The following is a 62,645-nucleotide window of genomic DNA, read 5'->3' as shown; positions in this document are numbered from 1 at the left end:
ATTATCCCTTTTTTAGCTAATCAGTGTTTTCTTTGTGTTATGAGTGATTTTTGTAGTAAATTTTATGTGGTACTCTTTTCCCCCCTGTTCAGTTCGTGAGCGATTGCACTATATTTCACCTATTTCAAAATTATCATCTAAATTTGGCTTAAATTTAGAATAGATTCTTCATTCAGAAGAGTCTGCTGTACACTTTCCTCCCACTAACCGGTGTTATTTTCCTCCGGTAACGATAGGCTTGTTCAGTGTAAAATTTCATTAGGTATATGCGATCACAGTGAGTTATATGGCAATCCAGTAGCTCAATTAGGAAGGGGGAGGTTACAAGTTCACTGTTCGAGGGAGGATAACAGATAGGTGGCAGTCGCCATGTCAGACTCAGCGCGACATGTGCTAGCTCTTCTACAGGCACGGCAGCTCAGGCAAGACAGGCTGGTCGATGGCCCCAGCGTTTGGTGGCAGAGGTATCTGGGTGGAAGCCCTGCACCAGTGTTTGGATTTCAGTGTCTGGCGCTAGTGGACCCTCAGTGGCTTGGTGACTGCGAGGTCCTCAGTTCGAATATCACCTATCACAGCTGTGGCTGGACCCCCAGACAGTGGTTCCGTCATGATGACGGTTGAATGATGACAGCCTCAAACAGAAGCCTACACTGTTACGGACACCGACTCGATGGTTCGCCAATCTAATGCCCCTGTCTGTCCAGAAAGCCAGTGTTTATACGCGACAGAGTGGATTCGTTGTTGAGTGGTCGCCGATCTTTCAACATGTACCACATACCGTAGAACCGTCCAAAAATTCTAGTTTAAGTTATAAGGGGCAACCAAAAAGTTTATGACCGATAGCAGCACCATACAGAATCGGCGTGCCAATGAGGCAAAATCTCCATGACCACTGATTCAATCATCCCACTGACGCACCACCTTGAAGCTGCCCGTTTAGTAAAACAACATGTCCTGCTGAGGATACGAGTTGATAATTGTCTGCTGTACACTCTCGTCCGACAGGAATTGTCGATCACTCAAATCCTTTATTAAGGGACCAAAGGTGTATTAATGTCACGGGAGAGGTCGGAGCTACTGGGTGGGTGCTCAAGTGTCCCCCACTTGAGTTTTCACAGGTGTCTGGGTACAAACCCTGGACCTGCGTCTAGGTGGCAGTGTCTGGCGCTAGTGTACACTCAGTGGCTTGGTGACTGGGAGGACCTCAGACCCTCTTCTACCAGTACTGCAGCTGTGTCTCCAGACAGGGGGCCTCTCAAGATGACAGATCTGGCGACCTCAATGCGGGAGCCCACACCATAGTAGACGCCAATTCGATGACTCGCCTGTCTGATGCCCGTACGTGGCCAGACAGCCAGTGTTTTTATGGGACAGGATGGGTTTGTTGTTGGGTGTCCTTGCAGAGTGTCACGTACACTGGATGCCATAGCACCAACGAAGAGTACCAGTTTATGGCATAAGGGGCACCCAAATAGTTTCCATTCGAAGGCTGTGCAGTCCAGAATCGGTATGCCAATCAGGCAAAATCGCTGTGAGCTTTGAAGCTATAAGGTTGAAAATGCATCAAACGTGGAAACGAAATGCACATCTAAGTGATTCATTCCAGTTTGTGTAAAAGCCCAGCGTCTAGTTACTCTTAAATCACACAAGAGCTCGATTATGACCTGTCGTGTATGTCACTCATGCAGCAGACCTCACGTGCTTGTGTGACTTTTCGGTACTTGTAGCTGACATGCAAAAACCAAGAAATTACTGTCAATTATATGATTCATTCAACTTTTCACATCGCGTGACATTTACCGATACCGTGCTGGACTGAAAAAAACAAATAAATTGCCATCTTATTGTGGACTGACAGAGATTATGATGGATCTGTCTGACTTTGGGTTATCTGAACATCATCTGAGCAGTGCCTTCGTTACGTATGCAAGCAGTTATCTACATCGTACTGTGACACACCCATTCTAAATAGCTTTAGAAAACGTATCAAAGTCTTAAGTACTTCTTAGCTTGTTACTTTGACGTGGGGTGCTGTTTTTCTCAACCGAGATGCTGAAAACATACTAGTCATCTACAGTAATAAATTTAAAACTTACGTTGGATCTTTCCCTTAAGATTTGCAACACAGGGATAAGCAGGGATATTTGGTAGGTCCTAGTGTCTGTTATCATTTGAGCTCACGCATGTATATAAACACGGGTGCTGGCGAGAACAGTTATCGCAGTCATCCAGGTGAAGAGACCTGAAGATGAGGCGAACTCTGGTACCTGTGGTGGTGGCAGCCCTGCTCTGCCTGGCGCAGGGGGTGCCCGTGAAGTCATCCGGCAGACCCGCCAACCAGTTCCCAGACGGTTTCTACCTGGGCGCCGCCACCGCTGCATACCAGATAGAGGGCGCTTGGAATGAGGATGGTGAGTAGATGCAATTGGAGCACGTATCGTGACGCCATGTTATGTCCATCGGTGTTGCCCCAGAATAAGTCACGTACCTGACTGCAGTTACTCATGAAATGCTGAACAGAGAGGTTGATTCCGTGAAGATTTTTCAAACTTTCAGGATTGATGAAGCGTAAATGTAGCAGTTTTAGGTTCAAAATTCAAATGGCTCTGAGCACTATGGGACTTGACATCTATGGTCATCAGTCAGCAGTTTTAGGTATGGGACGCTAGTCTGGAAACGACCGAGTGGAAAAGTACAAGCGAAAATCTACTCAAGTTCCATCTTAGCCTCACACAGTGCTTAAACTGAGTGTGGCCCAACTTCCGAACTCTGATTATGACTTACAGAATTCTTGCTTAATACTGCCCAATAGCTTTAATTTCCCCTGTTGATGGGTTAGCAATAGTGCACGTAATTTTATGTCAGAGATGGTACCATAACAATGAATTTCATTTACCTGTACAAGCCTAGAAAGTTGCTGCATTTACAACAGTTGTTCAATATACCGTCCCCCAGCGTGCAGGTACGGAAGCTTCGCACAAAGTTCTGTTGTATACATTCTACTATCCACGGAATGGTTTGCACAGTGTCGCAGGTAATAGTAATTCTTGAGAATTGTTGCCAGGAGATCTTCTTCAGTCTTGTCTTTTACACAGGACTTCTCACATGTTCCCACGAGAAGGAATCTAATGGGGTGAAATCAGGCTTGTCCGCAACACAAAACTTCCTCTGCATACCCATTTATCGGGTAATTTCTGATCAAAGTGTTCACAGACCCTCAATCCAAAGTGAGGTGGGGCTCCATCACGTTGTAACTGTTGTGACCAGGCGAGGCTGCTTTCGTTTGGCCACAGCTGTTGATTCTTTGATTGTTCAGTGAGGTGGCGCATCAAACTAGAACTCGTGAAATATTAGTTAACTGTATTACATAAATGAGTAAAAGATTTCCTTGTGTAGACACACTTGCTTACCTCATGACTGCTGAATAATTTGCGACTGTAATGGATTAGCAAAGCATCCTGTTCTCCTGCAGTGTAATGTATACCATTGAAAAACATGTACGTCCAATTCAGACTTCACAAACATTGTACTACTCGATGTTGATGACTGCTGAAGAGGACATCTCGAAGTGGGGAGGCCTCTTGCTAGTGCGACACAATAGTGACCTTAGAACGAGGGAACTGCAGAGCTGATGGGGCAGGCACGGTCTTCAGGAGTGCCTTCCACACGCCTCTGCAAACTGCAGAGAGCCCTAGCTAATGTCCGTGGTATCGATTTGCGTTGCCGAATTTGGTGCAGCAACACGATCTCTGCACGATACCATAGAAATCACGTCCATTGACGAATAATAAGTGGAATACGTTCCAGAAACGAGGGTAGTATATTTCTGATGAACACTGTGTACACCGGCGCATTTCAGCATAGAGGAAGAAGAAATGGTCCTAATACGTAACCATTGACTATGTTTGCTCAAACATTGACTGGTAATCTTTGCTGCTGCCTCTTCACAGCTCTAGCATGGGCGTTATCATTGGCCCAAACACGACTACTGCTACTATTTGGCAATCTGTCTGTGGTGAGAAAGGCCGTGAAAAGTACACATGTGGGGAAAAGAGGATCTGCTGTAAGCAGATGCAAGAACCATTGGCTGAACGCAACAAGCAGTAAGGACCTCTACACTTAAGCACCCATCGAGATTGTCCAGCCTGCAATTTTAGCAGCAGTAGTGCCGCTGTATGTATTACACTGTCAGAGATATAAGAACGAATTTCGCTAATAAATTTCAACTCGGTCGTTTCCAGACCAGGCTCCGTTGGCTCAGCTGATTCATTTGCTCTTCTCCATCATCGCTACGACTTCTAAGCAATCACCGCATGTACAACCGTGGTGAACCCAAACATAATTAAGTTTACGATCAAAGTTTTAATTTGCCGTTCACAAATGTTCAATGTGGACTTCAATGGACGTAAGACAACATCGCGAGGACAGTCACATTCATCCCACACTGTTGTGAGCATGTTCGGTGTTACACCATTCAGCGCTGTTGATATGTGGCATCGGAGATTACCCGTGTTGTTTGAAGGGGATGCACAGGGATGGAATCTTCCGCAAACCTCCTCAAAAAAGTCCAGATAACGTGAAATCAGACGGCTTTGGAAGCTCATGGTGCAGCGCAAGATCGGTTCATTTCTTATGGTCTATCCCTAGTAGAGGCTGCTCATCGTGAAGAACTGGTCTTACGTGCAAGTGCAGCTGTGGTGATTGAAAAATGACAGTATCACGCTTGTTAAAGTATTTCGGGATATTATGCCGTGGTCGAATGTGTTTCTTGAAGAAAACCAACGTTTCATCTCCATCTGAAGCGGATATCTTCATGGGGTGGGGGGAGGGTGTTGTTGCAACTCCCATGAATGTATGATTGGCGCCTTCGCTAGCTACTGACTGCAGTAACAGTTCGTTTGCACGTGCTACTGCACAGAGGCGTGATATGTTTACGAAACTCGAGCGCAATTGGCCATCGACGGTTGCTGTCGTCCGTTATTGCTACAGTCCCACAATAGAAGACTGGTACATGTCGAAATACAGATACCATTCGGATTTACACTCTCCTATCCTGCATGTGTTGCTCATTTGGCACTGAGGGAAGGACAGACATAGCTGTGATACGGCTCATCCATAGCCTAGAGGACGTTCGCACAGTGAATCTTTTCAGTGTACTTAGCGAGGATTTTTTAAAAATACGCTGACGGAATAAAATTCAGTGCCAGACTGGGACTCGATAGGAAGTCCTTACTTAGAGGTCAGTTCGAATAACGGTTCAGTACAGTTTTCAGTTTCGTGGAAGTGTTACGTAAATGGTGCTGTCATATTTCCATACGGTAGGCCCCTCTACCTGTGCCGGTATTCCTCCACTGAGAATTTCAGTGCTTCGCTATCAGCTCTTCGGCTTTAATTGGCAGGCTCTGAGCACTATGGGACTTAACTTCTGAGGTCATCAGTCCGCTAGAACTTAGAACTACTTAAACCTAACTAACCTATCACACACATCCATGCCGGAGGCAGGATTCGAAACTGCGACCGTAGTGGTTGCGCGGTTCCAGACTGTAGCGCCTAGAACCGTTGGGCCACCCCGGCCGGCACGGCTTTAATTAATTACCTTAAATATACATTCTAAATAGCAGGGCTTTGACTTCAGAGTTTAGAAGAGATGGAAGAGGTATTGGAGGATTTATACATTCGGTCGAGTCGTGAGGATGTAAAAGGAGTTGCATGGTTGTTAGAACTGTATCAGCAAAGGTACGACATTCATAAAGGGGACACGCCGCTATAAGTGGAGGCGAGGAGTACTGTGTTGTCAGTAGGGAGGCAGTAACAGCAGATATCGTCGGCTAAGAAGGCTCAGTGACTTCGAAAGTGGTCTAGTCGCTGTATCAGGAAATTTCAATCCTAAAGCTGCCTACGTCGGCTGTTGGTGATGTGAACTGTGAAGTGGAAACGCGAAGCGAACATCACAGCTAAACAAAGGGCAGGCAGACCTCATATACTGACTGACGGGGACTGTCGAGCATTGCGGAGGAGCGTTGGGAGGAATCACTCACCGGTGAGTCCCAAAGAGCTAACAGCCAGCCCCAAGACTGCATAAGCAGTTAAAATGATTGCCTGAGCAGCTCATCGTAAGTCACACATTTCTGTAATCAGTGCTAAACGACGCTTGAGGTGCTGTAAAGAGCGACACGACTGGATAGTGGATGACTGGAAACTAGTGCTGTGTAAGGGTGTATCACACTATCCACTATGCACTATGCACGGTTAGGCTTTGGTGAATGCTTCAACTACTTTACGTGCTACACTATGTGATTAATAGTATCCAGACACCACAAAAACACAAGTTTTTCATATCAGGTGCATTGTGCTGCCACCTACTGCCAAGTACTCCATATTAGCGACCTCAGTAGTAATTAGCCATCGTGCGAGAGCAGAATGGGGCGCTCCGCGGAACTCACGCACTTCAAGCGTGGTGAGGTGATTGGGTTCCACTTGTGTCACACGCCTGTACGCGAGATTTCCACACTCCTAAACACCCCTAGGTCCACTGTTTCCGATGTGATAGTGAAGTGGAAACGTGAACGGACACGTACAGCACAAAAGTGTACAGCCCGACCTCTTCTGTTGATTGACAGAGGTAGCCGACATTTGAAGAGGGTCGTAATGCCTAATAGGCAGACAATTATCCAGACCGTCACACAGGAATTCCAAACTGCACCAGGATCCACTGCAAGTACTATGACAGTTAGGTGGGAGATGAGAAAAGTTGGATTTCATGGTCGAGCGGTTGCTCATGAGCCACACAACACGCTCCAAATGACAAACGACGCCTCGCTTGGTGTAGGGAGCGTATACATTGAACAGTGGAAAAACGTTGTGTGGAGTGACGAATCACGGTACACAACGTGACGATCTGATGACAGCGTGTGGGTATGTCGAATGCCCGGTGAACGTCATCTGCCAGTGTGTGTAGCGCCCGCAGTGAAATTCGGAGGCGGTGGTGTTATGGTGTCGTCGTGTTTTTCATGGAGGGGGCTTGCACGCCTTGTTGTTCTGCGTGACACTATCACAGCACAGGCTACATTGATGTTTGAAGCACCTCCTTGCTTCCCGCTGTTGAAGAGCAATTCGGGGAAGGCGACTGCATCTTTGAACACGATCGATCACCTGTTCATAATGAACGGCCTGTGGCGGAGTCGCTACACGACAATAAAATGCTTGTAATGGATTGGTCTGCAGAGAGTCCTGACCTGAATCCAATAGGACACGTCTGGGATGTTTTGGAACGCCGACTTCGTGCCAGGCCTCACCGACGGACGTCGATACCTCTCCTCACTGCAACAATCGGTGAATAATGGGCTGCTATTCCCGAAGAAACCTTCCAGCACCTGACTGAAGGTATGCCTGCGAGAGTGGAAGCTGTCATCAAGGCTAAGGGTGGGCCAACACCATACAGAATTCCAGCATTACCGATGGAGTGAGCCACGAACTTGTCAGTCAGCCAGGTGTCCGGATACTTTTGATCACATAGTGTATCTTGTGTAGTTTCTATAGTGAAGTACACAGTAGGTGATGTTTCGGTTTTGGGACTGTTTGTCACGGTTACGATGTGCTTACCTTACTGCTTTTGAGCAAATGCAAAATGTGGAAGGATATGAACACATTTTATGACACTCCATAGTGCGTGTGGTAGAGGCACTATTCGGCGATGATGATTATTTATATCAGCATGACAATGCAGCACCAGTGAGGGTATTATTTGTGGGCAGTAGCATTCCTGAAATGGACTGGCCTGTCCAGATCAGTTAGAACATCAACTTCGCTCCAGACCCCACCGTCCGACATCACTACCTTCTTCGGCTTTAGCTCTTGAGGAAGAATATACTGTCATTCCCTTGCAGCCTTTCAGACACGTCGTTGAAAGTGTCACCAGCAGAGTTTACAGTAGAACAATACTGACAAGAGGTAACTGTTTTGCCGGACATTAGTTGTTTCGAAAACTGAGTAACCTTTTCATCCTGCTGGAAACAAGTGTTACTGGTCTTCACAACTAGCGTTCTATGGTCCTGCATATTCCCTCCCCTGAGTTGTCACAGGTTACACGCGCCTTTCCAGATTTACACTTTGAATTCAGAGCAAGTGAGGGGCCGTAATTATATCCACCAGTACCAATGAAGGACACACAAAGATTCTCAATGTCCATCAACTTGATGTCTCGGTGATGATGATGTCCCAGTGCAGAAGCAGCATCCGGTGTGGTGTCCGGTTCTCTTGAGCTACTCAGTTAAATCTTCCACAGACAATTTGAAGAATTTCTTTTGTTTAAATGATGATGTACGACTGATTTTTCAAATACATGATTGTTGTTAATATTAATGAGGTGAGGCTGTAAAGAAAGTTAGTAGCGATTGCGAAAAGGCTCTCTAACTATCGAATGAGAAGTCCTGTATAAAGTTCAAGGATGACAACAGGTTTAATTAAACGAAATGAATTAGCAGAGAAAGCTGCAAACCGCTTACAAAAGATGTAATAGATGTTCGACTACAAAGACATCCGACATAGTGTCTGTATACACTGATCACCCAGAACGTTATTAGCACGGACCTACTGTCGATATAAAACAGTGCAGGCCACAGCAGCGGCAAATGACGAGGAATGACTGCTAGTCAGACACGTGGACGTCGCATGCAGTGTCCATGCGTATGTACAGGGTGTTTCAAAAATGACCGGTATATTTGAAACGGCAATAAAAACTAAATGAGCAGCGATAGAAATACACCGTTTGTTGCAATATGCTTGGGACAACAGTACATTTTCAGGCAGACAAACTTTCGAAATTACAGTAGCTACAATTTTCAACAACAGATGGCGCTGCGGTCTGGGAAACTCTATAGTACGATATTTTCCACATATCCACCATGCGTAGCAATAATATGGCGTAGTCTCTGAATGAAATTACCCGAAACCTTTGACAACGTGTCTGGCGGCATGGCTTCACATGCAGATGAGATGTACTGCTTCAGCTGTTCAATTGTTTCTGGATTCTGGCGGTACACCTGGTCTTTCAAGTGTCCCCACAGAAAGAAGTCACAGGCGTTCATGTCTGGCGAATAGGGAGGCCAATCCACGCCGCCTCCTGTATGTTTCGGATAGCCCAAAGCAATCACACGATCATCGAAATATTCATTCAGGAAATTAAAGACGTCGGCCGTGCGATGTGGCCGGGCACCATCTTGCATAAACCACGAGGTGTTCGCAGTGTCGTCTAAGGCGGTTTGTACCGCCACAAATTCACGAAGAATGTCCAGATAGCGTGATGCAGTAATCGTTTCGGATCTGAAAAATGGGCCAATGATTCCTTTGGAAGAAATGGCGGCCCAGACCAGTACTTTTTGAGGATGCAGGGACGATGGGACTGCAACATGGGGCTTTTCGGTTCCCCATATGCGCCAGTTCTGTTTATTGACGACGCCGTCCAGGTAAAAATAAGCTTCGTCAGTAAACCAAATGCTGCCCACATGCATATCGCCGTCATCAATCCTGTGCACTATATCGTTAGCGAATGTCTCTCGTGCAGCAATGGTAGCGGCGCTGAGGGGTTGCCGCGTTTGAATTTTGTATGGATAGAGGTGTAAACTCTGGCGCATGAGACGATACGTGGACGTTGGCGTCATTTGGACCGCAGGTGCAACACGGCGAACGGAAACCCGAGGCCGCTGTTGGATCACCTGCTGCACTAGCTGCGCGTTGCCCTCTGTGGTTGCCGTACGCGGTCGCCCTACCTTTCCAGCACGTTCATCCGTCACGTTCCCAGTCTGTTGAAATTTTTCAAACAGATCCTTTATTGTATCGCTTTTCGGTCCTTTGGTTACATTAAACCTCCGTTGAAAACTTCGTCTTGTTGCAACAACACTGTGTTCTAGGCGCTGGAATTCCAACACCAGAAAAATCCTCTGTTCTAAGGAATAAACCATGTTGTCTACAGCACACTTGCATGTTGTGAACAGCACACGCTTACAGCAGAAAGACGACGTACAGAATGGCGCATCCACAGACTGCGTTGTCTTCTATATCTTTCACATCACTTGCAGCACCATCTGTTGTTGAAAATTGTAACTACTGTAATTTCGAAAGTTTGTCCGCCTGAAAATGTACGGTTGTCCCAAGCATATTGCAACAAACGGTGTATTTCTATCGCTGCTCGTTTAGTTTTTATTGCCGTTTCAAATATACCGGTCATTTTTGAAACACCCTGTACACTACTGGCCATTAAAATTGCTACACCAAGAAGAAATGCAGATGATAAACGGGTATTCATTGGACAAATATATTATACTAGAACTGACATGTGATTACATTTTCACGAAATTTGGGTGCATAGATCCTGAGAAATAAGTACCCAGAACAACCACCTCTTGCCGTAATAACGGCCTTGATACGCCTGGGCATTCAGTCAAACAGAGCTTGGATGGTGTGTACAGGTACAGCTGCCCATGCAGCCTCAACACGATACCACAGTTCATCAGGAGTAGTGACTGGCGTATTGTGACGAGCCAGTTGCTCGGCCACCATTGACCAGACGTTTTCAGTTGCTGATAGATACGGAAAATGTGCTGGCCTGGCAGCAGTCGAACATTTTCTGTATTCAGAAAGGCCCGAACAGGGCCTGCAACATGCGGTCGTGCATTATCCTGCTGAAATGTAGGGTTTCGCAGGGATCGAATGAAGGGTAGAGCCACGGGTCGTAATACATCTGAAATGTAACGTCCACTGTGCAAAGTGGCGTCATTGCGAACAAGAGGTGACCGAGACGTGTAACCAATGGCACCCCATACCATCACGCCGGGTGATACGCCAGTATGGCGATGACGAATACACGCTTCCAATGTGCGTTCACCGCGATGTCTTCAAACACGGATGGAACCATCATGATGCTGTAAACAGAACCTGGATTCATCCGAAAAAGTGACGTTTTGCCATTCGTGCACCCAGGTTCGTCGTTAAGTACACCATCGCCGGCGCTCCTGTCTGTGATGCAGCGTCAAGGGTAACCGCAGCCATGGTCTCCGAGCTGATAGTCCATGCTGCTGCAAACGTCGTCGAACTATTCGTGCAGATGGTTGTTATCTTGCAAACGTCCTCATCTGTTGGCTCAGGGTTCGAAACGTGGCTGCACGATCCGTTACAGCCATGCAAATAAGATGCGTCATCTCGACTGCTAGTAATACGAGGCCGTTGGGATCCAGCACGGCGTTCCGTATTACCCTCCTGAACCCATCGAATCCATATTCTGCTAACAGTCATTGGACCTCGACCAACGGGAGCAGCAATGTTGTGTTACGATAAACCGCAATCGCCAAAGGCTACAATCCGAACTTTATCAAATTCGGAAACGTGATGGTACACATTTCTCTTCCTTACATGAGGCATCACAACACCGTTTTACAAGGCAACGCCGGTCAACTGCTGTTTGTGTATGAGAGATCGGTTGGAAACTTTCCTCATGTCAGCACGTTGTAGGTGTCGCCACCCGCGCCAACCTTGTGTGAATGCTCTGAAAAGCTAATCAATTGCATATCACACCATCGTCTTCCTGTCGGTTAAATTTCGCGTCATCTTCGTGGTGTAGTAATTTTAATGGCCGGTAGTGTAATTTTTTGGGGAGATGCTGAAAAGACAATGTCGCATCTAAAGCTAGTATCCTGTGATGATGCTACTGTCGTAATGACGGTGATGTATCCTTGGGCTATGGCGTCTCCTCCATTGTGTCCTAAATCATGCTTAGATGTACGAGTAGAGTAATGGTAATTAGGGGTTTGGGTCTGTGGATAAAATCCGAGGGAGATGGTGGACGTCTGTGAAGAATGTAGTAAATGTATGGACGAATTTATGGAGGACACTAGAATGCTGGTTGGATGACGGTAGACATGTTGTGTTTCAGGCAAGGGAGAGAGCATCTGGGACCACATGCTGCACACAAAGCCCAACGCGACGTCAGACGGCAAGAACGGCGACGTGGCGGCCGACTCGTACCACAAGTACAAGGAGGACGTGCAGCTGCTCGTCGGCATCAACGTGAGTATCGACGCTGGCAACACCTCTGACTGGTCAACATGTGGCACCTAACTCATGTTCGATGACAGGTGGTTTGTGACGGGCCTTTGATGGGACGTTGCATAACCAAACATTTCTCAGAACTTCGAAATATAACACATTGCTCTGTTAGCTGATATCGTCACGTCGCTGTTAACTAAATTAGACAATTGTTTTCAGTACTAGTTTATTGCACGTGTTCAGTCATACAATGTGTAACAAAACGATGTAGACAAACTTGGACGGGTTGCAGAGCGCATCTGGACGGACAGTTTCTAATTGTAGCCCACGCAGCGTCCAAATTACTGGGGCGAACGTCTCCTGGTAGACCATTCCTTCTACAGCAAATTGTAAGTAATACTGCTACCTTTGATGTTCTAATGCATCTTTATTGCACTCCTAACTTGTAGCTGTCTTCTGGAACTTTCACACATGAGCCTACATTTTCTCTGAGGAGATACTATTGTCTTGCTGTTCTATGGAAACGGTGCGCCGGCGCCATTGGACACGCGCCATCTTTGTGTGTGCAAGAAAGTCGTTGTTGGGCTTCGGTATGGAGTAGTCGAGCGCATCACCACCTCTGATAAACAGTGTGAAAATACTGAGGGAAAGTACAGTTAAGAGTTGAAACTGTTACGTCACTTCATAGGAGAAAAGCGTTTGAATAATTCAGTTATTTCGGGGAAAGGCGCGCGCCGTATTAGTAATGAGCTTTGTGTTCGAAACAGTTGAAAGGTGGCTACACTGAGCCACAGCGCCAGAGATTGCGCCAAAGAGTTTTATTCCGCCGCCTCCACTGGCAGTTCTTGTCGAGAAGTCGTGGTGGGCAGTGCTTGTTGAGATGTAGCAGTGGTGAGTCGTTGTTGAGAAGTTCCCATGGAGAGTGCTTGTTCAGATGTTGCCATATTGTTTTGATGGGCTAGACACCAGATATTGTTGGATTGGGGATGCTGTAATGATCAGAGTGTGCTTTTCGTCAATATATATTAAGGTAAAAAATTCTTTTTTTTCATTATTTCAATGTCGTAAACAATAATGTCTCTTGGTCACAGGTTCAGTCAACAAAGCATCTGGCTCGTTTTCTTGTATTAGACTGTATTTCTGGTTTCTATGTGTAATTATAGTATTTCTGTTTTTTTTTAATTACTTCAGTATAAATGGTGTTTAAAATATCTGGTCTTATTGAGGAAGAACCGTGCCAGATGTGTACGTTGAATCACACTTCCACACACAGAACAGCTACACTTGTGCCTTGTTCTTTCGTAGCTTTCATAGTTGCTGGGGACTTAATTAATTAATTAATTGTGTTAACGGAAATTTCGTTTCATTCTTTATTGTTGTTCTATGCAGTCAGATTGCGGAGTAAAACTAGTCAGGGCCAACCGGTTACGAGACTGCGTAACCGGACAGACAGCTACTAAAAAATTAAAAAGTATTTGCATTCATTATATATATAATTAAGCCCCCATGCACAGTGTCGTGTTATGAATCAATAATTTTCGTAGAGGAGCATATTGACACTAATACATAAATGAAAAGTCTTCCAATATCAGTGATTATTTATTTAATTAACGTGGAGACGCAATGTAGCAGTGGCTACTTCTAAATGAATGTGAAACGAGCGTAACTGTTAACACGGGACTGGATGAGTTTAGGCTTTGTAAGGAGCAATAAAAGAAAGTAGTTTGACTTGTACTGTTACTGTTTGAAAGTGAAATTTTCCATTTTTTTAACTGAACAGCTCTAATAATTTAAAAGTATAAGAGACACGTGCTCGTATTAGGCAAATGGTCAGGTTTATTTCGCAACAAAGCGTGATCTCTATCAAAAGCCCGGGTACTAGAATCCGATGGTCCGATAACTGCAAAACTTAGTATACTATAAATAAAATGACATTAGGAGCTTTACAAGTTTGTTTGCAATTGGGGGTGGACGATATTTAATGCAATTGTTACAACAAAGCTTTTACTAAGTAGCACCTACTAAGCAAATAATGCGCTTCACACTTTCCCCTGTTAAATATTTTAAAGGACGGGATTGACCACCGGAAAAACCGTGATTTCGCCTTGTACCTTGTTTCCCGTCAACAATGAGAAATCTGAAAATTGACTAGGAAGCACTCCTTAACTTTGCTTCTGCAAAATTATGTTTATTTGCTCATAATCTGATTGTTAGCTTCTTGCGCCAAAGTCAGGAGACAAAGTCATAAACGCAGATAAAATGACGTGCAGCTTACACGTATTTATCTGTAGAAAAGATGAAAAAATGATAAGATGCAGAGTGTTTACGTAGGAATGTATTATATTTTTTATTTTGTGCAAAAATTGTTGCATTAATTGTTTCCTATGTCCATCTAGCTGAATTGAGGGCGGGTGCCCATCTGCCCCTTCAGTTACACTATTTGCAAATTTGCGAACATTTCCAAACGTTCACAGATTTTTACATGGATGACGGAGGCAGTTGGGGTACACAAATTCCGTCGCAAGGGGTAAAGGAGTGCTCACAGGAATGAAATCTGGCCAAACACTTACAATCCCAAATCCGTTAATTAACATGCTGACCCCATGTAAAAAAGCGATAATGGCAAAGGACTAAGATCGGCATCATTTTAACTGACATTCGTTCCAAATAATTATGAGTCTGTTTCGTACTTCATCAGAATAAAGTCACAGTTGCCTAATTTTCTGAAGTCGATAAAGATTTAGTTGTAAACAAGAATGGGAGCAATTTAGATTGCGGGTTTGATTCTTTAAATGGGGGGGGGGGGGGGGGGTAGGACGTCAAATGGGCAGCACAGGACATTTTAATTTTCACTATCTATACTTTTATAAATGAATTAATAAAACTTTGTCAGCACGACCAAAAAGGATTCAAGATTCACACTCATAGCAGTGGAAGTTCAAAAACATAAGAAAAAAAATTTTTTACTTATGAAACTTAATCGTTTTTTCACTTACTATTGGCTGCATTTGTTGTTATAGGTACACCTTTCTTCATAAGTAAGAGAGATTCTTCGATTAATTTTGCACAGCATACAAAGCAAAGGTGTATGAACATTTAGAATTTATTTAATTTATGAAAAAATGAATGAGCTGTTACATTTAAACTTCATGTTTAGAAAAAAACTCAAATTTTATAGTTAATTATCTCAATTTTTATGACAGTTTTAAATAGATTTGGAAAATTCTTGAGTTTCATACACCTTAAGTATGGTTTGTATGCTGTGCCAAATTCATCGAGGAATCTCTCTTACTTACGAAGAAAAATATACCTACAGCAATAGATGCAGCCAATAGTAAGTGAAAAAATGATGAAACTTCGCATATAAAAAAATTATTTTGTTATGTTTTTGAATTTCCACTGCTATGAGTGTGAATCCTGAATCCTTTCTGGTCATGCTGATGAAGTTTTATGAATTTATTTGTAAAAGTACAGACAGTGGAAATTAAAATGTCCTGTGGTGCCTCTCCTGCTCTAAGTCGACCCGTCTGACGTCCCACCCCCTCCTAATCAATCAGAGAACACTATGGAGCGCATACTAGGCACCGTGTTCAACACGTGTCGCCGTCTGTTGTTACGTGCTGGCAGTTTAAAAAAAAAGACCATTTAATTATGAAAAACTACGCACGTAACTCATTGGAAGCGTTAAAGAACTTCATTTAAATTATTGAAATGAAAGAGGAAACACGGTGGTTGGTTTAAAACAGTAGTCACTACATTTATAAAGCTTCTGAGCTCTCGTACCAGTGAGATACCAAAACAATCTAGGACAGAAATAAGAACTTTTTCAGTAAAATCATTCGTTTGTTTATTGTGTACAACGTTACATTTTCTGGTAAATATGAAATGAGTTAGAATTAAATCTTATTTTTGAAACTCTCAAATAATGAATCTGCAACTCCTAAAAATGGAGTATTGATTAATTCACCTTCTTCGCATTGTTTCTTACTCTAGGCAATAATTTTTGAAACTTGAAATAGTGCCTCAGTTGCTGCTTTATTCTTGTGCAGTGGTTTTGAAAAGTTTGACTGTTGATTGTAGTATTGATTAATTCACCTTCTTCGCATTGTTTCATACTCTAGGCAATAATTTTTGGAACTCGAAATAGTGCCTCAGTTGCTGCTTTATTCTTGTGCAATGGTTTTGAAAAGTTTGACTGTTGAGCATTAAGATTGCCTTACCTCTTCCTTTCTTGGGGCAGATTGAGCCAACTGATTTGAAGTGCGTTCGACGTTCCCTTTCATCGCAACCGATACAGTTGCATAGTACACTAAACACACACACACACACATCTGTTCTTTACCTGGGTAAAGAAGCAATAGATTTCCCATTTCGAATTCCAATGAGAAGTTTTTTGCGTCTTGTGTGAACATGCTGCCGTTAGAATGAACCTAGCTTAGTACCAATGTGTAATTCAAACTATCCACGTTAGAAACATCTGACATTCACTTGAAAATACAATGTAAGCAACCTCAAGCGTGTACATTGAACTGTGAGGCTGACAATACAGTATTCCTGACAACAATATAGTATTCCTGACAATGGAAACTGCGCCTGAGAAACATGCAGCTCTTGCCGTTAGCGCGGTCTGATCTCAATGGAGCGATCCAAGTTAGCCAACGTTATCGCGATCTACCGAAAAAGTACTGTGAGCTACTAGGAGTTCAAGATTCCCGCTTTGGAGATTACTGATTTAAAGGAACAATCGGGAAAGAAAAGTTGGCTAAAATGTAATGCAAGATCGTGAACTATCGAAAATAATATATAAACGTTATTCAAACGACTAAGCGGGAAGAAAAAATGTACGAGCGCGACTGATATTATTAAACATCACAAAAACATCAGCTAACCACACGTGGTAGCAATCAAAAACACCCATTGCACCATTCAACAAGTTAAAAATCGCAAGATGACAAAAATAACTTAATAAGACTCGTTGGACAAACTTCACTGGAGGCAGACTAGGAAATCCTTAGTAGCATATGCATAGCCTCACATCTTCACACCCTGAATTCACGGCATCCATCCTTTGAAGCCAGCACCGCCATGTTGGCACCACAAAGCGTTACCAGACCACTGATTACGACTGCTTCTTTAAATTCTGTCGTTGCACGCAACAGTTGTTTTAAATAGCAAATGTTACAGTGCTTTCGTGAATAACATTCTGGTCCCAAATGCACACTTAATCAGTAATACGGCATATTTCGTGTCATTAAAGTACTTTCTTTTGTTATATGTTTTGAATTACTAACAAGAGAATTATGTGATGTGAAAAGACTGCTTTTGTAGACCTGCTTTTTTATTAACATGCACGGACGAAACTGGTACTCTGTCTATATCCTCTTCCTGAGACCTCTTAGAACATGTTTTGCTTTGTTTGGGCAGTTTCCAATCTTTGCTTCTCACAGCGGTCACCCAGAGAACTTTCCGAGTTGCTCTGATAGGAAATATAAGGTCAAATGGCAGAAATAAAACCACTACAGTAAACCAGAAAAGCACAACCAAAATTCTTTTATCTAAAGGAAAATATCTTTTGAACGAGTCCACATACGAATGAAATGTGATTCCGTTGTAATTTAGCCTATAATTAGAATGATAAGTACACCTGTAAAAGGTGCAATGAGGAATTTGTGATAAAAACACTTCTGCGAGAGACTAATATTTGCAGCAGCTAACATAGAGGACGTCGGCTTCAAGTTTGGGATGTCATTACAGTTCCTCTTATTTTACCTCTATACCCACTCAACTCAAAACGTTCGGCTTCTCCATAAAGGTGTAGCCCCAGCTTCTAGTGGAAGTGTTATGTTGAAAAATACCAGCTTGCATCGTTCTCAGATAAACTAGTCGTTCTGTTTACAATATAAAGTGCATAGGCATCACATTTCATTTATAAGTGGACTCTTTCAAGCGAAATTTTCTTTTATGTACTTGACTTTTGGTCCCGCTTTTTTCTTTTACTGTAGTGGTTTCATTTCTGTAATTTGAATTCAGATTTTTCGTCAGTACAACTCAAAGAGCGCTCTTAGTGAACGCTGTCTGAAGGAAATTCAGCAAACCGTCCAGGCATAGCGAAATACATTCTCAGCATTTTCGGGAAGAGGACGTAAACGGAAATCAGTTTCGTCATTCCGTATTAAAGCAAATGTTGGATTGAGAAAGCAGCCTTTTCATTTCACACATTTCGCTTCTTGTTTATTTGAAACACGCAACAAAAGAAATTTATATTTACGAGGAGGAATGCGTCATATAACAGGATCTAATATGCCTTTAAGAGCAGAAAAATGGCAGAAAATGCCCTCCTGACTCTGTATTATTCACGAAAGCAATCTAACATTTACTATTTAAAACAACTGTTACGTGAACACGACAGAAATTAAGAATAATAACCAAATGTGAACAGTAGTCTCTAATGTTTAGGGCTACTGATATGACGGCGCTGGTTTCAAAGCAACGTACACAGTAAGTCCGTACCGCCACGTCTAATTTTTAGGGGAATATCTCCACGAACTTCTGTGGACTACAACCTCTCTGCTTACCCACCGAACCAAAGATCTTCCGGTTTGAAGCCCAATGCAAAGTGGCGGTAATTAAGGACCGTTAACTGCTGATTTTTAAGGGCATAAAAGGACGGAATAAACATGCCATCTGCTTGTAGATATCGATCATTTCTTCTATTGGTACAAATTTCTACTCTTCAAGAAACAGATGGAGGATTAATCTTTCATCCAATGAAACGAGTCTGCCCAAATTTTGGCAGGCGCGTTTCAATCCCATCAAGTGGGACTTTAATTATGCAAAACACCATATAAGCCCACTTTAATCTTTTTCTTCTTCACACCTTTGTCTCTTTTGCTTCACTTAACTTCGCCTGCATTTCACTCATCTCTTATGCAACTGTGATTTCTTTGTACCTGCAGGCCAACTGCTACCGCTTCTCCCTGAGCTGGCCTCGTATCCTCCCCACTGGAGACACGGACAACATCAACCAGGCGGGTATCGACTACTACAACAACCTCATCAACGAGCTGCTGGCCAACGGAATCGAACCTATGGTGAGTGCGCTACCGGATACAGTCCGGCGAACACTACTTAGCTAACTGATGTGGTAACTTACGTAAGTTATAGTATGTCTCGTACTCTCACCCCTTCATCTGTCAGCACGTAATCAAGAGGCATAACCTGCCTTTTTCATTCAGTGAATCCCGAAAGAAAAGTCCATGGGGAGTACTACACGCTGGCGACCACTATTTTACAAACTCAAATGGTGATCACGTGACGTCTGTGTCGATCTATCGCCTCCTCACCCGACAAACTCTAATCCGAATATATCAACAGTGCACTGTTTCAAGAGCTTGGCGTCAGATCACTGCTACATTATTTTGTCCGTCAGCGAGTCTCGAAAGAAAAGTTGAAAAGATTCGGACCTGCACGAGAGACGTACGAACTGCCATAAGTTTATCCATTTTAGTAGTCGGAGACCTCCGCAGTTGTTAATTAAATTAAAGAAACAAAACAACCAGAAATTTCTTATGTATCGGTATGCGTGCTGCGGATGCCTTGTGATAAATAACAATTTTGTTTATCTAATACATTTCGTCAGGGTGATATTTTGTACATTTGTATATTTTGTTTATCTACTACACTTCGTGAGTTGTCTACTAGATAAAAAAATTGTTATTTATATTTACAATATACGACTAAAGATGTGTACTAGATAAAAAATTGTTACTATCTGCAAGAGGTAGGAACCAGATGGCTTCTCGGATTTAAGGGCTCCTCAGTATGGAGCTAGTCACCACTTACAAACGTAACCTTTGTATATGGACACATAACTGTTCAGACAAGATGAAGAATAGGGTGAGCTGGTTGTTATGCTTTTATCGTGTTGCTAATGGTGCCTTTAAGCGGTAGCACACGTTTCTATTGTCTGGAAACAGCTTCCCTGCATCAGGCAGCGATTATGCCTCGGTCGAGAAACGTGCAGAACGTTAAAAAATACCTTAACTATTCTTAGGGCATCTTGATCTCAGAAGGTTATAAATGTGGCAGGACAAAGCTTTTTCGTTTCTGATGATAGTTCTACAACTTTGCTTCCGCCATTTTTTCTCAAAGTATGAGGCTTTATTGTAAAAAATATTAAAGGAAATAACGATTTGAAGTATGGGCCATCGCTGGGCACTACTTGCTACCATCTTTCGGGCAGCTTACGAATCCAGCTACGTAAGAACTGGGCATTTTTTCAGGAGGTCCATTAATAGATCACATTTTGCACTTGTTCATATGACAGTGTGCTGGTCAGCCAGGCAAAGTCCCATTGACTGAAATAGGCGGTAGAGGGGAAGAAAAGTCTGGAGAATACGGTGGGGTCGGGTAGATCTTCCATTTCAATGTTTCCAAGTATATTTTGACGGTTTATGCGACATGATGTCCAGCATTGTCATGCGGAAGAATAACCTTTTAATGTCTATCGCTGTACTGCTGCCGTTAGTCTTTCAGTGTTCGGCTCAAACGCTTTCCACAATGATCTCCTGAGATTCTTTCCGTCGGTTGCAGTAGCTTCGAAAACCCTCTCTCTTCCACTGCCATGCTAGTATTCGACGTCAAAATCACCGTTACTGAAGCTTTGAAACCATTCTCTGCATTTTCTTTGACAAACAGGTGCCTCACCATTGGTCTTAGCCAGCATTTTATGAGAGTTAGCCGCAGATTTCTTCAGGATAAAGCAGAAAATTAAAAATGAGGAGAACTGCACTCGTATGGTCAATCGACAATAACTTTATGATTTAATCACAAAGCGACCAATATTTTGATGGCGTTCTGTTTACAAATGCCTAAGCTTATTCTATGACACGACCCACTACCTGCACCACCACTTGCCCTTACTACCATCTATTGCAAAATGGCGGAAACCAAGTTGTAGGCTAATAGTTTCTCAAGAAAATTACGTAGACATTCAGAGGCATGTTCTTAACTACGCTTCATCGTTGCGGATCACAAAAGAAGATCCAGTAGCCGATTATTAGAAAGATCCAGCAGCCAATTATTAAAAGAAAAGCTAATGTAGTGACCTCCTTGACTGAGAGAAGTAGTTTATTCCGAAACGAGAAATGACTGCCTAGAGCGGGAGATAAACACAGAATTTATCCGTTCTTTCCTTCTGGACTACCATGGACTGAATCATGGGAAAAGGACATTCGTCTATACTTGAAATTTTTAGCGAATAGAACAATTTTGCTCCCTACAAATACTAGATTCAGACTGTAAATACACCTTATTTCTAATCATCTTCACAGAAAAACTTTGTTTACTACCTTTTTGAGTTAATATAATTATTGTAATGTTTTCCTATGTAACACTTTTTCATTTTTTATCTTCTGTAGAAACAATGTCAGTGTAAGTAGTACATCACGTTTATCATCTGTTTTTGCGACATTCACTTGTCACCGCAAGATGACCTGGTTCGCGACCAGATAAATATAATTTTGCAGAAAATTAGGAAGTCTTTTCCTTTTTAATATATTATCATATTGTGTCAGGCAAGGGCGGAAAATTCAGTTAATGTAGTAAATAAAGAATTTCCTTAAATTATTACCGCTGCACAGTTTTTTCGCTCACTCGAAAAAAAATATTTTTGGCACTTGTATCAATTAGGTCATCTACTGTACAAATGTTAACCAGAATTTGGCGTGGCACATCTTTCTGATCTCATATTCTGAGTTGACGACACGCATTCTTCCAGCTGCGACAGTGGTTCTCGCAAGTCTCGTAAGTTTTTGGTCTCCAACTTTATTACTGCACATTAAACGTGGCCGCATCTGTCCATAGATCACGCTGTACCACTGGGACCTGCCGCAGGAGCTGCAGAAACTGGGCGGATGGCCCAACATCGAGCTGGCTGACTACTTCGTCGAGTATGCTCGCATCGCCTTCGAGAACTTCGGAGATCGGGTGAGTTGCTTTCCCTCTCGTTCCTGCGTCAACCACGGAAGTACTGTTATCTTAGAAACTACTATTTCCCGCGAAAGTCTGTGAGATAGAAAAGAAGAATGCCATTAACAGAATCACTTGGCACTAGGTGAACTGCCATGCTGAATATTTTTGGTGTCTTATTTCGTTTTGTGTCACCATATTCTTATACATTTCGGCAGAAACTCTGCAATATAGTACCTTTCGTGTTGAAAAATTACGTTTTATTTAGGTTTCTTGATACCATGACCACGTACACATTCTAAGTAATTTCTCGCTTAGCCCGAACGGTGTACTTTTTCCAGCCATACGACTAGCGTGAGTCTGTGAATTGTCGTCTTCGAAGAGATTTTGCGAAACTCAGCTCGCTCTGTTCCTCCATGAGATCCATTGCGCTGCAGTCAACGGCGCTCCAGGTTGATGCCATGTTCCTTGACCTCAGCAGGCATTTGACACCATCCCCCACTGCCATTTATTGAAAACAAAAAAATGCGAGCTGGCAAAGTATCCGACCAGATTTGTAACTGGATACAAGACTTCCTCACAGACACAACTCAACACGTTCAGTCTTAACGGAACAAAAGGTAATTACAGGTCAATAGTCCCCTATTGTCGCTGCCATTTAAGCTACTTTCTTCGTGGACGAGTTATACTTCCTTAAGAGTCTTCCTATGAACCTGTCTGGTGTCTGCCTTCTCAGCTGTGTGTACAGTATTATGTGGTCAGTCCACTAAAGGTCACTTTGGACAGTTACTGCTAGATATTTTACGGTAGATACTGTTTCCAGCAGTGTCTCATCAATAGTGTTACCAGATAGGACGTATAGAAGGGATAGAGAAGATCCAAGTAAGAGCGGCGCGTTTCGTCTCACGGGATTGTTTGGTAGGTGCGAGAGCGATACCGAGATTCTCAACAAACTCGGTTTCCAGACGTTACAAGAGAGGAGTTTTGTATTAAGGAGAAGTTTACAATTGAAATTTCGACAGAGCACTTTGGGGCAAAATGTCGGACAACATATTATTCCTTCCATATGCATCTCGCGAAATAACCACGATGAGAAAATTGGAGAAATCAGAACTAATACAGACGCATACCGAGAATCATTCTTCCCACGCACCATTAGCGAGTGGAACAGGGAAGGGGGCATCAAGTATGGTACCAGAAGTACACTCCGCCACACACCGTTAGGTTGCTTGCGGAGTACACCGTAGATGGCGACGTAGATGTGACTGGAGTGCGACGTTCGTGCTAGATGGAGGAGAGGAGACCACGAAGTGATTTCATAGACGATGGCCGACGTACTGGATGTTTCAGAGTCTGTGCATCAAACGTTTAGGGGTGAAAAATCACATTCTGGAAGACAACATTTGTTACAAAATATTCGTTGAGGCTTCCTAGTGACGCTAGGCGTCTTTCATAATTGATTATGCCCCTTGAGGTGGCAGAGCATCGGCACCCTGCACCTTTCATATGCAATGTGTGTTGCCTAACCTTCAGTTGTCAGGACGAGCTTCTAAAATACATTTCTCCGCTTAGAGGTTTGTAAGCTACCTACTATGTCGATGAACTACTTTTTCTTACTCGAACAGTCCATGGGTGTACTGCCGGTCCATAGTGTCCAACGGGCACAATATTTTGGCAATCAGACATGTCGCCATCGTCAGGTGCGCTGACGAACTGAGCTCCTGAGGGACGGCGGCCATCTTAAATCCCCTCCCGAGGCGTTCTCTCCGCGTCGGTGAGACTCTGGTGTCAGCGTCTATGGTGGCATTGGTGTAATTTCCTCGTCCGCCCTAGTTTCCTTTGCTGAGCGTCTTTTTAATTAGACTCAATGCTGGTTCCCATGCCCTGCTGAGGTTGAAGCCACAATCTCGGTTGATGAGTCCGTCTCTGGTACGAATTTAGATAGCCTCTATAACGACGCTGTCCCAATATTTAGATGTCTGTGCCAGGACGCTGGTATGCTGGTAGTCCATGACGTGATTTTCGGTTAAACAGTGCTCTGCGACCGCCGACTTGTTGGGGGTACCAAAGTCGAGTGTGCCTCTGACGTTCTCGGCAACGATATTCGATGGTGCGCACTGTCTGTCCAATATAGGTCATCCCACATTGACACAGAATCTGATATATGCCGGCCTTCCGCAAACCGAGATCGTCTTTGACACTTCCGAATAATGCGCGCGTTTTATTTGGTGGGCAAAAGACAGTTCCTACTCGGTGTATCCTCAATATTCGTCCTATTTTCCCCGGGGAAACACCGAGTAGAAATTGTCTTTTGCCCAGCAAATAAAACGCGCGCATTATTCGGAAGTGTCAAAGACGATCTCGGTTTGCGGAAGGCCGGCATATATCAGATTCCGTGTTAATGTGGCAAGACCTATATTGGACAGACAGTGCGCACCATCGAAGAACGTTGCCGAGAACATCAGAGGCACATTCGACTTGGGTACCCAACAAGGCGGCGGTCGCAGAGCACTGTTTGTCCGAAAATCACGAAATGGGTGATACACAGGCATCTAAATACTGGGACAGCGTCGTTATAGAGGCTATCTAAATTCGTACCAGAGACGGACTCATCAGCCGAGATTGTGGCTACAATCTCATCAGGGCATGGGCACCAGCATTGAGTGTAATTAAAAAGACGTTCAGCAAAGGAAACGAACTGGCGACTAGGGGGGACGAGGCAAATACACCGACGCCACCACAGACGCTGACGCCAGCGGAGAGAACGCCTCGCGAGGAGAGGGGATTTAAGATGGCCGCCCGCCCTCAGGAGGTCAGTTCGATGGCGACGTGTCTGATCGCCGAAATATTGTGCCCGTTGGACACTATGGACCGGCAGTACACCCGTGGACTCTTCGAGCAAGAAACGCGTCAGGATAAACTGAAGAATCACGCTTTTTCTTAGATTATTCTGACGAATCTCAGCCGAGTATATGATTTTCCAACAACTAGCTTTATGGGGTAGTTACACTTCAGATCGCTCCTGACACGCGCTCTTAGATGTTTTACCGTTGTTACTTTTCCCAATATATTTACGTTCAAGATCAACTGGCGGTCCTTGTAGCAATCCTCAATATTTTATAGATTTTGCACTTCGCTATAGTTTTCTTGCGTTGCAACTTGCCTAGGCAAAACAGTGTCATCAGCAAACAACCTCACGGGGTTTCTGGAGCTTTATCATTTACGCACATGGGGACCAGAAGTATTTTCACTGTTTGATAGTTTATACATTCTCTTAAAAATTTGACTTACGGTCACGGTTTTTGGCAGTGAGAGAGTTACGTATTCGAAATGACCACCAGCGACTTTTACAGCGAAAAACAGCAGATCGAACTACGACTGCCAACATATTTTGCTCAGTGGCAGCACATGACGCTACAATTTGTTCACGTAGCTCGTTGATTGTAGGTGGCTTTCGCCAACACTCGTCGTCACAGCTATATTTCAGTAGGTGTGAGATCAGGAGAGTGAGGTCCCAATGAATAGGATCTTTTCCATCTACCGACATTTTGGATAGTGTCATCCAAGTACGACCTGACATCTCGATGGTGGTTAATGGAATCTCCACCTCGTTGCATGTAAAACATTTCGTCACCATAAGAGATTTGGTTGGCAGGCAAAGTCCTCGTGTGAAGTATATCGAGATACGCCAGACGAGTTATCGTACACTCGAAGAAGAAGAGTCCGAGCAAACGACACAATGACAAAACCACACCACACATTGTGGCCCAGTAGATTCACTGCCTTGTCTATATCAGCGTCAAGATTTCCAAGAACCCAGTGGACACAGTTGTCGCTGTTCATAGTATCGTAAAATATGAATTGCACCTCGTCACACCATACAAATTATGGGATAGATATTCAGCCTGAAGCCACTCATGATATTGAGTACTTCACTCTTAGTCGTCCTCGGTTGTCGCCTTTAGCAGGCGTGTGGAGTAACCATCCACTTTGCGCCCTTCAGAATGCGTCTTAACACCTGACTGGTTTACCACACTTTCACATTATCCCTGGTTCACAGATTTCTACGGTAATCGGACGAAACCTTACAATATCACAGCAATGGACGCTTGAGTTGTCACGGTTTTTGCCCTCTGCATTTCTTTAATAGTTTCACTGGCTTCGAACTTATCGCGAATATAGCCCCGGAATATCTTACTTCCAGTACCAGTTTAATACAACCTTGAATTCCACTAATGACAACCTACTCAGCCCATGATACCTACTCTATCGTCTTTCACGGTACTGGTCCGGCGTGCCACGTTATCGCAAGCACATGCGCGATGCGAGTTTTCAGCTGCACAACGAATGCAGTAGGTACGTTACGTGAGGTGAGTAACTAAGTCATTTTGTTTCGAAATTGTTGAACTACAAACAGTGAGAACATATTTTGACCCCTGTATGTTGTAAACAGTAATGCTCCTACAACACTGCCTTGGGAGGTTCTTTAGTATCTATCCGTTCCGTTCTGTGTTGAGGTCTCTCTATGTCAGTGCTTTCCAATCTAGGGGTAATTACACTCTGAAGGGGTTAAATGTAATTTTTCTGAAGGATAGAAATAAAGGGGTTGAATTGTGCTTGTTGCTAAACAAACCTATTTTTAAAAGATCATTACTATTATCACTATTTTGTACGGCTGCAAAGCTGATCATATAAATTATCAATAATTACTTTTTTTTCCAAATACTAGCATTAACATAAGACACAATGAGATGGAGGTTACCGTCGTGAAACGAATGTATGAGTATCATCGTTCGCACATTACATACGCTTAGGTGTCTCTCGAAAATATGTTTTCGGAGTAGTAGGTGGTTCCTGAAACAGAAATGAAATTGCTTCAATAGTCACATCGCAATAATAAACGAATAAATTGACTGTACAACACAACAGTACGTATCTACTACACTATTATGGCTATTACACTGCTGTAGAACCTACACATTATTATTATTATTATTATTATTATTATTGGGCGTCATTAAATCCAACAAAAGAGTGGAATGCTGAAGTCTTCCAATTTCTGTCGTTTCAGATGAAAGGAGTCAAAGAGATTTACGAGGTATAGTGCTCACGTTTTAACTTGGTTGTTTTTAGATGTGGATGAAGGGTGTGGGTGAAGAAAGCGTCGCTAGGAACAGTAATGGTGTAGAGAAGGGAAGTCCTGTAACAAGCGTCTACCCTCAATGTAGGTAATTAGCTTTCTCTCCTGAGGCGTAGTTGTAGGTAGTACTCACTATCCACTGAGAATTGTTTCATTATTATGTAAAAGAAGGCTGTTAGAAATATGCTGCAATGTCTCATTGAATCATTAGTTTGAGAGTGATAAACCACCTACAAAAACTAAATATCGTTAAACTAAGTATCGTTTATGGTTCATCACTTTAAAAATGAAAGCGTTCAAAGTAAATTCTTTTTAATTCTGAAGTTTAGTTAGCTGCTAATACTGGAGAAGATGGAGGGGGGGTTATTGCACTCAGGAGTCATCGTCTGAGAAAGGTTGGGAGCCACAGATCTACATGGAAGCCTGGAATCAAGTCCGGTCAGTCAGTGGCAAATTCGTATATATTTTTTAGGCAACTACTGACCATTAAAATTGCTACACAACGAAGATGACGTGCTACATACGCGAAATTTAACCGACAGGAAGATGATGCTGTGATATGCAAATGATTAGCTTTTCAGAGCATTCACACAAACTTGGTGCCGGTGGCGTCACCTACAAAGTGCTGACATGAGGAAAGTTTCCAACCGATTTCTCATACACAAACAGCAGTTGACCGGCATTGCCTGGTGAAACGTTGTTGTGATGCCTCGTGTAAGGAGGAGAAATGCGTACCATCACGTTTCCGACTTTGATAAAGGTCGGATTGTAGCCTATCTCGATTGCGGTTTATCGTATCGCGACATTGTTGCTCGCGTTGGTCGAGATCCAATGACTGTTAGCAGAATATGGAATCGGTGGTTTCAGGAGGGTAATACGGAACGCCGTACTGGATCCCAACGGCCTTGTATCACTATCAGTCGAGATGGCAGGATCTTATCAGCATGGCTGTAAGGGATCGTGCAGCCACGTCTCGATCCCTGAGTCGACAGATGGGGACGTTTGCAAGACAACAACCATCTGCACGAACAGTTCGATGACGTATGCAAGAGCATTGACTATCAGCTCGGAGACCATGGCTGCGGTTAACCTTGACGCTACGTCACAGACAGGAGCCCCTGCGATGGTGTACTCAACGAAGAACCTGGGTACACGAATGGCAAAACGTCACTTTTTCGGATGAATCCAGGTTCTGTTTACAGCATCATGATGGTCGCATCCGTGTTTGGCGACATCGCGGTGAACGCACATTGGAAGCGTGTATTCGTCATCGCCATACTGGCGTATCACCCGGCGTGATGGTATGGGGTGCCATTGGTTACACGTCTCGGTCACCTGTTGTTCGCATTGACGGCACTTTGAACAGCTGAAGTTACATATCAGATATGTTACGACCCGTGGCTCTGCCCTTCATTCGATACCTGCGAAACTCTGCATTTCAGCAGGATAATGTACGACTGCATGTTGCAGGTCCTGTACGGGCCTTCTGGATACAGAAAATATTCGACTGCTGCCCTGGCCAGCACATTCTCCAGATCTCTCACCAATTGAAAACGTCTGGTCAATGGTGGGGCTCGTCACAATACGCCAGTCACTACTCTTGATGAACTGTGGTATCGTGTTGAAGCTTCATGGGCAGCTGTACCTGTACACGCCATCCAAGCTCTGTTTGACTCAATGCCCAGGGGTATCAAGGCCGTTATTACGGCCAGAGGTGGTTGTTCTGGATACTGATTTCTCAGGATCTATGCACCCAAATTTCGTGAAAATGTAATCACATGTCAGTTCTAGTATAATATATTTGTCCAATGAATACCCGTTTATCATCTGCATTTCTCCTTGGTGTAGCAATTTTAATGGCCAGTAGTGTATACATATTTAGGCAAACTATAATGCGGAACTGGATCGAATGATGTTCTTTCGTCCACAGGTGAAACTGTGGCTGACCTTCAACGAGCCCAACATGTTCTCCAAGGGCTACTCGGGAGCGTCATCCGCTCCTGGTGCCAACTCCTCGGGCATTGCTGACTACCTGATGGCCAAGACGATCCTGGTGGCGCATGCGCGCGTCTACCGACTCTACGACCTGAGCTTCCGCTTCAAGCAGCGGGGTGAGCCCGACAGCCACTGACTGCTACTGGCTTCTCTTACATAACTCAACATCTTCCAACATTCTTAGTTAGAGAAGTACTTTAAGGTGGAAAGAGACGGTGGAGATTCGTAAATCATAGAAATGAAAATGTCCACGTTAATGTACATACGAAAATCCTTCGGTCTGTGTTATACGTGAAAGATACGTTCAGTGCGCTCAGAGGTAAACTACAACAACTGGACCATGAAAAAATAATTAAAATTAGGTGCTTTCGAAAATTAATTAACTGAGACAGGAGTAAACACGGTTGTATGTCCCATGTTATGGAAGCTATGCATTGGGCAAGTTCAGGAAGTTAATTAGGTATTTGAAGTACTGGCTTTTAGTTCACGATAATTTTAAGGTCAGCTGGTGACAGTGTAATTCTGTCAGAGATAGTAAGGGAGCTTTAGTGCACTCAGTGTGCTGCGCTGGTCAGCACCAGTCGATGGCGTGCTGTGTGTTGCCAATTAGAACCCGACCATCAGCAAACATTTTATATTTAGTATTCATCATTTCTTAAAAGTTCTTGAAATATCTTACGTTTCTAATATTTGTATGTTACAGAGTAGTCAATATTTCGTATAAATACCACTATTACGCTATTTTCAATGTTTGTATAAATAGCTGCACTCTCCATCGAGAAGTTTAGTTCTGATCTACCTGTAAATTGGCATTAGTAATAAACGTGCATCAGTGCTAAGTGTTATATCTCGTTGACGAGCCCGCTTTCCGATCTGGACTTGAGTCTGGTTACAGCTTGCTACTGTGTAGTGGAGACGTTGCATACTTCAAAACATCTACATCACCGTGGTTTCAATTAGCAATTCATAAACCGTTGGTGACAGAGCAAGTGGAATACAAGCATTACATCATCTCGTGGTCCATACATTCAAGAGACCAATGGATTCCAAGCCAGCAGTGAGTCAGATGCACATCAGGTGTCTACCAATGCTCTCTGGACCTGCTGGCCAGGACACAACAAAATGGCTGGAAGGATTCGCTCGAGTCGCCAGACACAACAGATGGCATTACATAATAAGTTTCGCAAAAGTGTGCTTTGACTAGGACTGCACAGGGCGTTAGTGGTTCGAGTCCTGAAGACCGAACAAAGTTACCAAGGAAGTTGGCTATCTATTGCCACACATTGATGACCACCCCTGACTGCTTGAAAGAGGCTGTAAGTAGGCTGTTTAGGTTTTTATGTTGGTAACGCCACGTAGCGCTTCCTTCTCTAGATTGTCGCACAGATGACAAAATGGTAGATATCGAAATAGATGACAGACGGATAGAAAAACAAAATCGCTCCAAAGGGGAAAGGCCGCTGGACCAGATGGGATTGTTGCTGTTGTTGTGGTCTTCAGTCCTGAGACTGGTTTGATGCAGCTCTCCATGCTACTCTATCCTGTGCAAGCTTCTTCATCTTCCAGTACCTACTGCAACCTACATCCTTCTGAATCTGCTTAGTGTATTGATCTCTTGGTCTCCCTCTACGATTTTTACCCTCCACGCTGCCCTCCAATGCTAAATTGGTGATCCCTTGATGCCTCAAAACATGTCCTACCAACCGATCCCTTCTTCTGGTCAAGTTGTGCCACAAACTTCTCTTCTCCCCAATCCTATTCAATACCTCCTCATTAGTTACGTGATCTACCCACCTTATCTTCAGCATTCTTCTGCAGCACCACATTTCGAAAGCTTCTATTCTCTTCTTGTCCAAACTAGTTATCGTCCATGTTTCACTTCCATACATGGCTACACTCCATACAAATACTTTCAGAAACGACTTCCTGACACTTAAATCTATACTCGATGTTAACAAATTTCTCTTCTTCAGAAACGATTTCTTTGCCATTGCCAGTCTACATTTTATATCCTCTCTACTTCGACCATCATCAGTTATTTTACTCCCCAAATAGCAAAACTCCTTTACTACTTTAAGTGTCTCATTTCCTAATCTAATACCCTCAGCATCACCCGATTTAATTTGACTACATTCCATTATCCTCGTTTTGCTTTTGTTGATGTTCATCTTATATCCTCCTTTCAAGACACTGTCCATTCCGTTCAACTGCTCTTCCAAGTCCTTTGCTGTCTCTGACAGAATTACAATGTCATCGGCGAACCTCAAAGTTTTTACTTCTTCTCCACGATTTTTAATACCTACTCCGAATTTTTCTTTTGTCTCCTTTACTGCTTGCTCAATATACAGATTGAATAATATCGGGGAGAGGCTTCAACCCTGTCTCACTCCCTTCCCAACCACTGCTTCCCTTTCATGCCCCTCGACCCTTATAACTGCCATCTGGTTTCTGTAAAAATTGTAAATAGCCTTTCGCTCCTTGTATTTTACCCCTGCCACCTTCAGAATTTGAAAGAAAGTATTCCAGTTAACATTGTCAAAAGCTTTCTCTAAGTCTACAAATGTTAGAAACGTAGGTTTGTCTTTCCTTAACCTATTGTCTAAGGTAAGTCGTAGGGTCATTACGGCCTCACGTGTTCCAACATTTCTACGGAATCCAAACTGATCTTCCCCGAGGTCGGCTACTACCAGTTTTTCCATTCGTCTGTAAAGAATTCGTGTTAGCATTTTGCAGCTGTGGCTTATTAAACTGATAGTTCGGTAATTCTCACATCTGTTAACACCTGCTTTCTTTGGGATTGGAATTATTATATTCTTCTTGAAGTCTGAGGGTATTTCGGCTGTCTCATACGTCTTGCTCACCAGATGGTAGAGTTTTGTCATGACTGGCTCTCCCAAGGCCATCAGTAGTTCTAATGGAATGTTGTCTACTCCCGGGGCCTTGTTTCGACTCAGGTCTTTCAGTGCTCTGTCAAACTCTTCACGCAGTATCTTATCTCCCATTTCGTCTTCATCTACATCCTCTTCCATTTCCATAATATTGTCCTCATGTACATCGCCCTTGTATAAACCCTCTATATACTCCTTCCACCTTTCTGCCTTCCCTTCTTTGCTTAGAACTGGGTTGCCATCTGAGCTCTTGATATTCATACAAGTGGTTCTCTTTTCTCCAAAGGTCTCTTTAATTTTCCTGTAGGCAGTATCTATCTTACCCCTAGTGAGACAAGCCTCTACATCCTTACATTTGTCCTCTAGCCATCCCTGCTCAGCCATTTTGCACTTCCTGTCGATCTCATTTTTGAGACGTTTGTATTCCCTTTTGCCTGCTTCATTTGCTGCATTTTTATATTTTCTCCTTTCATCAATTAAATTCAATATTTCTTCTGTTACCCAAGGATTTCTATTAGCCCTCGTCTTTTTACCTACTTGATCGTCTGCTGCCTTCACTACTTCATCCCTCAGAGCTACCCATTCTTCTTCTACTGTGTTTCTTTCCCACATTCCTGTCAATTGTTCCCTTATGCTCTCCCTCAAACTCTCTACAGCCTCTGGTTCTTTCAGTTTATCCAGGTCCCATCTCCTTAAATTCCCACCTTTTTGCAATTTCTTCAGTTTCAATCTGCAGTTCATAACCAATAGATTGTGGTCAGAATCCACATCTGCCCCTGGAAATGTCTTACAATTTAAAACCTGGTTCCTAAATCTCTGTCTTACCATTATATAATCTATCTGATACCTTTTAGTATCTCCAGGATTCTTCCAGGTATACAGCCTTCTTTTATGATTCTTGAACCAAGTGTTAGCTATGATTAAGTTATGCTCTGTGCAAAATTCTACAAGGCGGCTTCCTCTTTCATTTCTTCCCCCCAATTCATATTCACCTACTATGTTTGCTTCTCTCCCTTTTCCTACTGACGAATTCCAGTCACCGATGACTATTAAATTTTCGTCTCCCTTCACTACCTGAATAATTTCTTTTATCTCGTCATACATTTCATCAATTTCTTCATCGTCTGCAGAGCTAGTTGGCATATTAACTTGTACTACTGTAGTAGGCATAGGCTTCGTATCTATCTTGGCCACCATAATGCGTTCACTATGCTGTTTGTAGTAGCTAACCCGCACTCCTATTTTTTTATTCATTATTAAACCTACTCCTGCATTACCCCTATTTGATTTTGTATTTATAACCCTGTAATCACCTGACCAAAAGTCTTGTTCCTCCTGCCACCGAACTTCACTAATTCCCACTATATCTAACTTTAACCTATCCATTTCCCTTTTTAAATTTTCTAACCTACCTGCCCGATTAAGGGATCTGACATTCCACGCTCCGATCCGTAGAATGCCAGTTTTCTTTCTCCTTATAACGACGTCCTCTTGAGTAGTCCCCGCCCGGAGATCCGAATGGGGGACTATTTTACCTCCGGAATATTTTACCCAAGAGGTCGCCATCATCATTTAATCATACAGTAAAGCTGTACCTGATGGGATACCAGTTCGATTTTACACAGAGTACGCGAAGGAACTTGCCCCCCTTCTTGCAACGGTGTACCGTAGGTCTCTAGAAGAGCGTAGCGTTCCAAAGGATTGGAATAGGGCACAGGTCATCCCCGTTTTCAAGAAGGGACGTCGAACAGATGTGCAGAACTATAGACCTATATCTCGAACGTCGATCAGTTGTAGAATTTTGGAACACGTATTGTTTTCGAGTATAATGACTTTTCTGGAGACTAGAAATCTACTCTGTAGGAATCAGCACGGGTTTCGAAAAAGACGGTCGTGTGAAACCGAGCTCCACGAGACTCAAAGGTCCATAGACACGGGTTCACAGGTAGATGCCGTGTTTCTTGACTTCCGCAAGGCGTTCGATACAGTTCCCCACAGTCGTTTAATGAACAAAGTAAGAGCATATGGACTATAAGACCAATTGTGTGATTGGATTGAAGAGTTCCAAAAAAACAGAACGCAGCATGTCATTCTCAATGGAGAGAAATCTTCCGAAGTGAGAGTGATTTCAGGTGTGCCGCAGGGGAGTGTCATAGGACCGTTGCTAATTACAATATACGCAAATGACCTTGTGGATGACATCGGAAATCACTGAGGCTTTTTGCGGATGATGCTGTGGTATATCGAGAGGTTGTAACAATGGAAAATTGTACTGAAATGCAGGAGGATCTGCAGCGAATTGACGCATGGTGCAGGGAATGGCAATTCAATCTCAATGTAGACAAGTGTAAAGTGCATCGAATACATAGAAATATATATCCCAAATCATTTAGCTACAAAATAGCAGGTCAGCAACTGGAAGCAGTTAATTCCATAAATTATCTGGGAGTACGCATTAGGAGTGATTTAAAATGGAATGATCACATAAAGTTGATCGTCGGTGAAGCAGATGCCAGACTGAGTTTCATTGGAAGAATCCTAAGCAAATGCAATCCGAAAACAAAGGAAGTAGGTTACAGTACTCTTGTTCGCGCACTGCTTGAATACTGCTCAACAGTGTGGGATCCGTACCAGATAGGGTTGATAGAAGAGATAGAGAAGACCCAACGGAGAGCAGCGCGCTTTGTTACAGGATCATTTAGTAATCGCGAAAGCGTTACGGAAATGATAGATTATCTCTGCAGGAGAGACGCTCAGTAGCTCGGTACGGGCTTTTGTTAAAGTTTCGAGAACATACCTTCACCGAAGAGTCAAGCAGTATATTGCTCCCTCCTACGTATATCTCGCGAAGAGACCATGAGGATAAAATCAGAGAGATTAGAGCCCACACAGAAGCATACCGACAATCCTTCTTCCCACGAACAATACGATACTGGAATAGAAGGGAGAACCGATAGAGGTACTCAGGGTACCCTCCGCCACACACCGTCAGGTGGCTTGCGGAGTATGGATGTAGATGTAGATGTAGCGCTCTGTATGAAATCACTGGCTGTGCTGTGTGCAGTCTGTCGCTGGTTTGCATTGTTGGAATATTCGCTATTGTAGTGTTGGGAAGTTGGATGTGAACAGCGCGTAGCGTTGCGCAGTTGGAGGTGAGACGCCAGCAGTGGTGGATGTGGGGAGAGAGACGGCAGAATTATGAGAGCGGACGATCTGGACGTGTGTCCATCAGAAAGAGTAAATTTGTAATACTGGATATGATGAACTGATTATATATATATATATATATATATATATATATATATATATATATATATATATATATATATATGATGACTTTTGAACATTATTACGGTAAATACATTGTTTGTTCTCTATAAAAATCTTTCATTTGCTAAAAATGGCTAGCAGTAGTTAGTGCCTTCAGTAGTAAGAATCTTTTATTCAGCTGGCAGAATTGGCGCACGCTGTATTGCAGTAGTTTGAGTAACGAAGATTTTTGTGAGGTAAGTGATTCATGAAAGGTATAGGTTATTGTTAGTCAGGGCCATTCTTTTGTAGGGATTATTGAAAGTTAGATTGCGTTGCGCTAAAAATATTGTGTGTCAGTTTAGTGTTGATCAGAATAAGTAAAGAGGGAATCGTCTGAGTACGTACAGTTTTGCTCAGCTGTTTGAAAATCAAATAACGTAAGAGGTTTATCAGCACAGTCACCATTAATTTTTCTATGGGGATGTTTCAAGGCGAAGTATTTTTCAGCTATTGACATGCACAGCTTACTGTCACATTGACGTTGGCTGGGAAAAGACTGCCTTCGTAATTCCTGAATGCGTCTACGCCTTTACAGCTATGCTACTTTGACTGCCCAACACTTCAGCCACTTTCTAACTTTTGATGGACAACAAATGTACGACGTAGCTTTGCTGTCTGGAGGACACTCGTTTTTTCGAAGACAGCTGAAGCACATCCAAGCAGCCCAACAAATCAGCTGAAGTGTGTTCAAACTGCTGGCCTCCACCTCCTGACTCCGAAAAAGTGCCTCTTCACAGCACAAGGTATAAAGAAGTCTTGGTACATAAAGCGAGTGGCTATGGAGTCTGTCCTTTTTAAGAAAAATAGAAGAGAGAAGAAGAAAATAATGGAATGTACTCCAATTAAAGCAAACAGTCCCGAGGCAATTAGATTAGATTGTGTATTTAAAAACCTAGCAACGACTCTTATTTGTGGCCATGAAAGTCACAACGTAACAAAACGGTAGTACTGTAGTGGCAGCCAGTGATCTAGATTGTGGTTTCAGGCAAGGTTGGCGTCACGCTGGACGGAGGCTGGTACGAGCCGCTGACCAACAGCGCGGAGGACGCCGACGCTTCGGAACGTCAGCTGCAGTTTGAGGTCAGCGGTGCCAGCATAAACTGTCTGTGTTTGCTTCCGTGTCCAGTCTCTTGTTGTCCTGTCACTAATTTTGTAGACTTTCCAATAACGCAATGCCTTGCTCACAGATCGGGCTCTGGGCGAATCCCATCTTCTCGCTGCTGGGCGACTTCCCCAAGCTGGTGCGCCAGCGCGTGGCAGCCAACAGCAAGCAAGAGGGGCGCACCAGGTCTCGCCTGCCATCGTTCTCCTTGTCCGAGATTCTCCTCATCAAGGGTGAGTAGGCGACGCACAGAGACACAGGATACTTCTCAAGCCTTCTGTCTACTCTAGCACGTCCTGTAGAATACTAGCATTTTTCACATGTCAACCTTACCAAAAGACACTTGCAGAAGGGGAGTGATAGATATTGTTACCTACAAGAGAAACAGCATTGCAGAAGAAACTTAGAAAGAATCATTGCAGATGTTAGCAGTATAACTATCACATGGCATAAAACAAAAAGTGTCGCAGCTACGGATGATCTAAACAATTAATTTTGAGTACTAGTTTACAACGTTCCTGCTCCAACTATATAATAAGTTCCCAAAGATTATTAATTGCACTGCTTGACAAAAAGGTGAAGTAGCCTGAGGACATGATCGGATGTCAGTAGAAGTTCCTATATGCATACATCATCGGTGGTTTGTAAATCATTAGAGTTGAGAATCTCTGTGACAGGTAAAACGACCACCAGAGTGCCTTAGTGTGGTTCGCTTTTGCTGTTGTTACCATGTCTGGTAGGGTATATAATGGACGTGAACTGCGCCAGATCTTGACTGATCACTGTGAAGGATACATAACTGCCGCATACTCGTGTGAGACACGTTTGTCACCACATGACAGAGTTTGGTAGCGTTCTCATTTTGAGTCTACATTTGGCCAGCTGGTCGACTAGTGCAGTATCCGGATTTGTGGGGCATTCGGATGTGACAGTGACCGGATATTTGAGGGCATGACCGCGTCTGACCACCACTAGGTAGGGTCACCGTGTTGTGCCCCAAACACATCGTAGCCCCTACACCCCCGCCCTGTAACATTCTTTGTCATGCCAGACCACTGGTTGGAGATTAACAGCAGCTGGAGTAGGGAGTTACCGTCGCATGTGTAGGCTGCTGTTAGCACCCCAACACAAACGGCTGCGTTTGGAGAGGTGCCTTGACAAGGAAGCGTGGACTGCTGATGAATGGTGTCACATTGTATTAGCAATGAAATGTGGTTGTGCGTCACTCCGGCTGACTATCGTTGGCGAGGATGGTGGTGACCCCAGAAGAGGCCGCATTCTTCCAATATTTTGGAGAGTCGCGGTGTGGGGAGCCATCAGCTATGACCCTGGTCACATCTGGTCATGACTGATGGCACTCTGATGTCACGACAGTACATCAAGGACATCCTGCGTCCTTAGATCGTGCTATTCAGGTGACAATGTCACGGTACCACTTCTAAACAGCACAAAAATCGTCCACATGTGTCAGGTGTCTGTGAACTCCCTGCTTGAAGTTGAAATAATCACGTGGCCAGCAAGACCATCAGAATTTTCCCCAACGGAACAAGTGAGAGACCAGCTCGGACGTCATGGCTGTCCAATGTCAGTGTCCAGAATATCAAGGACCGGTTACAGCAGTCATGGCAGTTTGCCTCAGATGAGGATAGACCTGTTGTATGCAGCATTTCCAACCCATTTAGCGTATGCATTCGCGCCAGAGATTGATAAGAGCGCTTAGTAAATTTCACTCGAGTCTGTAATCACTGAAATAACATCATATATCAAATGTTCAAATGGCTCTGAGCACTATGGGACTTAACATCTGAGATCATCAGTCCCCTAGAACTACTTAAAGCTAAATAAGCTAAGGACATCACACACATCCATGCCCAAGGCAGAATTCTAACCTGCGGACGTAGCTGAAGCGCCTAGAACCGCTCGGCTACAGCGGCCGGCCATCATACATCCTCTCAGCCCGTGAACTTCCATTCCATTTCCGCCTACCCTTCTGAGTGCTTCACCATTTTTGTCAGGCAGTTTAGTTGTTTTAAATATCATCCATCCCTAGTCCTAGCAGGACAAGATATTCTCGCTGTCACGTGTTTCACTCTATGACAGCCTGCCTGATCTTATAAGGTATGTCACTGAAAAGTTAAGTCCTCCCTACCTGCTGGAGACCTATAATCAACTGCATACCTCTATTTTCCACAGGTACATCCGACTTCTTCGGACTCAACCACTACACGACATCTCTGGTAACTTCTGGAAGCAGCGGCGTGGTGCCTTCCAAGACATATGACGCCGGTGTCGTCACCTCCACCATTGAAGGCTACAATACCAACTACTGGATCTCAGTGAGTACCGTAGCCCCGGGTTTCTCGCAACCCAAGAAGTTGGCGTTTCCATTATAAAGATAATGCTTGGTGACAAACGTAAATTTTCTGTACAGTAATCTATCCAGTATGAAATTTCTTCAAATGTGTCGCTACTTCACCTTGTTCCTACTCGTCATACGAACAGTAATCACACTCTCATAGACATATCTGCAAAGAAATCCCCAAACAAAGTAAATCACACTACACATATATTTGCATCTGGGACGTCCGTCCATGACATTATTTTCATGACGAACTCGCGAGAATTTTCCAGAAAAAAAAAAAAAACGTAGCTCACTACATACTGCTCCTTAAACGGATTATTTCATCTGAACTTGCAACTGACAAATAGACTGAATGATGTTTTCTATTCCTTTCTCCCACATAAAAGGAGAACGTCATGTAATTGTCAGCGTCAATAAAATTCACCAACAGCCGTGTGCTTTAAAATATTGTTTTATTTTATTGTAGGGCTACCAACTTTAGCAATTCATTATGCCGTCTGCAGACCCCATACGCATCTATCCAAATGAACGAACTTGTCGTACAGTGCCATAAATCACTGAATATCGTGAATTCAATCGTTATACAATTGCTTCATTCGAAGAAGTGATAGCAACGATGACTTGAGGAGTATCTATCTGCGAGAAGTAGGTGTAGATGTAGATATAATAAAACATAAAACAAAACATTTATTAATCCTAAAAAGACAATAAGCTATAAGTTTATATAAACGCAGTCAATAATGTAACACAGGAATTAGCTTAATTTTTCTAGGAACTCTTTATCAGAGCAGGAGTGACTCATGAGTAAGCTTTTCACTTTCGAGTTGAAAATGCGTGGATTACTGCTAAGATTTTTGAATTTTTGTGGTAACTTATTAAAAATCGTCTTTCTGTAGAAGAATGAAGGAGGTGCAATCAAGAAGCTAATTTTTAGGAATAGGTTGATATTGTTAACAAGAAACAACATTATATATGAGAGGTCAGTGTCAGAATACCGAGACTAATGAACAGGGATAGACAAGAGGTTCCCGAACTTACACCTCTTATTGCCCGAACCGCTCGTTCCTGAGTCAAAAATTCAGAATGGAAAGAGCTATCCCAAAACATAATATCATACGTCATAAGGGAATGAAAATGAGCAGAGTAGACTACTTTTCGTATCGAACTATCAAGTATTTCAGATACTGTTCTAATAGTAAAAATGGCAGCATTATGTCTTCTAACGAGGTCCTGAACATGGGCTTTCCACGATGATTCAGCTTCAAAAACCACCCACTCACGAGCTTCTCTTATTCTCTCTTCCGCTATGAGTAGACCATTAGTCCTACAGGAAAAATGAACAGGACTATTCTGCAGGAAATTTTATGTAAGTAAATTTTGTCATGAGGTACGTTTTCGCTGGAATCCGCGGTTTTCGAGTTATTCAAGAAAAATGATTTTCCTGAATAATTCGAACATACGGGTCTCTAGCGAAAATGTATCCCAGTACAAAATTTGACTTCATTGGTTTCCTACAAAAAAGTCCTCTTCATTTTTTCTGTAGAGGTTGCACAAAGGACATAGGTAGGTGTAGCTGGATCTCTTTGTATAATCCACGACCAGCCAAGAAACTACCTAACTACAAACAAAGTACTAGACGAATAACTATCACGCTTCCATAAGCATCGCAGCATAGCATATGTCTTAGCCTAATGAAGGTAACAGATGATGTAAATGTTGCCATGAATGCAGAGGAGGCAACTATCATGTGCTTCTTAGTGTTCAGCAAATCCTGACGCTGTAGACTAGGATATTTTACTTGCTAAACTCAACAGCCGGAATTTGTCGCTAAGTGCGGTGTAATGGTTTCGTTCACACCTGACGACTCACCAGAAATACGTCATGTCCGGCCCTATAAAGTCACAATGGAAGTAGGCAGTATGAGGCGTTCCCCAGGGCTCGGTATTAGGTCCTACACTCTTTTCATTGTACATAAATAATTTGTCATCAGTTTTGTCCTACTGCAAATACCACCTGTACATTGGTGACCTCCAGTTGTATCTAAGTGCAAAACCAATAAACCTGAAGACAGATATCGAGAATCTCAACCCTAACCTGTGTGAACCATCAAAATTTGCCCCGCCTATAGAGTTGAAACTTAGCCCATGCAAAAACCAATCGATACTGGTTGGTAATTATAGGCTCATTAGCCCAAAGCATCTGGAATCCCTACCATTTTTAACACTAAATGGGGAAAATATCATCTTCTTTCCTTCAGCCAAGAGTCTAAAAATAATAATAGATGAAAACCTAAATTGGACTCAACACGTAACTGCAACGTGCTAGAAGGCATCAGCATCTCTCTATGCCCTACAAAAATGTAAAAAGCTCTTCCCTCATGACCTGAAGAAGAAACTTGTATAAAAAATTATACTTCCCATTATTGATATTATCCTGCCATGTCTTTCTTAGGAAAGACAAAGGCGCCTGGAATAGGTTATGCTCATTAAACTGTGATGCTCCACTATTTGTTCAGTTTAGACCAACATTTGCACAGCTTTCCTGGCTGCGTGCAGACAGTCGAGGAGATTTACATATCCTCTGTCTTCTTTACTGTCTTATCAGTGAATGCTTTCCTTTGCCTATCTTCTCGAGCTTGACGCTCTTGCCTGAAGAACACGACAGAATCACGTGTTCCGATCAGAGCAAAATACTTTCTGTGCCGCTCCATCGTTCAGCCTCCTTCTTGAATTCCTTGTCAGCAGGAGGAAGGAATGACTCCCGGCATTATATTAGAGAACTAAATAACGTCTCCAGGTTCAGAAGACACTGAATGACATATCTACTGAAGGGGCAATAAGGGTTGCCACTGTCCCTGTGTGCACGCATTACTCTTATACATCCATCTTTTTAACGTGATGTTCCTCATTTCCCAGTATTCCTAACCGATGCAGTCTTTTTTCATTTCCTTTTCCCAGACCTTGCTATATCAGTCAATATCTATTTTGCACACCCACAAATTCTTCTTATATCTAACACTACCATTATTGTTATTAATGTCATTATTAATATTATTGTTATTACTATTATTAGCACTGTTAGTGGCTGCAACTGAAGTAGTGCAAATACTGTCAGTATTAACTTTATTATTTCATAGTATAATTTACTCACTCTGCCACTTCAGGCACTCAAATGATTTTAATACTATTTGTCATATTAAAATAGTTATTTCTTAGGTAACAATTATGTAAATAGGTACTGTATATGTCAATCCCCGGTCCTATTTAAGAGGGGCCAGATGGCCCTAATCAGATCAGGCTAAGCAAGTAAATAATTAAATAAATAAAAAAAACCTTCTTTCCGGAGTAATTCGTTTGTCGTCTCTATAAAGGCTCTGTGAGTGAGCGGTGCCTCCTTTGTTTCAGGACGTTCCATGGGGACTCCGGAAGCTCCTTAACTGGGTACACAAGTCATACCCCGGTTACCCCATCTTCGTCACGGAGAACGGCTGGGTGGACCCTCCTGGCGTGCTCAACGACACCGGCCGCGTCCACTACCTCAGGGTGAGTGAGCATGCTATCCACAGGAGTCAGTCAACATTCTCGTCCTATTTTCGACGTCAGTTTCAGACTAGGCAGCTCTGACAAACAAAAGAATGTAAGAAGTGAGAAGGACAGTTGTCAACGAAACATCTAAGACAGACACGGTACCACGGAGAATCATGTCCCGACCACTGACATTTATTTGTTGTGTGCAGCACTTGAATCCCTATATGAATTACTAAAATAAGTAATAATGCTATGAAAGTAAATCTGGCGCAGGTGAATGGGCCAAGGAGAAGTTCTTGGTAACAGTAATGATCACACTCAAATGAAAGAAAGGATTTGGAAATATGGTACCCATAGCACAAATAACAGTATATCACCAATGGCAAAGGAAAGGAAGAATGGAGAATATAGTCTCTGAACCATGTAGCCTACCTTGGCTTTTCTTGAGGAGAAAGAGAGCGACAAGAGATGCGATGGGATTGACATAGACCTAGATGAGAAACCGAGAATGGGAGAAAATATGGAAACACCGCGAAAAAGACATGCCTGAACGTAAGCAGAGATGCTGGCCTGACCTGCAGATTGCCCTGCTGTATTCCGCCACGTGAGTCACATGTGCAGCGCCCTGAATACATCGAGAGAGTCAGTCTTGGTCAGAACAGCGTCCTGTGTAGTTGTTAGTGCGTTATGTCGTAGCTAAGTGAAATCGAACGTGGGGAAATTGTTTGTGCACGAATCCTGGGATCTTCAGTAACCAAGGGATCAATGTCTTTGGTGATTCAACACACCGAATCGAAGATTTATATAGGGAAAGCGGGAAAACTTTACATTGTAATTCGGAATAACACAGACACTGCAATATCGTAAATATCATAGGACGAAACAACGTCGTCCGCTCAATCACAACGTGGTCGAAAGTGTATGTTAAGCGATAGTGACTGATGGTCACTGAAAAGGGATGCGACGAAAAATAAAGAGGACGACAGCTGCGAAATTCACTGCAGAGCTAAATGTTGCTTTCGCGAACCCTCTCATCATCGAAACAACACGAAGACAGCTCCACAGGCGGGGAAATGCAGAGCGTGTTGGAATTCTAAAACCAGCCATCAGTGATGGAAATGCCTACCATTGGAAACTGTCGTGCCGAAGCCATTAAAACTGGATTGTTGAACAAGGCAAGAAAATCGTTTAGTCGGGTGAGTGTTGTTTCATACTGTTTTCAATATCTGGAAGAATTTAGGCCCAAATAGAGAAACATGGCAGAGGTTCGGAGATGATTAATGTGGTATTCGATGGGCCCCGTGGTTACTCTGCAAGGTAGCATTACTGCCAAGGAATGTGACCAATTTGGCTGATCAGGTCCATTCCACAGTACAGCGATTGCCCTGATTGTGCTGCTGTGTTTCAAGGCGAAAGGGCCGCTGTACGCATCGTCCAGGACTGGTGTTGTAAGCATGATGAGAAATCTCCCCTGGCCACAATAGTCACCAGGTCTCACTATTATTGAGCTTTTATGGTCTAGTTCGGAGACAATGGTGCATAATATATATCCAGATCCATCATCGTTATCTGAATTTGCCACTATTTTACAGGGTTTCATTTGCAAACAGTACATGACCTATAATTCTCCATTCTGAGACGACTGGAAGGTGTTTTAAATTCAAACGGGATTCCTACACCGTATTAGGCACTATAATGTGTTTTGCTTGTGGAGTTTCCTCATTCGTGGCCACCCTCTGTACCTGCTGAGAACGAGAAGGCTCTCTTTGTGTTTTATAAAGCTATTGACTGATTTTGAAGACATGGAACGGGAGAAACTTGTAAACATTATGAGGAAAATTAGATTGGATTAGAAAGACAGAAGACTTACTACGAGTAGTTCCCTGTGCTTAGAACAAAAGGCAGTTGTCAGAATGAAGGCGCAAGATAGCAGTTTAGTAGAACTGGGAAAAGGTGTAAGACAAACCTCAAGCCTATTTCCTACTCCTTTCAGAATGTGTTTATGATATAAGATAAGCAGTTGATAATAAAGTACAAAGGGATAACAACTGAAAGTTAGTTAGTTTGATGTTGTATATCTGAAGACAACATGATCTCCTCAGTGAAGAATGAACAAGAGCTCGAAGCCATCATGGGAAAAATACAGCATTCCGGGATGCTTATGGAATGAAAATCGATGTACACTATGTGATCAAAAGTATCCGGACACCTGGCTGGAAATGAGTTACAAGTTCGTCGCTCCCTCCATCGGTAATGCTGGAATTCAATATGGCGTTGGTCCACCTCGATGACAGCTTACACTCTCTCAGGCATCCATACGTTCAGTCACGTGCTGGAAGGTTTCTTGCGGAATGGCAGCCCATTTTTCACGGAGTGCTGCACTGAGGAGAGATATCGATGTCAGTCGGTGAAGCCTGACACGTTCGGTGCTCCAAAATATTCTACATGTGTTCTATAAGATTCAGGTCAGGACTCTGTGCAGGCCAGTCCATTGCAGGGACGCTATTGTCGTGTAACCACTCCGCCACAGGCCGTGCATTATAAAGAGGTGCTCGATCGTGTTGAAAGATGCAGTCGCCATCTCCGAATTGCTCTTCAACAGTGGGAAGCAAGAAGGTGCTTAAACATCAGTGTAGGCCCGTGCTGTGATAGAGTCACGCAAAACAACAAGGGACGCAAGGCCCCTCCACGAAAAGCACAACCACACCATAACACCACCGCCTCCGAATTTTACTGTTGGCACTACACAAGCTGGCAGATGACGTTCACCGGGAATTCGCCATATCCACATCCTGCCAGCGGATCGCCAAACTGTGTACCGTGAGTTGTCACTCCACACAAAGTTTTTGCTCTGTTCGATCGTCCAATGTTTACGCTCTTTATAGCAAAGCAGGCTACGTTTGGCATTTACCGGCGCGATGTGTGGCTTATGAGCAACCGCTAGACGATGAAATCCAAGTTTTCTCACCTCTCGCCTGACTGTCATATTACTTACAGTGGACTCTGATGCAGTTTGGAATTCCTTTGCGATGGTTTGTATAGACGTCTGCCTATTACACATTACGACCCTCTTCAACTGTCGGCGGTCTCTGTCAGCCAACAGACGAGGTCGGCCTGTACACTTTTGTGCTGTACGTGTCTCTTCAAACTTTCCACTTCACTATCCCATTGGAAACAGTGGACCTATGGATGTCTAGGAGTGTGGAAATCTCGCGTTCAGACATATGACACAAGTGACACCGAATCACCTGACCACGTTCGAAGTCCGCGAGTTTCGCGGAGCGCCCCATTTTGCTGTGTCACTATGTCTAATGACTACAGAGGTCGCTGACACGGTGTACCTGGTAGTAGGTGGCAGCACAATGCACCTAATATGAAAAACGTATGTTTTTGGGGGTGTACAGACACTTTTGATCACATAGTGTAAGAGAAACGAAAGTTATGCATACAGAAGGAGAATAAATGCTGAAAATGTTAAAAACCAGAATATTCAGGCCCAAAAATGTCTAGCAACAAGAACAGAGATTGAATGGACACGCAGGAAATATAAAGACAGACCCATAAATGATAAAACTGTCATTTACAGACAACAGTGGGACATTGTAGAGCTTGGAAATCACTAATACAACTTTCTGTAGGTATTGTTCTGTTACGTCGTTCAGTTATGTATTTTCTGAGGAACTAGAGATCCCAGAGGTTGCGGTCTTTTGAAATGTAAATCTGATAAAGAATGAAAACGATAAAATACGAAGACCTCTGTTGTAACCAATGGTAAGCGAGAAATTGATTCTTTTGAGAAGTTGCGCAGTAAAGGTAGAATAAAATCTCATAAATAAGATATTTCAAGTTCATACAATGTGATTCTGCAACGATATATTTTTAAAACGGTAAATTCAATCCAAAATTTAATTCTTAAGTGTTTGTCAATGGATACAATGGGTAAAAACTGTAGAAGAAGACAGATATTAGAATACATCCAGCAAATAACTGAGGACGCTGGTTGTAATTTCTACTCTGAAATGGAACCGTTGAAACTGGCCAGGGATTCGTTGCAAGCCGCATCAAACCAGTCAGAAGATTGCTGACAAAAAAGTCCATATGCGAACCGAATACACTTAACATGGATTTTATATGACGCTGCAGGACTACGCTGTGTAGAGCAAGTACGTGTGATACATAAACTATGAACGCAGGAGATAGTTGCAAATGCAAAGTATTAGATATAGCTAGCAAATGTGTAGTACGAAAAAGATAAATTATTTGCATAGAATTGACGTATTTCAAGGAAATATATAAGTTACGTATGATCTCAGAGAATCTTTGGGATGATCAGCAGCTTCCATAAGAAATGGAAGCAGATGAGACTACATAGTTTAATATGCTATGAAATAAAACGGAAAACGTTAATATTTCGGGTGACTTTATGCCATATTCTGTTACTTTTTTCTGTCTGCCACTTTCTAAATGACTGTACAGGTATCGGTAACATGTGCTAGAAACTACAGTAAACTGAATAGTGGCGCCGTGTTTATAGGAAATAACCTGCTAGCCAATCATTGTTTAAGGCTCCTCTGTATGGCATTATTTATTACAGACGTAGGGCCGTCTTTTTTTTTGAGGTAGTTAATATAGTCTGTCAATTTGAATGGTTCTTTGGGCTTAAGACACACAAAAATTTAGTCAATATTGTTTGGTAACAACTTGAAACTATTAAAAAGGGCGATAATTAAGCATAAGAAGAAGACTATATCGATAAACACAAAATTAAGATGTTACCAGAGAGGGAATGACCCTGAGGCTTGTGCATAGGAGAAAGATTTACCCTTGGAAGAAGAGGACTCCTTAGGAAGCTAGATCTTGTGGAACGAAGGATTCTCAGGAGAAAGATGGGACCTCGAAGAACAGAGGACGTTAACTAAAGAATACAGGCAAACCGAGAACTGAGTGCCACGATAGTGAGGGTTTTGCACACTGTCAGGAAAAGGATGCGTCCTTAGAACAGATCACGGGAGACTGACACAATAGATAATACAGTTTCTTGTGAACGAGAGAATAAAAGTACTCTGTATCCGAGGCTTTCAGAAGGATTTGGAAAAAAGGGAAATACAGGAAACAGAAATTTTTCAACAGGGTGACGTTCAAATCAAACACCGAGATTGGCTTAATTTTCCAGAACTCCATTAGACACAGAACCGGAACAACATGGCCACAAATGAGAAGAAAGTTTCAAACTATGAGAATGAAATAATAGCGGATAGGGATGAAAACCAGAAGAAAATGAATTGGTCCGAAATGTCGAATTTGTCAAATGACGAAAAGAAAAAGAAAAAGGAGGAGAACAGCAAGAGAAATGTTTCAAGACGAAAGCTCCACAAAATAATGTTCAAAATTGATCCCACACTGAAAAACATATTAAATATTTTTTTGCCAATATCACAAAACACAGTCGATTAGACAAAGAAAAATGTAGAAAGTAATCGTCTAACAGAATCAGAGGGCGGGTCGCCAGACAAAAAATTAATTACCCTCTCAACCACAAACAATGCTCTTTCAAGATGGATCTTATTGCTGTTTATACATCATCTGTGTCTCACATTAAGAATGGTACCCAACTATCAAAGGGCAGCGAAACAGACAGTTTTCGTCACATGTCAGTGACTAGGAGCAGCTATGCCTCGGCCGGATAATTGACTTCACTGATTGCCGCTTCTTGTCCCACATTTCCAACCACTGATCCTCCATCAAGCATTTGATTTTGTACCTCAGCAGTGAGATCACTCATGAGGGGGAGCTATTTCGTCTTCAGGTAACTACCAAATATACCTGAGGGCTTGTATCAATCACGGTCCAGTTCTCCATAACTATGCCCTCAGTGTCCAAATTAAATAGTTTGAGCGTTTAAGTACACAATGACGAATGTTGATGGGAACCGTTGAACGAAAAACTTTCGGAGTGTTGTAAGTTCTGGTAATATCCAGACATGTTTTATCAGTGTTCCACTAGTCGCTCGGATATCCATACTGCACGACAGCTGGAACAAAATGAATGACATCCATCCATAACATACTTGTGATGTAGACACTGATTCTTTGTGACCTCATAATGACGCTCTTGTTTGTTGCAGGGCTACGTGTCAGCTATCTTGCGCGCCATCAACGAGGATGGTGTTCCAATGATTGGCTACACGCACTGGAGTCTCATCGATAACCTGGAATGGATATATGGCTACTCGTGAGTATTGTCGATAATAATGATCTAAGAATGCAGAGCTAGATGAAACCCCATAGCAGATAAGTGCAACAGTTTGTCTATTTAGATTTCTGTGTAGCACTGAAATGTGCACTGTAAAATTTTCCTGAAATTATCACCTTTATTTCCGCTTGCCAGATGTGATGGATACACTAATACCAGTGCACTGTCTCACGATCATTCCACTGTTAGTGTCACTGCACTACCTGTTTCCAACTGCAACTTATAGGAGCACCTCAGCAAAAAGCTCTTGCACTGATGTCCATAATATTCGTTCTCGTATTTCTGTCAGATTTACGAAACATTTCTTAATCTCTTATTAACTGTTGAGATCGTTCCTACAACTGAAAGATGATGTCTGTTCAGATTTCACGAAAGTCTCATAAGAGTGGTGTTAGCAGCGCCAGCTTGAGAACGCAAATCAGGTTTGCTGTAACGGTCGTGAGCGTTATTTACCTTTGAGATTGGATGTAGTGAGTTCATGTTATTCAAGGTTGCCTTTAAGGCGACAAAGACGCCATTATTAATACCTTACTGATTTTGAACGAGGTTGTTTAATAGGGTGACGAAAATATGTATGTTCGTTCTGCGATACTATAGAAAGACTTGGCAGGAAAGTAGCCACTGTACACGATTGCTGGCAGCGGTGGTCAAGAAACTGTACGGTCGCAAGAAGACTGGGACCCGGACGGTCAAGTGGCGCTACCGAATGGGAAGACAATCGTTTTCGGCGTATGGTTCTGGCGCATCGTACCGCATCTGCAGCAGCAATTTGATTGGCAGTTGGTATCACAGTGACACAACGACCTATTGTGAATCGATTACTTGAAGGACAGTTCCGAGCCAGACGCGCTATAGCGTGCTTACCACTGACACCAAACCACCGTCATTTTCGACTTGAGTGGTGTCAAGTGAAAGGTCAGTGGAGGGCAGGGTGGAGGTCTGTTGTGTTTTATGATGAAAGCTGTCTCTACCTCAGTGGCAGTGATAACCGTGTGTTGGTTAGAGAGAGCCAGTCGAGTGCCTGCAACCATCCTGTTTGCATGCTACACACAGCGGACCTGCACCTGGAGTTTTGGTCTGGGGTGCGATTTCGTATGACAGCAGGAGCACTATCCCACACACTAACAACAAATCTGTAGATCAGTCTGCTGATTCGCCCTGTTGTGCTGCCATTCATGAATAGGATTACCGGGCGTGTTTTCCAGCAGGATAACGCTCGTTCACATACCGTTGTTGTAACCCATCTACAGAGTGTCAACATGTTTCCTTGGCCTGCTCGATCACCATACCTGTCTCCAATCGAGCACACGTGTGATTTCAACAGACAAGAACTCCAGCATCATCCACAAACAGCATTAACAGTCCGTGTATTGACTGACCGAATGCAACAGGCATGGAAATACATCGCACTAACTGACATTCGGCACCTGTACAACACAGTGCATGCACGTTTGCTGGCTAACATTCAACATTCTGGCATCTACAGAGCTTTTCACTGTGCCAGCATTTTACATTTGCTGTGTCATATCTCGCCCTTACATTAACCTGTGAGCTTGCTCTATTAATCACTTACATATATTACCTAAATAGTGTATTCCCTAAATTTCATTACTCTACATTAATTATTGTTTGGTGTTGCGATTTTTTTCCCCTGTCGTGTGTATTACCGCAATTTTTCTCCGAAATCAATGACTATTCTGTGTTGCACTACCTACATACACCATGACCCGTTTAACGTCCACAGCTAGAAAATTTCTGTGAATTACGATTGGCGGCGATACGCAACTATGATCCTGCCAGATACAGAGCTGATCCAGAAAGTAAGTAGTGTTTGCGCATGTCTCCCGCCCATCTGACTTCACGTTTGTCGCAAATGGGCATTTACATCCTTGAACTTGATAACGAAGTAGCTTAGCAACGCGGGTTGTCCAGAAAATAACTTCCGATAGGTCGCGAAATGGACACCACAGTGAAAACCCGATGAAGCTTCGCACAGATGTGTTGGGTAGCGTCTCCAGTATGACCGTCGATCGCATCAAGACGCTCTTTTCAGTTGTGAGCGCACAGTAAGCGAGTGAAGGTGCCTAGAACAACGATGTCTCCCGCCTAGTAGGAGAGCCTGCTGAGAGGCTTCGCCTTAATGAATGCAGCCCGCCTAACACAACTGCCACGCACTTCCTTCTTCATGGCGATTGTCAGCCGCACTGTGCAGGGGCAGTGAAGACGCTCCTGCAGCCTTTCCGGTGGGAACTGTTAGATCACTCACAACACAGCCCTAATTGGCTCGTTCTGAGTATCGTCTCTGTTCACACGAAACGCTGGATACGAAGACAACTCTTAGGCGCAGGCTACGCGCTGTAGACAAGTGTAGAGAATTATCGGAAAGCACACGCGACTGCCTTCTATGACGACGGTGTCGGACATTTGGTATTAAGCTCCGACAAATGTCTAAGTCGGAGCGGCGACTATGTAGAGAAGTACCTGGAGAGTGTAGCTAACTCTTGGAAATAAAGTGTTTCTGATTTTCACTGTGGTTTCCATTTAGCGACCGATCGGAACTTACTTTCTGGACAACCCTCGTATTTTATTTCATTATGATAACGCCTGAAATCATTATTGGTCAGTGATCAAGCTTGAAATAAAGGATCGGCCCGTCAGCTGTGAAATGAGAAGCATTATCAAGTTTCTGAATGCCAGAAAGTTTGATCTTGTAACATTTATCTGTTATACGTCAAACTCACGAAAAGCACGTGAGAGGTGAAGGTATAGTGCGAGTTTTCGTCAGGATATTTAACGCAAGAACCAAGAATATCCACGATGCGGGACGCAGTGGGATGCCCATCGTTGATTACCGAAGAACTGGCTCGTTGCATCGACAAGCAAGTTCGTTGCAACATAACGGTTAAGAATTCTGATTTGTCAATGCATCTTCAAAACATTTCACTGGTTTATTACATGTCACTGTGACTTACACTACAAAAATTTGTGTTTGCGATGGGTAGCGAAAACTGACGTTCAAAAAGGTAACGGAGCAGCCTTGGAGTTTTTGCAGCGTTGCGCGACAAACGGAAATGATTTTTTGAAACGGATTGACACAGTTGATGAGACAGGAATTTGTCACGACACCGGAAACGAAATGGCAGCCACTGGAATGGCGGTATACCGGTTCCCCGAAAACCAAGAGAGCAAAGCCAAGTCTTTCTTCAAGAAAAATCATGTGCACCGTGTTTTGGGACAGTCAAGGAATTTCATTAGTGGACTGGATGGAACGAGGCGCAACAATCACCACTGCAGCTAACTGTGAGGCACTGAAAAAATTATGGCGCGTGGTAGAACAGAGGAGATGGACATCTTACCGATTTGTGGTACTGTGTTCGGGCATGACAATTCGTATACGCACCTCGTAACGATGAAGCTGGTTGATTCCTCTCGCTGGGAACAATTCAGTCGTCTTCTTTACAGTCCGGACTTAGCTCTGTCCGACTTCCATTTCTTTTCTCATCTCAAGAAATTTATTGCCAGCCAGCACTTTGGAAGTGATGATGATGTCCAGGTAAATGTCCAAATCTGATTCACGCCCTAGGCGCCCGAATTCTGCAAAGCGGGTAGGTAGCGATTGCTGCCAAGATAGCGCTCGCACCTTAATTCGCACGGTGAATATGTCGAAAAGCAGTAAAAGGTGTATAGATTGTTTCGTAATGAAATAAAAATGAAAACAAACTGTTAATCTTTTATAAATTTCGAAACGGTGCTTACTTGCTGGATCAACTTTGTAGTTATTTTTCCTTGTCAGGTCCCCACTTGTTTTTGTATTTTCTCATGTCTTCAGTTATCTTTAGTTAAGCGCTATCTGAAAAAAGAGGCTGCACAAATAATAGGATAGATTTTGATAAAATTTCAAAGCGGTGCGGAGATCTATAGCTGTATATTATTGACCTTCATTTGGAAGCAGTCAACTTATACAAACACTTGCGTGTAATAATTTGTAGGACATGAAATAGAATGGTTGCATAGGCTCGCCAGCCGTGGTGGCCGAGCGGTTCTAGGCGCTACAGTCTGGAACCGCGCGACCGCTACGGTCGCAGGTTCGAATCCTGCCTCGGGCATAGATGTGTGTGATGTCCTTAGGTTAGTTAGGTTTAAGCAGTTCTAAGTTCTAGTGGACTGATGACCTCAGAAGTTAAGTCTCATAGTGCTCAGAGCCATTTGAACCTTTTTTTGCATAGGCTCTATTGTAGGTAAAGCAGGGGGTAAACTTCAGTTCGTTCGCTCTGGGCAGCGGGAAAACGCAGTGAGTCTACTAAGGAGGCTGGTTTCTAACACTTGCCCCACCCATCCTAAAATACTGATCAGGTGTATGGGACTTGTGCCAAATAAGACTAACAGAGGGTGCTGAATGTATACAAGAAAGTGATGCTGAAGAAGCTAAGGCGCTTGTATATAGAAGCCGCTATCCTGAAAAAGCCAAAAAGTTTCAAGTAATAGCATAGGTGACGAATCTAGGAATACACTACAAACGCCTACATATCATTTGCGCAGGGGCAACGAAGATATGACCAGACTAATTACAGTGGACGGTATAGACGTAAATGTAGATGTAGATGAAGTAGATATAGAATCCCGCACAGAACCTCTGTCGTCCACCTATCACACTTTCACCTCGCTACTTCTCCCATCTAGCTCCATATAATTTTCATTCTGGCAGTAATTACATCTTCTCCTCCAGTTTGTTCCCAAACTGATTTTCTGTTCTGTGAGTAATTCCCAACATGTGTAACCCGCTGTTGTTGGATGGTTACAACTTTTAAAGTCCGTGATTCGCTACCATGTTTTTAGTTGAGGTACGCAATAAGCACTGCATAAGGCGCAGCACTTTTCCACAGACTGAAGTTCGGACTGCACTCCGTGGACTACGACGATCCAGAAAGACCCAGGACGCAGAAGGCTTCGGCGAAAGTCATCGCAGACATCTACAAGAACAAGGCCGTGCCGTGGGAGGATTTCCAGAACGCCGACACCACGCCACCATCTTAATTTCCATGTGCATATGTTATCAGTGGAGCGCAAGTGCCAAATAAATTTTGCATTCTGACAGACATCATGCTGTGTAGTTTTATGCACCACAACCCGTCCACATTCAGCACAACAACAGGTACTAAGCATTAACAGTACTTCCTCTACATGGTTACTTGTAACTACTTTACAACATACAACAAAAATGGTTCAAATGGCTCTGAGCACTATGGGACTCAACTGCTGTGGTCATCAGTCCCCTAGAACTTAGAACTACTTAAACCTAACTAACCTAAGGACATCACACACACCCATGCCCGAGGCAGGATTTGAACCTGCGATCGTAGCAGCAGCGCGGCTCCGGACTGGAGCGCCTAGACAACATACAGCACTCCCGCCTGCAGTAAAATGATAAAATGCCTTAAAGCAGTTGAATATTCTGCCATCATTCCCTTTAAATTTTCCTGATTCATGTTCAAGTGTATCTGTCATATATTACTGACTCCGAATCCTGACGATGGATTTTTTTTTTCACTTTCTGAACTCAGAACATTGGACATGTAGCATTTGGATTCCCAGCCCGTAACTGAGTACTCACGACATTCTTCACACTTTCCATTTGCAACAGCTAAGCAGCATACTTCTTGATGGCAGTTTCAAGTTGTGACAAACGTATTCCTGAAATTTCATATCCTCCAAGTAGATCACGGGTTTACGTTACTTCGTCCTCACAGATTTGCGCTCCAGGATTTTTCTTCGAAATACTATATACAAGTCTGTGATGGAATGCAGGAGCTGTAGTTCAAGAGAAGAAGTTTCTCAGTGTCCAGCTACACCATTCGACCATGACTTTCGCTACAAGGAGCTATAGTAGAAGGGGTCTATACTACAAGTTGTAGAAGCCAGTGTGTCACTTCGGTTTACCGTGATAGTTTCAAGTATCTTCTAGTATAAATCTTCTCGCACATTTTCTAACCATGTAGCGTTTGACATGTTCAATCATAAAGTGAGAGTAGCACGTGGAGTGATCATTTCTCCCTCACTACACACCTGGTGTGCAACCGATGTTGAACACGCAAATATATGGAACGGAGGATTGGCGTTTGTAGTGAAACAATTCTCAAACAACGTTGAAATCAGGGCCTACCGTACAAATTATTTTTGAAATTTCCTTCGAAACGACAGTTAGCGTAACAAAGAATGACTGTGGTAAAGTATCACTACCCTACCACAAAAATTTAATATCACATTCTATTGCCACCACCTGTGTATAGAACCTGACTATCGACGCTGTGCAGCGACACACATTTGTTTCCGTTTTTCACCCAGAAGTAAAATATGGAATATAAAACGCTAATATTTGGAGCGGTTGCGGTCCTGTCTTTCAGCATTCCGTAATCACACCGCGAGGCACAAAAATCATATAAAAGTATAGCCTCTAAAATATTTAACAGATAAATTTATAAAAACGAAGCAAACAAATTTTGTAAAATACTGTTCATAAAAATGCAATTTAAATGAGCACAATTCTTTGAAACGACGACTCACAACGCCAAATTACTCTAACTGAACACCAAATGCATTGCAGCTGTAAGACAAAAAAAAACACATTCACTTCTACATTCGTGTCAGCACAGTCACCCTGGATTCATACGCTCCCATTTATTCAACACTGATTATAATAAATTATAGCAGTCCCTCTAAGTTAGCGCAATTTATTGGCAGAAACCATATCTTATTTCACTGTGCAAGTTGCTAGGTACAATGGAACATTACTTTTTGTATAATTTTTAGCCAGTAATTATTTAAATAGATTTTTGACTAAATAGTCACGCTATTAATTACAAAAGCAACAATGGTTCGGCTGAGGCACACTGCCCGTAACTATGGAAAATGAATCCCAGTGAACTTGAAACACCAGGAACACATTTCAAACACACTTTGGGGCCTAATCATGACAGCTATAGAAAATATGTAGTGAAATTAACTCGGGTGATGCTGATGGAATTAGATCAGGAAATGAGACACTTAAAGTAGTAAAGGAGTTTTGCTGTTTGGGGAGCAAAATAACTGATGATGGTCGAAGTAGAGAGGATATAAAATGTAGAATGGCAATGGCAAGGAAAGCGTTTCTGAAGAAGAAAAATTTGTTAACATCGAGTATAGATTTAAATGTCAGGATGTCGTTTCTGAAAGTATTTGGACTGTAGCCATGTATGGAAGTGAAACGTGGACGATAAATAGTTTTGACAAGAAGAGAATAGAAGCTTCCGAAATGTGGTGCTACAGAAGAATGCTGAAGATTAGATGGGTAGATCACATAACTAATGAGGAGGTATTGAATAGAATTGGGGAGAAGAGGAGTTTATGGCATAACTTGACTAGAAGAAGGGATCGGTTGGTAGGACATGTTCTGAGACATCGAGGGATCACCAATTTAGTATTGGAGGGCAGCGCGGAGGGTAAAAATCGTGGAGGGAGACCAAGAGATGAATACACTAAGCAGATTCAGAAGGATGTAGGTTGCAGTAGGTACTGGGAGATGAAGAAGCTTGCACAGGATAGAGTAGCATGGAGAGCTGCATCAAACCATTCTCAGGACTGAAGACCACAACAACAACAACATAGAAAAATCGATTAATCTGGGACACATATTAGGTAATTCAGTGTCCTAGAATGCCCACACAAACGTCATTACCTCAGAAGCAAGAAAGAAGAAAGAGACGTAACACCCTCAGATTGACACGAGGAAGAATGGATGGAGCCAGTGACGCCACACGAATATACACCTACAAGGCGTTCATCAGAATAATTCTTGAATACACGGTGTCTCAACTGCGTATAAAATGAAAATATACGAAATATTCTCAACAGAAAAGAGGACAATGATGGCACCTGGGCGACTAGCCTGAGAATTAGAAATAATACCATCTAAGCACTTACGAACGTTTCTCAACTGCGTATAAAATGAAAATATACGAAATATTCTCAACAGAAAAGAGGACACTGATGGCACCTGGGCGACTAGCCTGAGAATTAGAAATAATACCATCTAAGCACTTACGAACGTCATGCATGTATAAAACTGGTGGTTCTCCCTAATATCTGAAGTCAGCTAAGACCAACAGAAACCTCCAAACGTAACAACTGAGCCCTTGACAAAGACCTTTACCATGCTAAATCATTCTACTTTTGAATATCGTACACCAGTAAATACGACGGGTGTTCAGTAAGTAAAGCAACACTTTTTTTTCTCGGCCAGTTTCAGCAAATACGAGGGGCGATCATTTGTTTTTCAGACCCAATTTTGATTGAAAGAATACTGAATTTGCTTTGGGACATCGTGGAATATTCCCACTTCGGCTCCTATGCTTTGATAAAGCTCCAATAGGTGGCAGCCTTCAAAACAGCATTTGTAGTGGATATATGTCTCGAGCACAGAGCTGTAATTGACTTTATTTTGGCGCAAAACCAGAACATCACAATATTCATCACAGGCGCTCGCAGAATGTCTCCGGAGACCCGGCGGTGAACAGAAGCACGGTGAGTCGTTGGGCGAGGCATCTGTCATCATCGCAAAAAGATAGTGCAACCCTGTCCAATCTTCCGCGTGACTCCTGCAACGCTGGAACCCGAGCGTCTTCGTCGCCACAGAAATGCAAAGTAACTTCTCGTTCTCCATCACTGCGCATGTCCTCATACAAGTCTGAGCACCCCAGAGGAGCTCACAGAATTTCACAGGGTTTTTGTTGGTCATCCACACTACAGACCGGATTTCGCACTCTCCGACTTCCATCTCTTTAGCCCATTGAAGGATTCATCTCGCGGGAAGAAGTACCTGGATAGTGGGGAGGTTTTTGATGCAGCAAGATGTTGGCTCTGGCGTCCACCAGTAGAGTGGTACGTTGCGGGCATGCGAGGCCTCCCAGTGAGGGCAATAGCGCACTAGTGCGGCCACGGCCACGGCCAGACTTGCGGCTGGTCGGGTGCGGCCGGGTTTGCGTGGAAAGGCGCCGCCCAACGCGGACGCGCACAGCCAGCCGGCTCGCACTTTGTCATGCGACCAGCCTCCCCGGCCAGCGCACCGCTGCGGCCAAAGTTACGCGCAGCTGAATCCGGCAGCGCGCACGTTGCACTGCCAGTGTGCGGCGATCCGTCAGTGCGGTTCCAGATGTCGAGATATTTTTCATTTTATTACTTGTCTGCTGCTGCGTGTCTGCATAAGGATCTTTCTGTCATCATGGACTTTGATACGGAGAAATTTTTTTTGTAAACATAAGGGAGACGTCTGATTTGTGGGACTTGTCATCTGAAGAATACAGGGTGGTCCATTGATAGTAACCGGGCCAAATATCTCACGAAATAAGTGTGGTGTGCATACTGTAAGACCTTCAGTACACACACCATCAGATTAGTTGACTTGTCGCTCTAACGAAGTAGGCGAGTGTCAGCAATATGTCTCGTGGTCTTGTCGTGGCGTGTTTATCTTCTGCCATTAGGTCAGACGATAGAAATGCCACTTGCACCCTTAGAGTAGCAGATTGACAGTGACCAACATTAAACAGAACTTGATTAATTTTCACACACCTTTATCAAAATAATAACAAGCATAAAAATTACTTAAATTGGTTCTGGAGGCTATTTACAATTGACAATCTGAAGTTCCTTCGCTACTGGTACGTTAATCTTATTCTCACATATATCTCTGATACTTGGCAAAAGTGTCTATACATTACCTTCATGGCTATGTACAGGAATATGTTAATCTTATTAGGCGCAGACTGAAACTTGACTATAGACTGGTACAGACAAATGTAGAATTCGTACAGACTGGTACAGACTAAGGCAGACTGGTGCAGACAAACGCAGACTGACTAATGGGAGGTCAGTACACACGTTATTATACCTCGTGCGTTCATGTATCACTGCCCCAGTGTGATCCGCGAGGAGAAAAGGTTCTACGTTAGCAGCAATCTCATTGGCTGCGTTACATATTAATATGCGGATCGGCGGAAGCAGAATTTGGTCCGTCTCTATGGCAGCGCCTTCTCGTAGTGCGGAGACGGACGAGCGCTACGCCTGCGCTGTTGTGCTTAGCGGGGCGCGCTCTAGTGCGAAAGTTGTGTACGCACTGACTACGCGGAACTATGTACACAACAATAAGCATGAAACAAAAAAACTACAAAGAACGAAACTTGTCTAGCTTGAAGGGGGAAACCAGGCGGCGCTTTGGTTGGCCCGCTAGATGGCACTGCCATAGGTCAAACGGATATCAACTGCGTTTTTTAAAATAGAACCCCCATTTCTATTACATACACTTGTAGTACATAAAGCAATATGAATGCTTTAGTTGGAGCACTTTTTTCGCTTTGTGATAGATGGCGCTGTAATAGTCACAAACGTATGAGTACGTGGTATCACGTAACATTCCGCCAGTGCGGACGGTATTTGCTTCGTGATACATTACCCGTGTTAAAATGGACCGTTTACCAATTCCGGGAAACGTCGATATCGTGTTGATGTATGGCTATTGTGATCAAAATGCCCAACGGGCGTGTGCTGTGTATGCTGCTCGGTATCCTGGACGACATCATCCAAGTCTCCGGACCGTTCGCCGGATAATTACGTTATTTAAGGAAACAGGAAGTGTTCAGCCACATGTGAAACGTCAACCACGACCTCCAACAAATGATGATGCCCAAGTAGGTGTTTTAGCTGCTGTCGCGGCTAATCCGCACATCAGTAGCAGACAAATTGCGCGAGAATCGGGAAACTCAAAAACGTCGGTGTTGAGAATGGCGACGACTTTGAACTTCGTGTACAGTTCTGCCACTGAGAACAAGAGAAATTACGGGACGATGACAGATTTTCTGCACGCGTTCTGTTTAGCGACGAAGCGTCATTCACCAACAGCGGTAACGTAAACCGGCATAATATGCACTATTGGGCAACGGAAAATCCACAATGGCTGCGACAAGTGGAACATCAGCGACCTTGGCGGGTTAATGTATGGTGCGTCATTATGGGAGGAGGGATAATTGGCCCCTATTTTGTCGATGGCAATCTAAATGGTGCAATGTATGCTGATTTCCTACGTAATAATGTTCTACCGGTGTTACTACATGATGTTTCACTGCATGACAGAATGGCGATATACATCCAACATGATGGATGTCCGGCACATGGCTCGCGTGCGGTTGAAGCGGTATGAATAGCGTATTTCATGACAGGTGGATTGGTAGTCGAAGCACCCGCACGTTCACCGGATCTGACGTCCCCGGATTTCTTTCTGTGGGGAAAGTTGAAGGATATTTGCTATCGTGATCCACTGACAACGCCTGACAAGATGCATCAGAGCATTGTCAATGCATGTGCGAACATTACGGAAGGCGTACTACTCGCTGCTGAGAGGAATGTCGTTACACGTACTGCCAAACGCATTGAGGTTGATGGACATAATTTTGAGCATATATTGCATTAATGTGATATTTACAGGTAATCACGCTGTAACAGCATGCGTTCTCAGAAATCATAAGTTCACAAAGATACATGTATTACATTGGAACAACCGAAATAAAATGTTGATACGTACCTTCGTTCTGTATTTTAATTTAAAAAGCTACCTGTTACCAACTGCTCGTCTAAAATTGTGAGCCATATGTTTGTGACTATTACAGCTCCATCTATCACAAAGCGAAAAACGTGGTCCAACTAAAAAATTCATATTTCTTTACGTGCTACACGAATATGTAATAAAAAATGGTGCTTCCTATTTAGAAAAACGTAGTTGATATCCGTTTGACCTATGGCAGCGCCATCTAGCGGGCCAACCATAGCGCCATCAGGTTTCTCCCTTCAAGCTAGACAAGTTTCGTTCTTTGTGGTTTTTTCGTTTGACGCTTATTTCGTGAGATATTTGGCCTGGTCACGATCAGTGGACCATTCTGCACACTGACAAAAATGTGAAAAAGAAAATGTAGCAGGAAAGTGACTATAATGTTGGGGTGCAGAGGATGTGCAACACCACAGGAAAAAAACACGGTGTTTAAGTTCTATTGCTTTTATTTATCTTTACCAACACAACATGTACATATAATTCAGATTCAGTTAATGTAGTCAAATCTGCCATGGCAGAGCGCTTTGATGTATAAAGTAATCGGCAAAAACGGTTTTGTAGTGTGAACTGGCTGCACGTCTACGTATTCCTTGTGGAATATCCTCATGAACTGAAGGATATCTGCACAGTGTATCTAACTATTGAACACCATCACTCTTTCGTACACAGTTGTGTAGATCACAACATGCCTTAACAGTGTCTATGACGAAATCAACGCCCACATTCAGGGGTCTGTGAAAGATACACCACTTATTTGCCATTATCCCGAACGTGCACTCTACAAAACGTATTGCTCGAGATTGACGACAATTGAATATCTTTTTTTGTATCAAGTCGCAGACCTACGTGTGGGCACATAATTCTGTGTGACAGTGAAAATGAGTCGTCAGCAACAGATACATAGGGCACTAGCGTTTTGTTTACGTCTGAAATGTGTTTTGCTCCTGATATGTCCAAGCTAATAGACAGTATTCGCTTATAGAACACTGTTGAAATATCCTTGAGTCAGCACATTTACCATACGATTCCACATCCACAGCGACAAATTTATAGTTTGCATCACAAACAGCCATTAATACATTAGAGAAAGATTTCTTATAGTAGAAGATCATTGATGCACTATTTACTGGCTTCACCAGTCGCACATGCTTTCCATCAACGGCTCCGAGACAGTTTGAGAAACTGTCCATAGTTTCAAAATCTTTTGCTATTTGCAGCCAGTCGTTTGTGGTCGGTTCTGGCAAACATTCATCTTTTAAGATAATCCAGATTGATGAACATACTCTTCTTACAATTTTTCTGATTGTTGTTACCCCAAGTCGGAAAGCATGATGCAAATCAACGGACGAATTTCCAGTTGCCAGATATATGAAAGGGATAAATTACTAAATAATTTTACACTTTTGCAAGATGGGTTAGTTTTAAGGCAACCTTTTTCTGAAAAACATTTCTTGAAATATTTTTCTAAGATAATTAATAAACAGAATTGTTCTAATCGTTTTCTTTAAATTAACGTAGGTCCCATCAGTTTTTACCACATATGGTATGCGAAAACTCGTCTAACATATCACTAATTGCTGCTTCCCTTTACAAAGAATAGACATTATTGACAGCTAAGATATTATTTTATTTTTAGTGGTAAATCGTTACAGAAGAAATGGTGTAACATTAAAGATTCATACAGCCGAGAAAAACTGAGATTAACTGATGGAAGTGGTTCTGTAGCAGCGACAGAGACGAAATATCTTTATTTTAATCTCCTATCATTTCGGAATATTATCATTTCACTGTCACATACACAAAGCAGCGTGTCACCTGAGAATGATGGGAATCAGGCCACAGAAGAGAGTAAAGTTCAAAGTGGACCATACCAGGCTAGGGTGCTAGGTAAAAAAAAGGAAAGCAGTCTAGTTCTTCTTATTCTTCTTCTTCACAAAATGATAATTCACCACAGTCTCGACCAGAAACCACGATTATGGCAGTATTGATAATCGTGTTACATCGGCACCACTTACATATTTAGGTGAATCATCAAGTTAATTTTACTAAATACATTATGTAACATTAACAAATTCATTATTGGTAGAAATTTTCTTTAATAAAACTTACAACTAATCGATGTTCTACAAAAATCTGCAGAAGCCAGGCAGCAACTGGGCACATAAATCATGACAGATGAGGACAGGCTTTTTTTCCTGTCTTTGGCGACCTAATTAAAAAAATACCTATCTGAAGTAGTCCGTAAAACGACGAATCTTAAGTATTATTGAAGAAGTTCAACCGCATCCTAACTGTGCAAACACATCTTCCTGCGAACATTACCCGGCGTACATTTTTCACCGTCCACAATCAGCAGCCGGATATTCTACACAACACCAGCCTCTGCCTATATCGTTATCTTGTGATGGAATAGGATATTATCAGGAAACC

At 43.0% G+C, this 62,645-nt stretch overlaps 1 protein-coding gene across 1 annotated transcript; it reads left to right on the top strand.

Annotated features, from left to right (window-relative positions):
- Positions 1-2,248: 2,248 nt before the first annotated feature.
- On the top strand, positions 2,249-53,620 carry LOC126199711 (myrosinase 1-like). The gene is made up of 11 exons (XM_049936638.1): positions 2,249-2,411; positions 11,927-12,060; positions 18,996-19,130; positions 21,904-22,026; positions 29,079-29,259; positions 36,329-36,423; positions 36,531-36,678; positions 38,639-38,781; positions 42,212-42,349; positions 48,459-48,565; positions 53,470-53,620. Exons 1-11 carry the CDS (start codon positions 2,249-2,251, stop codon positions 53,618-53,620), a joined length of 1,518 nt encoding a protein of 505 aa, XP_049792595.1.
- Positions 53,621-62,645: the final 9,025 nt, after the last annotated feature.

This window comes from Schistocerca nitens, chromosome 8, assembly GCF_023898315.1.
Source record: "Schistocerca nitens isolate TAMUIC-IGC-003100 chromosome 8, iqSchNite1.1, whole genome shotgun sequence".
Classification (NCBI taxonomy): domain Eukaryota; kingdom Metazoa; phylum Arthropoda; class Insecta; order Orthoptera; family Acrididae; genus Schistocerca; species Schistocerca nitens.
This window is presented reverse-complemented; position numbering and strand designations above follow the sequence as displayed.

Bases quoted from the DNA above. Each gene is read 5' to 3' on its own strand.
- LOC126199711 (XM_049936638.1), top strand. From the start codon at position 2,249: ATGAGGCGAACTCTGGTACCTGTGGTGGTGGCAGCCCTGCTCTGCCTG. The intron at 12,061-18,995 runs GTGAGTATCGAC...TTGTACCTGCAG, and splicing joins AGCTGCTCGTCGGCATCAAC to GCCAACTGCTACCGCTTCTC. The intron at 22,027-29,078 runs GTGAGTTGCTTT...TTTCGTCCACAG, and splicing joins TCGAGAACTTCGGAGATCGG to GTGAAACTGTGGCTGACCTT.